The sequence below is a fragment of the Numida meleagris genome, chromosome 1 (genome assembly GCF_002078875.1).
Source record: "Numida meleagris isolate 19003 breed g44 Domestic line chromosome 1, NumMel1.0, whole genome shotgun sequence".
Lineage (NCBI taxonomy): Eukaryota > Metazoa > Chordata > Aves > Galliformes > Numididae > Numida > Numida meleagris.
In genome coordinates, this window is record NC_034409.1 from 172789361 (window position 1) to 172859815 (window position 70455).

Here is a 70455-nt window from a genome sequence, read left to right on the forward strand (position 1 = left end):
AAGTGGAAGTGAGCATTCAAAGCAGATAACTGCTGCCTACAGCATGGTGACATTGCTCATCACTTCCTTTGCAGCATGCTGCAGCCCATGGCAGCCACTTCTCACCTGCACAAGGAACTCCAGACCTGTGAGTCATCTCATTTTGTCAACTTTAAAGGAACTAAGGGAGGCACTTCCTCACTCAATGTTTTTTTTTTTTTTAATTCTGGATGTTTGCAGAGTACAAGAATGCTTGCCGGTTGCCACTAGATATTTTTCTGTGTTAGACAAGACTGCACTACTGCAGATAAGTTCCTAAATAGAAGAGGAAAGTAGGAAAGGTGAAGAGATTTTTTCATTCTATGAATACTATTTCACTTTTGCAAAGCAGGTAATATGACTTTGTGATGCAGTTTTACAAATGCAACAGTCCAGTCTTGGATGCCCATGGTCTATAACATCACAATTAAAAGATAACCAGATACAAAGATTTTACATTGTTCAGTCAGATGCTTGTCTGCAAAATATAATTACAAAGCAAAGGAAATAAAATCCTTAAACCATAAATGGAGTTAATACTGGAGTAAATGCAGATGTTTTCCATTTTGACCTCAGGAACAAAGTCTCTTGAGAGAACACCAATAAAATGCTGACTTTCAAGCAGTAGTAGGCATTGAGGAAGGACATGGCACCAAATAAGAAATATAAATATTTTTGTTTGCACGGTGCTATCAGAGGACTTCCATGTGGTAGTCAGGCTGCCCAGAGAAGCTGTGGATGCCCCATCCCCGGAGGCAGGCCAGGGCCCTGGGCAGCCTGATTTGGTGAGTGCAACCAGCCTACGGCAGGGGGTTGGAACGGGATGGGTTTAAGGTCACTTCCAATCCAATCCAAGCCATTCTATGAACTGAATGGGTACCTCAGAGTTACTGTGTCTTCAGTCATTAATTTTTACAGAGAGTTCTTATTTATCTAGGTAGCTTTAGAGATGCAGTGTATTTATTTGTTTGGTTGGTTTTTTATGTGTGTGTGTGTGGTTTTTCTTTTCTCAGAGGAGTATTCGGGGTAGTTCTACTCAATTCATCATTCTCCAGCTCGAATTGTCCCCCACTCTTTCCTTTCCCTCCAGGAGTGGGCAGTTCTCAGCTCAGGAAGTAAATGGATTTTGCACACATTGATTTAGGGACATTCAACATCACATCCTGAGGATTCCTTGTGGAACGGAAAATCCTGAAGTACATTTTTTTTCATTTTCTGAGATTACTGCATTCTGCAGTACTTTGGAAGAAATCAAAAGGTGTTAAAGGTACTGCGACTTCACAAGCACATCTGCACATTTTCAACAGGTCTGACATTTCAGTTTGATATTTTAACCTTTTTAGCACATACAAAAAGAATCTGAGCAGTCAGACGGATTGGACCGCTTTCACCTGTTCTCCAGTTTGACTGCACATTTTGTAAGAATTTACCAGTTTAGCATGGAGATAAAGAAACAGAGTTTACCTTGTGGAAAGGAACTGAGAGTGACTCTCAATGACCCACACCATCAGACAGGTTATTCCTTGCTCAGGAGGCATCTTAACAAGTCAATGCCCACTACTGATGTGTTGGGGCAGCAGCAGGCACCAGGCACCTCACCACAGCTCTCAGCTGCCTGGATACATCTTCTCCTGCTTGCAGTTCTTCATGCTGCAGACAGCTCGGGGAGCTGGCTGTGCACGTGAGAAATGTGCCCATGAAGATATTTTTTAGCCTGAAAGAAACAGTGTGAAAAAATACTCTTTTAAGTCTCAGCAACAAAAATGAAGTCCCCCCACTCTTTTGACTTCCTTTGTTTTATTGTAGTTTTATCATATCATAAGCCGTATCAACCCAAGCAAAAGGTGCTCTTATATAAAGCGGCAGAGAGAGGAGGCTCTAGAAGGCAGCCTGGGCTGAGCACTGTCCTTCTGAACAGTGCCAGAAAGAAAGGCCAGAGTTTCATTTTGAATAGGCATCTGGAAAATACATTTATACATATAATTAATCACAGAGATGGCTACTAAGGCTGTGTAACGGATGAGATTCAACAGAATGGGTGTGCCAACAGGAGGACAGGCCACCAGCCTGTGTCTGGACCTCCAAGAGACACTCTGGAGGCCAAGAAAATCAGCAAGGCAAGAGGGTGGCAGGGGAGTAATGCCACTGAAGGCAGCATGGAAGGAAGAGCAAAGGTCTAGTTTCATGATATGGGTGAGAGGAGCCACTTGGTGGCAGAAAGACAGGAATATTGGGTGGGGATCTTGTTGCAGCTCTTTTATAAAATCCTGGACACTTTCCACCTAACCTTCTCAGTATGGATTGCCAATTCCAGCTCTCCTGGAAGCCCCAGCTACTTTATCATATCTACTCTGTTACCCAGGGATATTTCTGCATTATCTACTTCTGAAGGTCTACTTAGTCAACTCAGATACACCACTGTCACTCCCTGTCTCCCACTCCTTTTTTATATTCTGCTCTAGGTGAAAAAAACAAATCCATGGAGATAAGCAACAAAGAGATGAAGAACGACTCTCGGCTTGGTTCTTCCCTACCCTTCTTGTTTGATACTCATTGAGAGGCAGACTGAATATTGATCTCTCATTCCTCAAAACCAGATTGGTAAAGAACCTCCTGGGAAATGAGAATATTCTGAGAAATATGTTGAGAAATGGAAGGAGCTGTTTATTTCAGCCAAGCAGGCAGATGGGCTGAAGGTCTTGAGGGTGGAAAGAACTTGACATTTCCTTAGGTCAAAAACACAAACAATGTTTGGAATGCACATCTCAAGCAGGGAATGAATGCTTGTAAAATGAGAGCTCCAGTTTTTAATTGTAGGTGGGTATTACAGAATCAAGTGACTATCCACCTCAAAAAGAACATTTTTTAATTTAAAAGCTTTCAGTTTTTTGGGGTGGAGCTGACTGTACAGGATGGGCTAGACAAAAGAATCTTGGAGTGCATGTGTAGGGTGAGGCATACCTGAACTGGTAACATCCAGCGCTGTAAAGCTCTCTGTACAAGAATGCAAGGGAGAAAAAGCTTTGCAGGAAGAGATAAATATTTTTCAAGAGACCAACTGGTAGAACTTAGAAGAGAGATGTTTGGGCACAGATTGAGTCCTGAAGTGGTTCTTTTGTCTCTTCGAGGTTTCAGGAACAAATGCACCTAAATACTTGTGTATTTGTATGTCATTCTGCCTGCTAGGCTAGTACAATGCAGGATTAACTTCACCTCACTCAAGTAAGAAGAGCTTTGCATCATGATTCAGGATGATTTCTTATGCAAGACACAAATTAAGTTTGTGCTTTTTCTACCCAACAGCCACACTCAGAGAAATGATGTCCCTTTAATTCTGTGTGACTGGGAGGGCTGGCCTGGCCAACAGCCAATCTGAGCCCCTCCAGCTCAGAATTTCATCAGCTGGCTGTATCCACAAAGCTGGTGCAAACCCCCATTGAAACAGCAGGTATTCAACTGGAGCTGTGGCATGCACCTACTGAAAGGGTTTTCTTCCTGTCTTCACAGTCATCTGTTGCCATGGTCAGAGATAAAAGGTTTGCGCTTTCTGGGGAGAGATGCAGAATGGCTCCTAGGAGAAGAGAAATCCTATACAAGCTGAACCTTTGCCTCAAGACAACAAATGGGAAGGAGAGAAAGAAGCAAGGAGAGAAAAGTGCTGAGCCCCTTTGTGCCTGACAAGCCCAGCCTGGAGCTGCACAGCAGGACAGTCAGACATCAGGCTGGAAACAGAAGCTGAGAGTCTGAGAAGGAGCACTGTGACCGTGTTCAATGAGACAGAGGTTCCCAAGATCACTGGAAGCCAAAGAGCTTCAAGTACTCCATTTATGACTTCTTGTTCCTGAGCAGAATATGCAGTTCTGTGTCCCTGGAGTAAGGCAGTGACACCAGTGGTTCCCTGGTCAGCCCCCTCAGTGCACCTTCCTGGAGGTGTATAGTGCCTTGTCTCAGTCAAGAGTCTGCACAGATGGGGAGGATGATCATGCCCTGTTTTTAGTACTGCACTCAGCAATAAGCGCAGGGAAGGTTGGCAGGTCAGCAGCCCAAATATCCCAGCTGTTATGTTTACCTGCAAGAATTATGAGCAGTTCTGTAATAGGATTGCCAGAGGTCTTTCTGATGAACTGTAATCGTGGTGAATTTAAACTGTTACAATAGCTCTCATACAGCTTATACCAGACATTTTGAAAGGTTAGATTTAATTGCTTATGAATGCAAGGCCATGAGTAACTGGTGAACCAAACCATTTTTCAGACTGTAGTGAAATAACTCAGCAGCAATTTTATCAAAATAGAGACTGGTGACGGATAATTGTACAGAAGAGGATGTAATTAATGACTGGTAAGATTTGGAGCTGTAGTATCTTTTGTAACTCTTGTTTCTGTTTTACTGATGGCCGCTGGAAATGCCTTCACAGCAGCTGCTTGAAAATGACACGTTCTTCATGACATGTTCAGTGCCATTTCCCCTTAAAGCAGTCCTGGGCTGCTCTGTCCTGCAGGAAATGGGAGGTATTTTTTTGTTAGAGCTTTTCTTACATTTGGACTCCTGTTTTCAAGCATCTATTCTTGATTCCACTTGCCTGTGGCGAATTTCCTTTCAGACTTTGTACCTGTAGTCAAAGCCCTATAGATCTCCTATGTGTTAAAAGAAAGGAAGTGACCCCGTACATTTAGGGCAGGGGAAAAAAAGAAGAATGTTAAGGATAAAAACCTGGGTCAGGCTATTGGCTTCTGCATTCTTGCTCTGGTTCAGATAGAGGACAGCACGTGGGTCCTAAACAGCTTCAGGTTCTTTTCCTCAAACAAGAATACCTCTACAAATCACTTTAAGAGAGATCCATATCTTCAAAAGAAACAGATAAAGCACACAAGCTAATACGTGTTATTTCAAAACAGCCGTTGCCATAATGACTGGGTGCAAAGAACAACAGAGCCACAGACCCCATGCAGCACATCCTGCAACAAAGCCCATGTGGATGTAACCCTGTTATGGTTTTGTGATTTTTTGTTGTCGGTATTCCACATCATTACATCATGATGTAAGGTACGGGCAGTTAAAGAGTTAATTCCCCGGTTACTGCAAACTACCTTTTTTGGTGTGGCCCTCTGAGGGGGAGGGGAGGAGGTGCACGCCCCAGGGGTCTTTGCGGGAGAGGGGGTGGTGAAACCACGTGGGAGAAGCGGGGTCTGTTCTTCCCAGCCCGGCGGAGAAAGCACGTGGTCCTCCTGCATTTTACTGTGTAAGATTTTCAGCCTGTAAACCCTCTATCATAATTCTACTAGCCTCATTTTGATATATTTAGTAAAATTAGTTGTTCCTCCTCAGATCGGTGCCGCTGTTTTTGTGTTAGATCCGTCTACGGTTCCCCCTCTTCCCAGGTTGCGGCTCCGCGGCTTCTCTGCCGCTTTAGCCGCCGGACCGCCCGGGGGCTGGCTCTTATCGCCGGCAATTTTTTTTTTCTTTCCTTCCTCTTCTCTCGTTTTATTTTCTTTCGGGCCTGTCCCCTTGTCACGGACGCAGACCCTTAGACAATACCGTGACAAACCCTAAGACCCCGTTAGCCCAATGGACTGACTACGGTTCAGCAGCATGTTGACGCAGGCCAGTGACTTTAACACCTTGCAGTACAAAGCTATTTTTCCTCTTTCTTCTGTCTGCTTGGAACAGCCCTGGGAATTTTGCCTCCAAGAGCCTTGCACTGAGGCTTGTAATAGCTGGGTAATAGCTTCGTTTTATGAGTGCCTGGGGAAGAGGCTAATGCCTGCACTGAGTCCTAGTCATTGGGCAGTGAGGTTTTGGATATGTTTAGCCTAACAAGGGAAAAATGCATTGCAAGTGATGGCTGTTGCCAATGAAATCTGCCTCCCCAGCATCAGGCCCTATGCAATATTGATTCACTGAGGCACGGGGCTTCCCTCGAGAGTGCAATTACAGTGAGGACACAAACAGCCAGCAGACAGAAAAGAGCAGGAATGCACTGGGCAAAGCTCCAGAAGTGACACGATCCTGCTGAATGCTGCAAAAGGGAGGGTTTTGGGTGCTGTTCTAAAAAGGCAAAGGCTCCAACTTGATCAGTTTTGCACAGCCAAGGTGCTTGGGTCATTTGCATTTTGACTAGCTGCTGCCTGAAAGCCACAATATATTTCAGTTGCGTGTCCTGGATGGGCACTGAGGCCCAGACTCTGTCCCATAAGAGAAAAGAAAGGGGAAACACGCCAGGATCCTATAAGCCTGCAAACTGAAAGCAGGTGCAACAGTGCACAAAACATTGTGAACCAGTTTGAAATGTGCAAAAAGGGAACACTCCCCAGGAAAGCACTGATTTTTCAAAAGAATCGTTTTCCCTTAAGTGCCATTCTAACTCTTTTGAATGCAAAAAAAATGATAAACAGAAGTTTAATATATTTTCTTTTTTTCTTTTTATTAAGAGGTCTCTAAAATAAGGTAAGGAAATAAGATAAAATAAGGAATTTTTTTCTGAGTATAGAACTTCAGAACAAGTCCCTGCTCTTGTTCAGATTGCTGAAACAAGCAGGAAACCAAAGAAACTGTTCAGAAATCCACTTCATTCTCATGGGAGGCTGTCTCAGGTGGATGAGACAGGTGTGTAAGAGCTTGAGTGATATTTGGAGAGAAAAAGGGCACTGAAAGCACCAGGCCATACACATTCTGCTTTCCATTATGTGACAAAAGAGTCTTTAACAAATAACTCCAAGGACTACAGGTAAAGCCAGCTGGCAGTGGTATCCACATGCATGAGGGAGGCTTCAAGAGCACGACCTGGAGTGGTTCTGGTTGCTGTGCTCATTTCCATCATCCCACTAATAGTGAAATCCTGCTGTCCAAGTATGACATCCACAGAAATTTTTGTCTGTGCACAGGCTTTGTTTGCACGGCCTTTGAGAACTGAACAAAGAAGTACCTCTCAATTTTATCCCAAACACAAGCCCTGAGTATGGGTCTGAGCTTGGGGGGGGGTGTGTGTTGGAGCCCAACCCATTGCCTCCTCCAAGCAAAGCCAGCCTCAGAGCCCGCTTTTATTTTTCCATAGGCCACGAGGTAGATACAGTGCTCACTGTAGCAGACAGCCTCCCATTCATCATGTGAGATAAGCTATCGGGCAGCCCTGCCTTCCTCCCAGCTGATGCTGCAGCTTCCATCCATCTTACTTCTTGAATTCAGAAAACAAACCGTTCACCTTGGCTTTGCATCTCAATGTTGAATCAAGAGGAATACCTCTCTATTTTTAGCCTTTGAAAATATTTTGATCTCTTCCTTCAAGATATTTCAAGATATTAAGTTGCATGACTTGGTGACTGACACTGATTATGTCATGTACATTTTCACTTACATAATTCTGTTTGTCTTGATTCCCCAAACTCATATTTACTCGCAGAGAACTGGCTGAACTGATGTTTATAACACATCCGTCACACTCAGAGGCTCAGGATGGATCTTAGCAATGTGTGACAGTATCTGATGGGAAGTGCAGATTAGGTGGAGCCAGGCTCAGCCAGTGGTACCCAGTGCCAGGACCAGAGGCCATGGGCACAAACTGGAGCACAGGAGGTTCCCTCTGAACACCAGGAGCACTGCTGTGCTGTGCAGGTGACGGAGCACTGGCACAGGCTGCCCAGTGGCTGTGGAGTCTCCCCCTTGGAGATCTTCCAAAACTGCCTGGACGTGGCCCTGGGCAGCCTGCTCTGGGTGTCCCAGCTGGAGCAGGGGTTGAACTGGATGGCCTCAAGGGGTTCCTGGCCTGCTCTGAGATTCTGAGTGTGTAAATGCAGAGTGCTGCTCTCTCGTGACATAGCTGTGACAAGCACTCTCAGAGGAAAACAAATTAGGAAAGATCTGCTCACCCAGAAGCAGCAGGTACAGCTCTGCCTCCAGTCACACAATCACAGAATTGCAGGAGTTGGAAGGAACCTTGAGTCCAACCCCCCTGCTAAAGAAGGAACCCTGCAATAGGTGGCGCAGGTAGGTGTCCAGGTGGGTCTTGAATACCTCCATAGGAAACTCCACCACCTCCTGTTCCAGCGCTCCGTCATCCTTACCATAAAGAAGTCCTTCCACATGTTAGCACAGAACTTCCTATGTTCAAGTTTTAGGCCATTGCTCCTTGTCCTATTGCTATGCACCACCAGAGAAGAGCCTGGCCTGTCAGGAGTGTGATTAATGCTGACTGGAGTCAATGAAATACTCAGCTGTTGTAGAGTGTTCAATAACATTTGGTTTCAACTAGATGTGTAATTTAAAATGTTCCTTGTGCCCATTCCTTTCAATCTGCAAAGCCAGAAGGTCATGGTGTGCAAAGCACAGGGGGAGGGTGAGTTGTGCCTTCTGCCTTCAGGTGGCCATTTCAGCAACTCAGTGCCTGCATGGAGACTGTGCAGTCCTGCAGGGAAGCTCAGCATGGCTTTGCCAAGTCCAGCCCCAGTCCTGGGTACCAGTGGGCTTGCAAAGTAGAAGCAGCAGTTCCCACTAGCTCACCCAAGGACGTCTGGAAGGAATACATGGCCTCACAGGGCTATCAAAGAGACAGCTGGAGGACGTCCAAGAGGCTTAGCTTTAGGGATCAAAAAGAGCAGAACTTTTGGGATTCAGGCCACGCAGCCTTGATGGTGTGATGTCAAGGCAAACAAAACAGCTGAACACCTGGTTTGAAGGAAATTGTCATAAGCACAGGAAAAGCTTCAGATATCTGAAGGGGCATCCAGCTGATGAAATAGTTTTCTAAGGGTAACCTGCCATCATTTTAAATCATTTTGAATATGGGTCCAGCAGAAACCGTGGACAGCCCAAGCACTGACATGGCAGAGGAAAACACGGAGTTGGCAGATGCTCTGTGTTGACTCTTCTTCTCTGAGGTAGCTCCGGACTTAAACAACCATGGGATGCTCTGACAGTCTGTATACATGGGGACTGAAGCACTGCCCACAGCCACCACCAGCAGAAGCCACAAACCCCAACCTTCCCTTCAAACTCAGCTTTGTGCAAACAGGCATTACTCAGAGTCACAGAGAAGACAAAGGCTCGTTCAGCCCAGTGCATGTACCAGACTCAGAGCCTTAGCTTGAGGATGCTTTATGAAACCACTGCGTTCATAAGCCATTTGTGGGCCTTTCTTCTGGGATTTGTACAATTCCTTCTCAAGTTCATTTGTAGTTTTCAATCTGTGCACAGCCTGTGCTGTCAGGGCGAGCAGTTTAGTTTTGTGCTCTGGAAAGAGAACTTGCCTGCTTTGAAACTTCTCTGACAAGTTGGTTGTATACCTCTTAAGACCTGTGTCATACCAGAGTGAAAAAACCTTCCCTTCTCTGCATCACTCATCATTAGAGGGACCTCAGCCTCTCTTGTGCCTTTTCAGATGGATACTTGCAGGCTCTTAATGTTCTGCTGAACAAAAAGCACTCTATGTTCTTACAGATCCCTGTTACCCTTGGCATTGTTTCTCACTATCTCTAGAAACAAAAAAAGGGAACAAACTCTGGAATGTGCTACTTTTTATTCTGAAAGTATGATGTTTCCTACTTAAATGAGTGTTGACAAGCAAACACCTCAAGGGGCCATAACAACCTGACTCATCTCACTGCTTTTAAAGTTTCTGTTCCATGTCTCTTCATGCCTCTTACAGGCAGTGAAAATTCAACAAGCCCAGCCACAGTGTCACTTGTTGGGATCTATTCAGTCGGATGGTTCTGCAGTATGACCTTGCCTTCAGTGCATGGAGCACAGTGTTGCGGCTCTTCAGTTGTGCTTCCCAAGGACATTTTTGTTGTTTGCCCGTGGAACTGTGAGCTGCATTCACTGTGTTGCCTGAAATTGACAGTAACTTGTGCTGTTTTGGAACCTTGCCTCGGGGCAGGTGGACGTCCAGGCGGGAGATGACTCACCTCTGCTTGGAGTCTGAGCTCTGCAGAGGTTGCAGTGAAGGTAAATTTATGCACAAGGAACCAAAGCAATGGCTTGCTGCAGGAGGCTGTCCGTGGTTAAGGGCAACCCACAGCCCATCGTGCCAGTGGTGATAGGTGTGACAGAAACTCCTCAGAAAGGCTTGCGAAGACTGACTGGAGTAATGAGCTGAAATCCAAGCACACATACCAATGTGAGCGTATAAAAGTTGCATAGACTATGTTCTATCTTTACAGCTAGACCCCAGAATCTCTTTCCTTTACATCCTGCATTTCTACAACCTCTATCCTGCCTGTCGTAACCCATTTGACATTCCAGGACATTCATTCAAGAAAGGAAAAAGATTTTAAGAATGTAACAGCTGAATTACTAGCAAAGGTCCAGAGATCCCTGGCTCTCGCAAACGGTGGCTACCAGGATGCTGGAAGAGCAGGAAATGTTTTATCAGATTTTGAAAGACGGGCAGGACAATTACAGGCTTCTAAAATGAGCTTTTGTTGAAGCATTAATTACACCACTTAGATGTACAAGTGGCAAACCAAGGCAGAGGCAAAACAGCTCTTGCAAAGCAAAATCCTGTCTTACTCTGATAGGACTTCCAGTGTTCTTCTGACACCTGATAGAGTTCCTCACAAGAAGACTCACAAGTCACTCGGTGATCATGGGATGACTGTCCACATTTTGTTGTGCTAGAAATGTACTTCACTGTTTATTAAGTGTGAAGTAATTCCAGAGCTAGCATTTGTAAGATAGAAGCATTTTGTTTAATTTATAATCCATTAACAGGAAGGTTCCTGTGTAAGCAAACCATAATGGAAAGAGAAAGAACAAATGACTACTTGGTTCACCGGGACAAGAGGCACACTGAGAAGTGCTGCATGAACGGCAGGAGGAGGCCACAGGACTGCCATGTGGGCTGAATCAAAGCACTGCACCTGGAGCAGTGCTCCTGACCTGCTCCATGTGAAGGATCCCTCAGAGAAATCTCTCTGATAAACACAGCCACACCTGTTTCCAAATGCAAGTGAAAGGAGGGGTTTGTGGGGAACGTGAAGGTCGAGGGCAGCCTTGGCTGCAATTACTTGAGAGGTGGACAAAAATCTGATGAAGTTCAATAGGGAGAAGTGCAGAGCCCTGCTCCTGGGGAGGAATAGCCCCAGGCACCGGTACAGGCTGCAGGCACCCAGCTGGAAAGAGGCTCTGCAGAAAAGGACCTGGGGGAACTGGTGGGCACAGGGCTGAAAATGAGTCAACAATGTGCCCGTGCTACTCGAAGGCTAATGGCATTCTTGGCTGCATTAGGCACAGTACTGTCAGTAGGTCAAGAGAAGCAATCCTTCCTCTCTGCTCAACAATGGCAAGGCTGCACTTGGAGTATTGTGTCCACTATATGGGTGTCCAGTTTTACTAGTTCAGGAAAGATCTGGATGCACTGGGAAGTCTTAACATGGGGCTACCAAGGGGATGATGGGACTGGAGCATCCTATGAAGACAGGCTGAGAGATCTGAGACCATTCAGCAGGGAGAACAAGAGGCTCAAGGGATTAATCCCATCAAAATCCATAAATACTTGAAGGGAGGGGTGCAGTGAGTATGGGGCCAGGCTCTTCTCCATGGGGGCTGGGACAAGAGGCCACGAGCACAAACTGGAACACAGGAGATCGCATCTGAACACCAGGAGCACTTCCGTGCTGTGCAGGTGATGGAGCACTGGCACAGGCTGCCCAGAGGCAGCGGGTTCTCCTCCTTGGAGATCTTCCAAAGCCACCTGGACATGGCTCTGGGCACAGGGCTTCCCTCAGGTGGGCTTCCCTCCTGCCCTGGGTGTCCCTTATGGAGCACGGTGGTTGGATCAGCTGTTCTCCAGAGGCCCATTCCAACCTCAAGCAGTTTGCATTTCTATGAAACACTGGATTCACAGCTCTCATTCTCACATTCAGTCCATGGTGGAACTCAAACTCATCATTTATTTCTCCCGCTATGTTAAGAACATCAATATTTCAAGATTGTTTTTGGCTCCTGAACACAAATTATCAAAGAGAATTCCATGAAATAAATAGCTTAACACATGTTAACTTTTTGTGTTATAAGCACGTTAAAAGCAAAGTTAATAATGATTCCAAGTTGTTTTGGTTTTCTTTCTTTTCACAACACAGTTCTAGAACTTCATGTAACCAACTCTGCAGTCCCGTTTTAATTTGTCTGCTATAAAAGCAGTTCATGAATTACATTTCTCTTGCTTTTCTTTGACATTATAACACTTACAATCCTCTTGTTTTTCCTGAAAAACATTCCTACTGTTCAGGCTCATTACAGCCCAATTTTATCTTCAGGCTTCCAATAGTAACAGTCTTGTTGAGTCTTCTAAAACTAAACACGGAAAGCTGCGCATTTTGTTTTCAGAAGCTCTCTGGGTTTCTCTGCTTGAAAAAGGAAAACATTTGCATTTAGTTCTTGGAATAAATGGTCACTTTTGTCATGCTGCTGTCTGGGTTGCATATCATTAGTTACAACTCAAAAATTTGAAGGAGTGCTGGGGACTGGATAATCAGCAAATTACTACTTCACTGTCTTCAAAACCGTGAAGACTGGAATCAGAATTTTTGTGCTTGGTTATAACCTCCGAATTCTTGCAACAAACCTCAGAGCTAATGGCAACAGAAAAAGTGAAGTTTTAAGAGTTGCTACTGCATTTATCACATCAGATGAAAAAGTTTGCGTAACCAAGCAATGAATGAATCGGTGGCTCCCAGTCTTTAAGTACGACAGAAGCACCACAGCATAGATCCAAAGATCATCAGCTTTGTCTGATCTGTCCAGCCTCTACAGGGCCCAAGAAGATTTGAAGTATCACCAGTTTGAGGTTGGAGTTGATTGGGCTAGGTGATGAGACCTCTGGAGAACACGATGACAGCATAATTAGGAAGAGAATTTTGTGATATCATCAAGATTCCCAATTTCATGAGGACTCCACTGGAAAACCATTTTTCATTTGCAAAAAATAGAGATGAAAATTAATCTCAAGAGGAAGCACGTCAGGCCAGAAAATGAAAACCAAAAAACTGTTTAAACGCTCTTTCAGCACAACTGACCACAGAACATCACTCAGCTCATAAATGTGTGACACAGGTGCCTGAAGAATGCAGCACTCTTCTTTTTGCAGAGAGGAAGAAGGCACAAAAAGTTAGACAAGAATGCTTTTATTCTGCTTTCAGCTCGCACAGTTCTAAACAGTAAACATAATTAACAATACATCCATGGTGCCAGAGAACACAGCCCTGGTATCAGTAAAATGTCTACTGTTTAAGGCACTGATAGTGGGAAGAAAAAATAAAAAATACATAACACGGCTTTCTCCTACATCATCAGTACTTGAATCTATTATGAATATGTGCTTGCTATTCAAATGCTTAAAATTCCACAAGCTACATTCACAAACAAGTGTTTACACAACTTCAGTAATTGGAATCAGAGGCTCCCCTATTTAGACCTAAGAGCAAGTATTGCATTACTTTGGAATGGAATCAATTTCTAACCTACCCAAAACCAAAACAAAACCACAAATGACCTCAGCAGTATGGCTTTAAGACCCTGTATTTGGTTACAATATAGCAAGTGAAGTTAAATAACAGCATACAAGTGTCATATACTGCTACCTTAAAATTAACAGTTTTACAGTATAAAAATTAGTTTAAAACACACTGAAGCCAGTCTTTGTACAAACATTTCTACAAAACTGAATTACTCAACGAAAACAATGAAGAACAATTAAATATGAATCACTTTTTACATACTGTAAGCACAAAATTACTTATCTCGATGATATAAATTAGAAATACTACAAACTTTTTAAAGCTGGCATCCATATACTACTGAAATGCACACATCAGAAATACTGAAGTGTTAGTTCTGCAAAAATCCTTAAGTCCCATTTATACTTGCCAAATAGAGGCACCACGATTTGGGTTTCTAAACGAACTGCAGTGACCTCCCGTGGCCACTTCGGAAATCCCAGTTCCTAACCTTTCATTTAGAAGGCGACATTCCTCAGAAACGCTGATTAACTAACAGGTACAAGAGTAGCTCACACTCGGTCCACCAGGAACCTACAGTCTTTCTGTCTGAAACGAGCATCAAGGATCACAGCTTTCAAACAATCCAGCTCCTGGTCACAGAAATAAAGTCCCGTCTCCTCTCTCATTCACCAGAACCTGTTCAGAACAGTTCGGAGAACTGCTTTCTGAAGGTCCATCAGACACGATGTTCAACAGGTATTTGACAGAGGTTCAATATTAAGCTCCCAAATAAAGAACTGCAGCTTTTGCAAGAACAAAGAAAGGAAATGTAAGTGGATGTTGTATCATTCACAGACCAAAACAGAACACAAAGTTGTAGTACGTGTTCAAATGCGCGGCAAGTTCATCGATGTATAAAACTCTAAGATATTTCAAAAAGAAATCAAGCATAACAAAAGAATCCAAAAGCTGATTACAAGCCTTCTTTCACTGCTCTGGAGAAATGTAACAAACAGGAATGAAACGTTATCTGCCACAAACAGATGATCAGTATAAGAACAACACAAAAATCGCAGCAGTGACTGGCTCCCATCTGCAGTACATCAATCAATACTTTAATTCTTCTCCTGCTTATAAGTCCTCCCTGTTAAATTCGACTTTCTTTCCATTAAGCGCCTCTTCCGTGGTTGGTGCCAGCCATGTGAAGTACACCTTCACCGGATCAATATTCCAGTGTTTGTGAAATGACACTGGAACCTGGTGAGAAAGGTAGTCCTTCGGGTAGTCCATTGGCCGTGCCTAAGAAGGAAGAATAAACCAAAGCCACTCTTACTCAGCGAGGAAGAATTATTATATAATCAGAAAGTACCACCATTCAGTGGCCTCTGTATCACAACAAACACAAAAATGTACAGGATAATAACAAAGGTTATTTTATATCGTTCTGTCAAATTACAGGCCTTAGTTTAGATCTCATACGCTGCAGTCATCACGCTATGAAGCACACTGGTATTAATTGTGTCCTATTTCACAGGGTGAAATGGCCACCACCTATGAACACAAGCAGCTGGCAGTACTGTTCGTATCACAGCTGTTTAAATGGACTGTTTGCATTCAGTAACAAGAAAATAACTGTATGCAGTATTGCCTGCCTTCCTCCTCTTACTGAGAGATGCCAGCCCTGGCAGGGACACTGCAGGATCCCAGATACAGGTGCTGAAACGTGTGAAGTTTTAGGACAGGGAAAAAGATTACCAAATTGCAAGAAATGTTATGGTGTCAGAAAACTGCATTACTCTTTATTGGGTTATATCAGAAGAGACAGAATTACAACAAACTCACATGATGCAGCTCAATTTTAATGTGCCAAGCACGTTTCATTTTCTCTCACAATTTAATGGCATGTAAGTGCACCACTATATAAAATGCCCACTCTGCAGTGGTCTGTGGTAAAATAACTTTTTTTTTTTCCAATTGTAGATGCAGTATTCGTACAGAGAAGTGCAGGAAAGACGTGCAGACTTTATTCACAAAGCACTTTGTGTAAGTAAATAAGTTTCAAAATGTTGAAAGATGCATTCTCTTTTTTTCTAGATACGAAACAAAAGAAGAAAATTGGGTGATTAGGACACTGAAGCAATGATTTGATGCCTAAGCTCATAACTGATTGAATACTACACATTTCAGCCACTTACTGGCTGAATTAAAGAACTCTACATGCTGCGTTCTTCCAGCTCTTTCATGTACACTCCAGTCACAAAATCAGGCAAGAAAATTTTGACATTAAGAAATCTGAGGATGTGTTTTTGATGTTTAAACCACAAGCTGTTAATTAAAAAAAGAAATCCATTTGTACAGTCAAGAGGGAGCCCCAGAATAATTTTCTAGTTGTCACAAAAATCCAGTTCTGGTTTCCCTGCTTTAACAATATTTGTTGCAGAACAGTGGAAATCATAGAATAAGCACACTCAAAACTCAAACCTGGACTTCTTTTCTCAGGCTTAGTCTTTGTTTCAGGCACACTAAATTTGGGTTTGTTGTAAGTGATAGTAAAGATGAATTACAATGCAAGTGTAATTCTCTACAAACTGCTAGGGTTTCACTTTCAAAGTGATTCAGTATCAAATGCACATTATTAAGGATTACAAATCATGTACACGCTTTGTTTTGTTCTTCAAGTGCCACTCCTACAAATCTATGAGATGAATTCTATTTTTTCAAACTCTCGTTTGAAAAAACGAAAGCCCCATACATAAAAAACCCCAAACCTCTACAAGCAAATTATTTAATAATTCTGTTGATTAAAGTGCATTACTTGCTTGCTTTCATATTTATACTGAAAGAAGTGATGATAAAATAAAGGAGGAAAATAAATTAGTATGTTTTTTTTTTTTTTTACATGGCCAAGGAATTAAAGTTCTGAACGGAGTGTTCCAGTCTTCCCACTCCTCTAAATAGCAAATGGAATCAGAAAGAAAATGTCACTATGGGAAACACTGATAATGTAATTAGCTAACTTCCTCTCCCACCCCGGCAGCCGCTTTGAATTACTTGGTACTTTACTCACTTCCAAGCAGCCTATTATCTTAATCTCAGTTTATATTCCAATCTTCACAATTTTTAAGCAAGAGGAACATCTGAAAAACATCCAACACTACACTGACTTAGATGCTGATTTTTTAAAAAAAGTTTTACACCATTTGGAAAAATCACAAGTGCTTCTTCTCTCCACTACCATGGGAGGAAAGAAAAGTATTTATTTGCTCCATGATGCAGCACATCTCTCCGGGACTTAGCGCATTATGTTTTCCACTATGTTACAGTTACAATGTTAACTATTCTGGAAAGCACAAACAAGATTCAAATCTATTCCAATCCCATTCTCCCAGACTGGAGAATACACTTAACATGAAAATTGTGTTCTGTGACCTCTTTTTCCCTTGTGGTGGCATAGATCAATTTATCAGAAGATATCTGTACCATTCCTCAGAACGCGCCATAAAAGCAACAGCTGGAGGAGCACTTTTACACTATATTCACATACATTCAGTAATAAGAGGATTCAGAATAGTAAATGCTGAATCAACAGAAAAATCGGAGTAAGCAGAGAAAATAAATTCCCTGAAAAATTTCACAGTCAAGTCTCCATTTCCTGAAGGAAAAAAGAATATTTTTTGTTGTGTTTAGTTTTCTGAGTTGCTTTTTTTTCCAGTGAGGCGGTGAATGGCCCCTCCCTAGAAGCACTAAAGGCCAGGCTGGATGGGGCTGTGAGCAACCTGGTCTAGAGGGAGGTGTTCCTGCCTATAGCAGGGGGTTGGAACTAGATGATCATAAAAGTCCCTTCCAACCCAAACCATTCTGTGATCCTATAATTCTACGACATACCATAAGTATTCAAAGCATGTGGCTTCTCATACTATTTGTTTTTCAAAGGGCCCACCTCTGTTACAGAGTAAATGAAATATCCTATAAACTGCTATAAACTTACAAACATGTAACAATTCATGCTTTGACAATATACTTACATGGTTGGTCAAATAATCCAGAGAGCAGGGAGTTGCAGTAGCAGTATTTTGGTTATGACTACTACACATTGGTCCACTCTGTAATACTCATGAGTCTTATTTTACACGTATACTTAAAAGAACAAAACAGATTTTAAACACCAGTAGAAATAACTCTCTGACCTGATGGAAGAGCGGACTGTGTGTTATAGGGATTCCTAAGCCACTGAAACACATCCCAAGGACCATATCATCAGGCGCATCCATGCTGTAACACCGGCACTTACTAGCAAGCAGCCTCTGAACAGCTGTTCTGCTGAAAACCATCCTGAGGAGGAGGAAAAATAAAAAAAAAAAAACAAATGAAGAGCATTGTACAATAAGTACAAAAGAAACTAAATGACTTGAAATGATTAAATGTTGCTAAATGATATAGCGTTGCAAGACAACACATAGCCCTCCAATGCAACTTATCTGGAATTTGAAGATTTGAGAAGTCATTACTGACAAGTAAAGCAAGAGGCATTTTCTGAAAGATAATTACTTCATATAATGAAAACTAATTATACTGCTATTCCAACAATTACTTAGCAAGCCATCATTTTTTACCACTGATAATTCCTCCCACATTTCATCAGGATTTTAAAGGGATATTCTCCTCTATCTTATTCAAACATATTTTCTAGTTAGTTCTCATATAAACAACAGAAGGAGAACTCTAAACCTCAACTGCCATTCCCTGAATCCTTTGCTGTACTGAGTTCTCTCCATAAATGAAAAGTGTTCCTTGAAGTTATCTGAAAAGCTTCCTGTTTGCCCAACTTTCTTGCTCATCCAAGTAATAACAAGAGCCTGGAGTCTGTATATCACTGTCACTGAAATAAGCCTCCCATAGACCAGAAACATGATGATGTCTTAAATTCAACATCTGAGGGAATACACTTTGTACAGTATTCCACATCTGGTTTTTTTCTGCAGTTACATTATCCAGTTAGTCCAATACAGGGTACTCTTAACTATTTCAAACAGTCCAGAGATTCACACTTCAAATTTGCTATACAGCTTCATGAATTCACAACAAGCAGCAAGGTGTATTTCTCAGCTCAAGAATAAACCCTACTTAAGCAAGATTCTATGGAACTATGCAAAACAATTAGAGGAGATAATTAATTTTTATTTATTCAGTCATTCCTTTTTTAGTCATTACTTTCCACATAAAATGACACTAAGGACATCCAAAAGACACTACTTGCTTTAGACATACAAGATGCTTCTTAAGATGGTTCTCACTGTAATACGAGCCATACACCATACCATATACATGTTAATTTAAACCAAATTCTATTTACAATCACAGGCCCATACTTCTCATGCGTAAGCTTAACCCACAATGCTCTTTCTGTGAGAAACTGTTTATCCAGACAAGAATATAAAATTCCTTCCTCAGCTACCTCTTCATAAATGACTGTGTGAATTACAAAAATACAAAGAGAATCGTTAGCATTTTTATCCATGCTTGGACAAAGATAAAGAACAGAAAGGAGAATTTTCATTGCAGCAACCTGCATCACTAAATGTGCTTCTTTAGGTTCTCCTGCAAACTCCATCACAGTTCAGATCAGAAATACGCTGTTTTAAGGAAATATCCCAGCTGTCTCTGCTCACACTTTGAATCACGCTGAGAGATGGTCTGTGTGTGTGCAGAATGAATTCTATCAGATGAATCAATGCTGCACGATGTGCTTCAAGACAACATGTGGTGCTGATAACTGATAACAGGCACACAAGTTCACAGGAGCAATCAAGCCAAAACAAAATCCCTTAAACACGCATGGTCCTCAGCACCAACCACTTTGCTCTACAAATCTGTTCCTACTGGGCTGCACAACTTATTGAGACATTTGGGTCTTTGAGCATCACTGCTTTTTAATTGTACTAGGAAACATTACTGATTCTGCTGCAACTGATCTGTACTGTAATTCAAAACATCTGCATTCAAACCAGGAACTAATGTAGATCTCAGTAGGAGTTTAAACAAATTACCCTCCTCCTCCAGTGATATAACTATATCCTCCTGTTCCCAAGCCGTAACCATAACGCTCTCCAAGAAATACTGGTTCGTTCGGGTCATAGCAGCTGAGCAGTTTTCGGAGCCTGAAGATACTGAAAGAGGAAAATTCATATAAGAGAAAAAAAAATTAAACCATAAAGACATTTATTTCAAAACATACATTGCTAGCCTAAGTGGTATTCTAGTAAATAGTAAAAAACATGATAGGAGAAAATCCAAATATTCTACAGAAAGCAGAGAGATTAACTTTTCAACAGAAATTTCTGATGGACTGTTTACCATGAGATATGACTGTTTTATTTGCTCAGATGATGAATCAATTAGTTCAAAAATATTTTTCTCAATTGAGTCCCAGAGAGAAAAATACGTAATGTTTTTTTTTCCCAAAGCATGGAGAGAACTTTGCAAATAATCATTTCAGCCCAGGAACTGGAAGATAATAAAGTAAGATTTAATTATTGCAAACACTGCTTTATGTAGTTATAGCCTCGTCCAAATTCTCCTTCTTTTACAATTTAATGTGAAGTATTAGCTTGAACCATTTATTCTGATGTTCTTGACTATGTGATCCTCACTGTTGATCAATGTGCCTTGTTTTCCTTATACTGCAGTGTCAGTTTTCACGCGAACGGGATCTCATTTTCTAACCAAGTCAAGTCCCTGAATACAGTTCTGGGTGGCTCTGACAACTGACTATGTAACCTTTGGACTGTTTTACGCAAGGAACACAAGTTGAAAAGCGTACCACGAATTACTAAAACAACCAACTCATACATGCCTACGCTGAAAAATCGGAACGGGTGACCTTATCATACTGAGACTATAGGATTACATAGTAACACTATATGCACAGTTTTTATTAAATTACAAGTTTACACTTGTAATTTAATAAAATTAATAAAATTAATTACACTTTAAAATTAATACACTTTTTAATATCAATCAGGGAATGCTGAACAAGAAGTGACAGTTTTCTTCCTTGAAAGAATATAAAGCTAAATAAAACAAAAGAGCTATATAACTTAAATACAGGAGAAGAGATGAATATTGCTAAAATTCCTATCAACATCAACAGCAGTAATTCCTGAAATATTGCAACTTATACCTTATCAGCGTGTCATCGTCCACTATGACTAACCAAGGAGTTCTGGGAGAGCTGTGATTCAAATACCTTTCCAAAATGGCAAAAGTTTTCCCACAGTGACCTAAAGGGAAAGGAATAACAGAACATATACATTTAAATATCATGACATTTTGCAAAAAACAATCATTATTGACTTAAAGAGTGCTCACTGCACTATGCAAAACATTTTGGAAATGACTAGCAAAATATTTGAGATATAAGTTTAAATTATCTCCTTCATTATACTGAATGGTGTTTGTACAAATAGACACTGCTTTCTATGCAAGAACATACTTTTGAAGCATGCTTTAGCATGGAAAATCTTTGAATTATGAAAGCCTGGAAAACAAGCTATATTCTAGTAATCCTATTAACCTGTTGGACAACTCAGGGCAAACTGCTACTCCTAATTTCTGAAACCAAAAAATGAAGAGATGATGATAGACATATCTTCTGTAAAGTATTTTCAGATATTTTCAGAGTACTTCATAATGCATCAAGTCCAATGCTTGCATGCCAATATTTAAGTCTACATTGATCTACTGTACTCACAAACAGCAGCTGAGGTTCTGAAAACTTCCTCCAAAGTGAGATCTTATCACTCAGCGTAAGATTATGGTGAAATTGAAAGGTAAAACACCCTCTAGTAGAATTTAAAAGGTGCTATGTCCTTCTTTATAATGAGCAGCACAATAAAAATAAGAAGCTTCAGACTTATATAGAATTTTTTTTACATCTCAGAATAATCCAACTGTAAACAGTCTTTAAGCATCTAGATTACTGATGAGTATTGCATATTGCTATCAACAGTATGGTTACTAAACAAGCATTAAGAAATAAGGATGGAATATTGTAATTGAAACTACTTACAGTTAAAATATTTTGAAAAAAAGATACTAACTCACTGCTTAAGAGATAACAAAATCCTGGCTTTGCTGACTTTGTGAAAACACAAACTTAATGCAGACTGATACACAAGTATTTACAAAATTAAATCCAAGATCTCTATATTACATTCCATGAAAGATGTACAAAAACAATAATGGAGCAAATTCAGGATAGTTTACTTAGCTCAGAAGGCCAGTATACCAAAGGTCCTATAGTTTCCCACGGCAATGCTTAAAGGTCATACAACATGCCTTTCTGTAGCAACAGAACAAAAAACCCTAAAAACTGAAGCCATCGTATACACAGGCTTTTTTTTTCCTATTCAAAAACAAAGTAAATGAGCACTCTAAATTCACATTTGTCATAAAAAAATCTTCCAATGTTGACATTTAGTTTTTGTGCCTAAATAGAGGCACACTAGACACAAGAATACCATGTCTGAATATCATATAGAAAGCAGTTCATGTTCAGTAACCATTTGATGCTGCCTGAGGCCTTCTGTCACAAATCCATGACACACCACTGCAATTAATCTTACTCAAGAGTAGGCCCAGCATAAAAACATCAATTTTTGTCTCCTTTAGTAAAACTGAATACCCTTTTTTCATATTTACAAGTATTTAGTTTTCTACTAAAAAAATATAATAATCCACATGCACTGGTGACCTGTACTCTCCAACCTTTTCCTGTGTGAAGAAAGTATTCTTCCAGATGCAGGAATCTGTTGCTGAAATAAATATGTGTGAAATACGCGTACTGTCCTGAAAACATACTATCTTTACACAGTTATTTGTGAAAAACTGCCAACAAGAATCAACAACTTACCTCTTTCAGTATTAGGTACACCTAAATCTATAGTAGGAATGGAAATGTCTCTGTAATCACTGTAGTATTCAATAAGTGCTGCTTCTCTTTCCCAAGTCTGCTTTACAACTGGTACTGCAAAACAGTTGTTGACAGTGAAACATAAGTAACTACCAAACTAAAATGTATATGTCCCTGTTAACTGACAGATTCCATCACCTTGCAATGAAAATGATGTTTCAAGTACAGAGTGATGGTTGTAAACATTCGCTCTTTTTTCTTTCCTACAATATTTAAAGAAATAAATTTACATTTTCATGAAAGCCAGCCAGAACAGTTTTATTTATACCATAACAAATTTTCTTTAAAATATGTCTATAGTTTCATTCACATGACACTGGGGACTGTGATGTTTACATTTGTATTCCAAAGTATGAAATTCATTTATTCTTACCCTTGCTAAGTTGGACTTGGATCACACATCAGCAAGAACATTATTAGAGATCAATCACTCTTCCAGTATTGGAACTGTCGCATTTTAGAAACAACACATCCAACCGCACAGCATATAAAATATTCTGAATCATAAACAGACCAAACGCATCTTCTGAAATGCTACACTCGTGCTATATACATGGTATCAGACAGCAATGCGATGTTAATGCTTAAAAGCACCTGTCTCTGGAGACACACTCACAGAAGAACATTTCTGAATATCACACAGTCAGCTTTCAGCCCTCGGAGAGTCTATTCAAAGGAGAACTGCTTAACACTTGTCTGTAAGAGCAATCCCTTTCTTATTTGTTTGCCATTTGACATGAATATCATAAACATTCACAGCAGATTACACAAAATTCTAGTGATTATGCCACAAATGTTTCAACAATGTTTCCAACAAATGTTTCAGCTCCCAAACAGTCTGACAGTTGGACTAGATGAACTTCGTCAGTCCCTTCTAACTGGAACTATTTTTCTATTTTCTGAAGTTAAGAAATTACGAGTAATTAAAAAAAAAAACAAAAAACAAAAAAAAACCCACCACCAAGCAGAATGGTAGGCACACCTGCAGGATGTTTGGAACAGAATGATCAGATTAAAATCAATGATCTTTTTTCCATTTTAAAAATCAAGGGGTTAGGACTACAATGAGCAGCTACTCTAAAACAAAATGCATTTTGTTCTCCTTGTTCATTTTGCCCTGTGATCTTTGACACCACCCACCAAGTCACATTAGCAGTAGCTGGTTATTTAAATGGTCACTAAAGCCCCAAATCTTATGCATTTTACAGATGTAAAATTTAAGTTATTCACCGCACTAGAAAAATTCTTTCCTACTAGGAGGAGATATTTACATCATTTCCCTTGGCTGCTATTTAACTCTGATGCTTGTGAGTAACTGATTTTTGCCCCTTGCTGGAACTATTTTTCACCGAAATGCTTGCTGCCTACCTAGTTGCTTACTTCCCTCTAATCTCATCACATAAGGATTAGTTGTAGGATTATTCTTGATTGATCAACAGTCAGTTGGATAAAATTAAAATGAATTAAAGGTTGTCTGCTAGGATAGAGTAGTAAGAACACAACCCACTAGCAAAAAAAATTGTAAATTTGGAAGAAAAATGCAATTCCACTTCTGTAGCAATGTGCAATAGACAACACTGCTTTAAAAGTTTTAGACAGGTAAAACTGCAAACAATTTTTAATTAAAAATCCATAGGGAATTATGTACAAGAACTATGTTCAGACTACGTTACAGGGGAGTTCTGAAGGGCAAAGTCAGGAATTTCACAATACTTTATAGCTCCTGTGTACTCAAGTAGTAGTATTAGATCATGTAATACTGCATAATCATGCATTAAGTGGCAGAGAATACCATGTAAACTCTTTTTTTCCAATTAGAATAAAAAAACTAGTAGGCAAGAAATGATTTTCTGATTTTGTGAAAATGTTCAATTTCAAAAATATTGTTTCTCAGAAGAACAAAACCAGAAAGCTTCCAGAAACCAAGCCAAGAAGTGTCATAGAAATACATAATGATTTCAACCTTCACCCAGTAGCAGACAGACCTGCAAAGGCTTTTTCACTCTTCTCCAACCAAGGACCTAAACCTCAGTAGGGTGCTTTAATACAAAGAACTATTTATTACTAGAGATTGAGCCTCTCAGCTTCCTTGGCAGAATCCCCCTTTCTTTGCATAAATGAGAAAAAGAGTTCACCGAAGCAGAGAACTGAGTCTCAGCACAGTTAAACGGCCTAACAGGGGAGCTAATAGCTAAGGCATGGTTCTCTTTTCCTTGCTTGTTTTGACAGAAATGTCACCATCCAGTCTAATGTCTATTGTAAACTGAATCCCGCAATCATTTCCAATTTCTAACAACTCATGTTTTCTAAAGAAAGAACAGAAATTTGACAATTTCTGGCCAACTACTGATGCAAATAGTTATTATGAAGTAATACTAGTGATCACAAGGAAGACTTAATTCCACGGTACAGAGATACTAACAGAAGGTCAGCTTTAAGCTCTTAACTTTGTTTTAGTGTGCCACTTTTCAAACTCTGTTCACAGTCTTGAAATCTTCCTGTATTACCAAACACACTATGTGCTGGGAGAGCTCTATCTGATGTCAATTCTTGAACTGCTTTTGCACATCAAATACCAAGCCTTACTGTTGCACTAATGTAGATTTTGGCATACAATAAAAAATGACTTACCAGGTAAAAGGAGCTCTCTGAAGCTGACATCCACTAATCTTTCAAAATCTTGAGTAAGATTATCCTCTATTGCATAACACTGGAAACTGTGAGGAAAGTTCAAGAATTTTCCTCAGTCTTCAACAGCTGCTTCTTGAAAGATTATTATGCTATCTTTTTGAAGCTTTTTTGTTCCTTTTTGACTTTCTAGCTTTTGTTTTAATTTTAATGCAATAAATTAAACATGGATCCAGAAAGGAGAACTCTTCAGTGAACTCCAATTACAGGACAGTCAATTTTGTTTTGTCAAAAGCTACTTGCTGAAGATCTCCAAATGACTAGTACGAAATAGTGGAATAGGGCCTCCATCAAGTGCAGTAACAACATCAAGAAAAGAATTACATAAATCTTATCCTGAAGGAAAAAACAACACTTGGCAAATAGTCTAAATGTTAAAGTGACAGAATCTACCATTTTGGATGCATTAGCAAACAGGGACTTAGTTATGAAAGGAGCTTTTATCTCCTTCCTATCCTCTGACAGTAGATGTGGCAACCTTCTCCACATGCCCCTCTCCAAAAAATGGTACCAGTATTAACCTTTTTTTTTTTTTTAATAATAATAATCACTTTAAATCAAACTTATGAACTAAGTATGCCAACACTATTACATACCTGTAGCATTCAAGGACACACAAAATTCCAATATGTCAACGGAAATAAAGCTATTCCCAGTTACTTTATTAACTAAATGTCTAAAACTAAACTAGAATGGACTATCAGGTAGCACCAAGTAGGTAGAATGTCTATTGTCAAACTGGAAGGAAAAATCCCAAGTCCACAAACTGTTATATACACTGGAGCTGAGCCTTATTATATATTACTTGAAGGTTTGTGTCTCTGTGTCTTTATTTTCCTTGTCTCTCAGAAAGAAGGTAAAACCCACTGAGTTCATTTGGTTGAGCTTTGCTAGTTTGGTTGGTTGTTTCTTTGGTTACTGTTTTTACCATGGATGTCACGGTCATATTATCATGTTGACATCATTATTTGTAGAACACCACATTTCCAAATTAAACCCTACAGCATTGAACACTTGACAGACCACTAATCCAGACTTTGACAAAGTACTATGTTGATCAAATTTTTACAAGAAAGAAAATATCCTATTTCAAGCACTATAAAAAACCTGCGCTCATCCAATTGCTTAGGGTGATTAAAGCAATATAAGAGCATAAGCTATCTTTTATTGGGGTGGAGGGCAAGAAACAATGTAGTACAAGAGAACAGAGATTTTAGCTTGCTCAAATTTCTGTAACAGTCACATGGGCACTGCTAATACTAGGAACAGAACTAAACCAACTACCTGGGGGAACTCACTGAAGTGTATTAAGAGTAGCAATATTAATATCACTATAGCTCTAATTTCTATCATATAAGCTAACTTTATGCATATTTTCAATTCAGATACTCCATTTTAATATTGTCAACCAATCACTAATGACGAAACACCAAATTACTGTAACTTTGCCTCAAACATTCTGCAGCCCTCCTGAAGAACTCTGACGCTTTCGTGCTTCCCAGTGGATTTTGCAAATACTTAGTCCCAAGAGCTACACAGACAGCATGTATCAGCTTGTTTTCTAAATATTAATTTCAAAAACTATACTGTACAGAACTACTAACTTTTCTAACCAACAACTTACTTCTGTCTCCATGAAATTTCCGACATGTTTTTACAGCAACAAAGACATCTTCCTTTTTTACTGGCTCTCCCTATTTGGACAGAACAGAAATGAAATTGCAGGCTCTGACTTTAACATTTTATAGGATATGTATGTCCATACATATAATAGAACAGAAGATACCTTTTCATTGTATAGCAAATCAAGTAGAATAGTATATTAGTAATATAGTTGAAACTAAATTTTTGTCTCTTGGCAAAAATTGGTTTAAAATCCCTAAAATAACATTAACTTTTTCCATTGATAAAATATTCTAACATGAACTATAACACCTATCGTTAGGAAAAGAAAATGAACATACTGCATTAAGAATAATTCATCTGAAAAAAAACCCCTTTCCTTAACTTCTTTGAAATTACAGTAATCACTATGAGAAACATTAAATGATGACACTCATAAAAAGAAGCTTTAAGACTACACACTAGAAATCTGAATTTCCTCAACTCTAAAATAAAGTTGTTTAATTACCCTATTGGTTTCCCTTTTGGAAACCAGATAACCTTGAACTTTGCTCTCCTAGAATCATCGAACACTTATTGGCTTCTGGTGAAAGTTAATCCATAATATCATAAGCGTATTCTCCTAGAGGTGGAAGCAATAGATTGCACATGAACGTACCAAACACTGTATTACATTTTATCTTTAGCCTAAACAAGATTAAATTTCCCATCTGTGGAAAAAGAAAATCTGTATTTCAGTATCTCACAGAAATATACAGAGAATTATGTTAGAGATCATAAGGTGCTCAACCACTGTGGTAAAAAGACCAATTAAAGTGTATATGATATTTGTTTGCCAGGAAATATCCTGTGCTATAGAACGCTGAAAATAACTATCAATACCACAACAAACTTTTTTTAATTTATTGAAAAATGTTTTCTTAAGGCTTCAGATATTTTAAAGCCAAATATTACTCATTTTAGTAAGAACTGTGCCTTTACTAAGCAAGTGGTATTAAAAATTAGGTACTTACACAAAGTGGAAGAAAACTACTGAATGTTGTCGCACAATGATCAACCCTATCTGAGTTCACATCGTCGGTGCAGAATTCAGGCACCGGAGTAAGATGTGGTCCATCTCCTTTCTGCCAAATATACAGGGCAATCTAACAAAATAGAAGACATTTACATCAGTAATGAAAACCGGATTAACATCCTCAAGGCTTACAAAGAAATCATTCTTCAGGATAAATCTAAAAGAGAAAATGGAAACTATCAGATGACACAGATGATTTGTGCCCTAGTTGGTTTAACAGCTGGATACTTTACCTTTTGCTCACATTTCTAGAGCTAACATCTATTTTTTTTTTTTTTTTTTGCTATAACAAATTCTATAGATACTGAAGTTTTGAAGGATTAAATTAGTTTCATATATTCAAGCGTGTCAAAACAACCAATCTGAAGTGGAATTAATATTTGCACCTTCCTTTAAACTAAACAAAAATTGTACCTTATTGCTCTTTTGAAATTATTTTCATGATTTGGAATAGGTAGGGCTAGTTCCTCCTATGCAGCAGTTTTCAGCTTTTCAAAGTAGTTGCATTCTCTGCTGACAATCTAAAATGCTTGAAATCAGCAATGAAACTCTGAGAAAACGTAAAATACACTGAAAGATAATGTAACAGGTATTCTAAACTACAGTAGATTCTTGTCCATTTTAAATTCAACAACAACAAAAAAAAAAACAGCAAAAATGTTCAGAGAAAGGAGAAGCAAATCAGTGATGTATGAAGAAGGCAAAGGAACTCTTTGTGTTTACATTCATTTAATTAGTAATAAAATTAATAATATTTCAGTCTGTATTTCATGAAACACCAAGAACACATAGACTCGCTCAACATTTCTATTGCAAATCTTTCATACTGCTTACAGCAGATTAAATATTCACAAAGAATAGTTATACACTGGGCGTTCTTCAGACCTGTTAAAATATTAACTTCATTTCATACAAATTCAAAAATCTGTTAGAGTAAAAAGAAGTTTCTAAAAGGCAGAAAAGAGTATCTCATTAAGTACAGGTATTCAAATCTTCCAACCTGCACAGACATACACTCGCATCTCTGAATGCTTAGTCTCCTTCAAAAATAGGTCAAAGATGTGAAAACATCTTCCATTTTGTATGAGAGCTGTGTGAGCTCACAATGCAGGAGCTCTGGCCCCCCCGTTTGCTTAACTCCTTCCAAAGTTACAGCTTTTACTTTTCAAAAGGGACTCTATGCCAACAAATCATAAATATTCAGAGAAAGACTCTCCATGCTACCTCATGAAACTGAGTTACTGTGCAAGAATTAAGATTCATGGAATTAACAGTGTAGCGAAAAGGAGCTTGACTCTACCCCACAGGTGGAATGGGTCCCCTCCAAGACAGGAAAAATCAATCTTGGCTTCTACTTTCTGTTTGCAATGTTTTTTACAAATATTCCCAACGATTCCTGCATGAAAAACAAGTATGTGTTTCACTGGAATATGAGACCAGACCCAGCACACAGGAAAGGCAATGAAAATGAGTCTCATTTTCACTGTTTTATGGGAAGTAAAAATTGTTGATTTTAAATATCCTCATGCAACGTAGGGGCTAGAATGCAAATCCTCATTTCAGTCATTAAGCTGTTATCAAGAGGGCAAAGTATTTCCTCCTGCCCAGTGTTTGGGAAGAACATGGTGCAAACCAAGAGCATTATGTATGGTCTGGACATGCCCAAATCATGCCCATGTCATCAAACCAGTCACAGACTTCTGATCTCAGTCTGACCAACAGTCAGAATTACAGGATGGCTGGGCTGGGAGGGACTTCTGGAGGCCTCCTGGCCCAATCCTGCTCAAGCAGGGACAACCAGACCAGGGTGCCCAAGGGGCTTTAGAAAATCTCTAAGGAGGAAACTCCTCCAACCTGTACCTGTGCTCTGCCACTCACACAGCACACAAGTGTCTCCTAGCGTTCAGAGGGAACCTCCTGCATGCCAGTTTGTGCCTAGTGCCTCTAGTCCTGGCACTAAGCCAGACTGACACTGAAAAGAGCCTTGCTCCGGCCTCTTAGCACCATCCCTTCAGATATTTATGGACGTGGAGGAGATCCCTCTGAGCCTCCTGTTCTCCAGGGTGAGCAGTCCCAGCTCTCAGACTTTCCCCACAGAAGAGGAGCTCTAGTACTTTCATCATCTTGGTGGTCTTATACTGGACCCTTTCCAGCATGTCCAGGTCTCACTTGTAGTGGGGGCCCCAGAACTGGATGTGGTGCTCCAAATGCAGCCTCATCAGCACTAAGTAGAATGGAAGGACCATCTCCATTGATCTGCTGGCAATGCTTTGCCTAATGCAGTCAAAAATACCGTTAGCTTTCTTAGCAGCAAGGACACATTGCTGACTCATGTTCAACAAACTCAATATCCTCAAAATACCCTAAAACCTACACACAGCCATTTTGGGAACTTAGTGGGAATAAAACAAAACTGGCAGATTGTTACAAGCACAGCTAGGACCAGAGGCAGGCTTGAGAACAGAATCATATTCTTGAGGCTTAAGCTTCTAGATTTAACAGGTTTTGGATAGCAAGCAATTAGGGTACCGGAACATACTAGAGCGATTAACTGATGAATTTTTTTTTAAAGTTGCTGCTTGTAATTGTCATAATACAAATGCACTCAGATCATCACAAGTGCAAATTAATTGTCTTTAGCTTACAGTCTTACAATTTAAACTACTGTATTTTTCCTTGTAATTGAAGGGATGCAGATGAAGGGGATCTGTGAATGCAAACACTAACTACCAGTGCTCAGGTGGCAGTGACTCATTAAGCCACTGTAGGTCAGTGGCAGTTCTGTAGTTTGTGAATTCTTATTTCTCTAAGCCTCACCATCGTTAAGTGGTCTGTTTCTTTGCTGTTTTAGCAATGCTTTGGAAACACATAAGATTTTAGCATTAAAGGTAAGTTCAGCAGAGTACTAAAGGGAAGGGCCCCTCTGTATGGAAGCATGAGTAGCAGTTCAGCCATTAATGGTGTTTGGTGTAGAGGAGGTACATGGAAATAACACATAACCCATATATAACGCATTTTCCACACTTGTGGAAAAGAGCAGGCAAGAAACATACACATCTCCAAAGTTATCTTTCTGCCTTGCCACTACAGTCATGTTGTAAGATATAAACAGTTCTTGACCCCATCTTGTGGCTGGAAGACTACAACGGGAGATGGGATTTAGAAACAGCTTCCAGTAATTGAATTGATCCAAACCTAGGCTATTCAGAATGAACGTTTATCACATGAACCAACAAAAAAGCAATGCTTCTGCTGCACAAAGAACATTTAATATTTGTAAACTAATATTAATTATTTAAGAAAGTCTATTACGTGCTGAGATTTCCCATTGAATAATGAATTCTTGAATAAAAATCCTTAGACTAGTGTAAAACTATCATATTTCAGAAGTGAGAATAGATTGTCCTTTTGGTTATTGAACAGGATAACAGACTGCTCCTAAAACAATGGAAACATATACAATAAAAAGATGAAAGACAGTCTTAGCTCTAGATTAAATCTAATGTTACACGTAACAAAAAAAATCTATAATTCACTTCCAGTTTTGAGTATCAGGACGTGTACCATATCATGCAATTACAAAATGTCTAATAAGAAATCTACAAATGAACAACGGCATGACTATATTTGCAAGATGGAAAGGGATATAAATGTTATGGATATAAGAAATAAGGACTTAGGAAAGTGGTAGGGTGATGATGCACAGCACAGTAAAACACCACGGACTAAAGGAGCTCGTTATCAGGACTTGTCAAACTAAAATAGGTCCTAAAACATTTATAATCCTTCATAAATTTAAACAGTACACACAATCACTAAAGACCGCAGATTACACCCTTTGATTTGTTGTCAATCTTGATTCACACAAGAAGGCTGTAGCAAGATAAAAATGATTTAAGATGGAGAAGATGGTGATTTATAAAATAAATGACTGGGAACTGAACTGTCTCCGGGGAGCTGTGAGACTGTGCAGAAAGAATAACTACAGAGCTGAAGTAGGTTATCAATGGCAATAAATTTGAAATGAAACATATGCAAAGAACTGCTAACAGAATAAGAAGGGGATGAAGATAATTTTTCAAGACAAGTGATCAATTGTTTCTCATGAATCAGTGTGTGGCACACAAAAGAAAAGTCTGCTAATGACCTTCTTGATGACACTATGTTTAAAGTCTTTGTGAGTGCTGAGGTATACTAAAATATTAGGAATATCCAAATGACTTTGAGGTAAATTACAAAAAACAAGATTAACGAGGCTTACCAGCATCTGAGATATTATTCGTGCCAGTGATCTACAGATTAGAAGCCACTATCCCTCTCTATAGAACAAATCTTTGAAGATACCTCACTGTATGCAACCATACATGTTATAAACACAGTTTTATTCACGAATTCTTCTATGCTTGAAACATCATTTTAAAGTGTTATGTTATTATATTCTTAAAGCAAGGGAAAGAAATTAAACACGCTACTGCATTCAAAATTTTTAGCAATCTCTTAATTTCATTATAAATTCATCAGTATTTAAATATATAGATTTGATAGCTTTTTTTTTTACTTATGTCACAAGTGCAGCACACAGCTTACCTCATGTTTTAAATCTATTGTAAAGTCTGACTTGAGTGGTTCACTTTTCAACTTAGTTGCAAGCCTGTACAATTAAAGATGAAGACATTTACTCTCTTCTGAAAGCATATTAAAAAATAATCAATCATTACTGTATGCAGCAAAGTGTGGCCAGCATTTTTGACCATCTATTTACAACAAAAGATATATTCTGCACATACTGCCTCAAAAAACAACTTGTATTTCTTTTTCCTAACTTTTTTTCTTTATTTGCACACGGAGCGATGATGTTAATATCAGTTTCAGCACATACATTCGGACATATTTTTCCTGCCTAAGAAGGTTTTATCTGCAGAAGATGAGAATAGCCGGCCGTAACGTTTTAAAAGCAGCACTGTGTTTGAAGCTACATACTGATCAGCGTCTCAAACTGCAGACAACATTCTCTTTCTGTATGTTCCAAATCACAATATTTAGGCACCTTCAATTAACCAAAAAATCAATCCTTGATAAAGCAAGATGTGTTCAACTTCTGAAATCTATGAAAAATTTCATTCAAATACAAAGCATCTAACTGGTAATAAACATCTACATTCTCTCTATAGAATGAGAGAAACATGTCTAGATGGCAATGAAGTCACTCCAAGATCCAGGAATAAAACTGCTCTCTGTAATTTTTAAAATTAGAGAGATGGCTCTGAAAACTAGCTGACATTACATTTTCTTTTATATAGGCAGAAGTAAGCAAAATAAATCACATGCACAAGTACAACAATGATGCAGAATTCTATTTCTGCACGTGTCTATTTACAAATTCTTGATTGTTTATTTATAATAACTATACATGAGTGGATAGAATAAGGAGGAAATGGAACTCGGGCAAAGGAGTGCTTCCAGACTAAGTTTATCGCAGGAGCTCAACACTGTGCAGGCATACCCAGAGCTAACTGGGCATCACTGTGCCTAGTTGGATGCCTTGCTACGTAGCTTAGATCCTCAAACAACAGCAGACTTGCACATATTGACATAGATGTTAACAATACAGGTAGCAGTAGCAAGAGCTTAGTGCAGGCAATAAAACCAATACATGAAGCCAAATAAATGTCTAAATGGCCAGACTGTACTGACTGACTACTTCCCAAGCTGACTGCTCTAGCTAAGCTGCAATCAGTATCAAAGACAGCTCAAAATTAAAATCTGAATTTAACTTTGCATATTTACTTTCCTGTGCACTGCAGGCATACATACATCTTTTATATAGAAGTATTAAGAAAGAATTATGTATTAAATCATTTCTCATTAAAATAATAATGACTAGCATCTAGAAAAACTGTACAAATTCTAAACTCCATTTCTATAAATAAACAATTCAGAAGCAATTAAAAATTCAATTCTTACTTGTTAACAAGTGGAATACTAAGTGCCCAACCAGCAGCAAAGTCTGGAAATTTAAAGACTGTAGGATTTTCAGCAAAGGCATAGTGGTGAATTATTGTAGATTCTTCATCATATAATGCTTTACCTAAAAACCACTCCTGTAAAGGAATATAGGAAACAATTTAGTTCATCTACAGCATCCTTTTAGTTTAGATGATGACTGCACTCATTCTGAATAAAGCAAACCTGAAAACAGAAACAAGGGGTGCATACTGTTCACAATAATACGAACAAAAATTGTACTTGATAAGAAATGAAACTAAAGATGGTTCTCTAAGTTCAGGAGCACACTTTTTTCAAACTCTGGATTCCACCTGCTCAAACCAGAATCGTGGAATGGTTGAGGTTGAAAGGGACCTCTAGAGGTCACCATGTCCAGCCTTCCTGCTCAGGCTGGGTCAGTCAGAGCAAGCTGCCTCTCTGGGCAATCTGTTCCAGTCTTTGACCACACAAACTGACTACTGATTAGACAGGACAGTCACAAGCACTGCGCTGCTTTCAGAAACTTTCTATATATTCATTTTTAATTTCCTTCTGTCCAGATGCTCCTCTACTAGGGAACCTATTAAGCAAGGACATTTAAATACCCTGATCTTTGAAATAGTTAAGAGAAGATGTTCTCTAGTATGCATTCGTAAAGTAAAAAAAAGAACCAACAAAAAAGCACCAAGTATTATTTTTATTAGAATTTTTACTATGTGTTTAAGAATTTACCACTGATTCTGCTGTATCTGAAAATATTTAAGAAGCTTAAATACTATTTCTTTAACATTAGTATCAGTTCTCCTAATATTTCTGTTTGGAATGGATATAGAATATAGCTCTGTATTTTTTCAAAATAAGGACTGTAATGAGCATAAATACATGTATTAAAAATTGCTTTTCATGCCTACACGTACAACTGATGAAACCTAATTCTCTATCACCCTAATGGTTATATTAAATTGTTCAAGTGTGGAAATCTTCACAAAAGATTCTTTCTCCACACTCTCCACCATATTTAATATTTCCCCTTCTTTAAACAAGCAGCTGTCAGCAACAACAAAAAATATCTAACTGGCATTAGCACAGTTCACATGCTTAATGTAGGGCAAATAAATAGTTTACACAAAATTGAGACTAAAGGGAAACTATTCAAGCAAAGGTACAGTCCAAACAGTCATCCTTCCCAAAAACGTCTAACACCTAGGGATCTCCCTTCTCAGCAGCTACCCTCCTACCTCCAAACAAATACCTGCTATTTAGATTGTGCTACTCTTTATAACTCCCCAGAGTCAATGAGGAAGAACGAGTGAGATTTAACCAAGGTGGAGTGAGCTGGCAAAAAAGACAAGTGAAGCCTGCATATATCAGCACATTCCTCCAGCCAAAATCAACTGGCAGGACTATGTAGGCATGGCTGTCTTACAGGACATTCTGGCAACCACCTGGCTGTCTAGAAAGCAATACAAAGACAGGAGCTACTGGGGATACTTGTCTTGCCACATGCACTGAGCCAAAGCTATGGGATGCTCCCTCCTTCAAGAACCCCATCTCTGCAAGGACCTTGGCTCTCCAAGGGACTGATGCAAGCGTTTGTGTATGTACGCATGTGTGTGTGAGGTGTTCAGTGCTTTCCCCCTGAATTCTGCACATTTCCCTTCTCTACTTTGATCAGCTACTCTCAATAAAACTAAACTGAATATAGCTTGTACTTGACTAGTTACTTCTTGATGCAACAAATGCTGAAGACTTGTTTGCTCCCATAATCCTCATGAGCTTCCTCAGGCCGAGCGCTGTTCAGTAATCTGTTGAGGAAACAGCCAAAGTTAAACTGACACTATCCAGTATGTGAAAAAGATAAGGATGAAGACTTTTTCCACCAGTTAATTTTAAAATCAATATCATGGGAGATGCTACCTGGTACTTATTTACTCTTTCATTTATATCTTCACTCCTAACAGATCCTGTTTTCTCTTTCCTTCATTGGAAGGACTCAGTAGCGTTCAGTGGAATGCTTTTAAAAACAAAATGCTGGGAGATGAAAGGGAACAGGCAAACATTAATTTTTATGCATAGAGGTGACTGCCTAGAAAAAAATCAAAGTAATTCTTTAGAAGCCTTTATGCAAAAGAATTTTGAAAACTTCTAGGGTCTTGAAGATTTTGAAACATTCAAAACACAAGCACGCTTTTTGATTTCAGAAATAAGTAATAAATATTAATATTTTCATGACAGTACCATCTGCAAGACCATCATTCTGCTGTGCTACAGTGCAAAATCTTTATACTAATTCAGTACACTATTTTTTACATCATAACAATCTATTAATTACAAAATAATCTTATTTTCCTCTCTCTATAAAATACAGCATATTAAATGCACACATACACTCTCCTCGGGCTTTCACCGAGTGTTGTTTCTAGCAATATTAAGGCTCAAATAAACACAGTGAAGGCATTCCAATTTTCTGCTCAGCTTGTTTGCTCATAACACTAACATTTACTAAACTGATATGCAGAACATGCTGACTTGTGCAGGCTAACTTTACAAGATGAAATCAACTATACACTAAGGAACTTAGAAAGTAACTTACGTAAGGAATGATAGTAGTCAAATTGCATACATGCAGAAAAGTTGATTAAAAAAGAAAAAAGGATTTGTTGCACTATGGATAATTACCACCCAGACTAGTTGCTAGTCAACATGATTCTACCTATTTGTTCTTGTATCCACTTACTCAAACACCATGACAAGAGTGCCAAATTCATCTGTCCAACATTTGTGCCTTAGACAGAAGACAGGTGATTTCAGCTGTTACATCCTTGCTACATCTTCTGAGTTGTTAAGATTCTCCAATACAAACTGCTTATTTAGACATCTTTTCTACATTTTACTATCAACAGCTATTAAGTCATTGCTGCCCATCAGCTCATCATTCTGCATATCTTTGGGGCTGCAGTTTCTCATTCTGTTGGGATGAAAGGAGAGGCAAATACAATTTGGTTTAACCTTGCTGTTGTTTCTCATTATGAAAGCACAGACGGAATCAATAAGCTGTTGAACCTTAACATCACAGAGGGGTTGAGGTTGGAAGGGAGCCTTCTGCTCAGGCAGGGACACACTGAGAAGGATGCCCAGGCCCACATCCAGGCAGCTTTTGGAGGAGGATCCACAGATTCTCTGCACAACCTGTGCTTCATCATCCTCATATTAAAGTGTTTCCTTGTGTTCAGACATAGCTCATCATCTGAGCTCATACATCTGTGGGTAAATCAGATATTCCTCAATATTTATTAGTTTTATTGCAGTCAGTAATGTCCTTGGTTGTCAATACAGGCACTCTTACCATTCCTCCATGGACTCTTATGGTGCTCCAACACGTGTATTTTCACTCATATTACATTCATATCATTCTCAGTAGTTCTGTTACTAACCTCTACATATTGAGACTGAAAAACTGCAGATTCATCGGCTATTCACATAGCCACTTTTGGGCCTTTTATTGTGATTAATGTATACCACCTTTTTATTATGCAGACTGCTGACATGGAAGAATGAATTATGAATGAGCTCATTCTAGTCTAGCTCATCTTAAATTATGTAAACAGTGGATATTACTTTATATAAGGAATCAGTTATGGACTTTCACACTAAAATGACCATCGCTCTGTACAAAAGCAAAACACTTTATTTTCTTTTTAAAGCAGGCTAAAACACAATTTGCTGTTGTAAAAGGATTTACACATACTGCATAGGAGATATTAAAACTGGCACATGAACAGCATTTAGAACAGATTTTATGTTTCTGCTCAGAAAACGTCAATTAGGTGTTTTCCGAAACAGAAACAAGTGGATATTCCAAAAGCCATAAAATACTCAATATGCCGTTTTGAAAACAGCGTGTTTAAAAAGAGTAAGATGTCCAAATTATTACTGTTATTATTTTAGAAAAGAATTGTGTGAAAATATCATAATGAAATGGAAGCCAATACTCTACACTGAAACCTGAAGCACAGTTCAATACTCAGTCAAGGTAACAATAAGGAAGCAAAGCATATTTCTCACAGATTTTGGCTTCTTTTATTCCAGGCAAAAGGACATTAAGCTATTTTTTTTTCTGAATACTGGAACTCTAAATACTAGCACCTTTCTTATTAGTTGGGTTATCAAATTTACTTTGCTCCTTGGTGACTGCATTTTTCATTTGTTCTGCAACTCTTTTGTCATTCTTTCTTTTCAAGCACATACAGTTTTTTTCTTCTCTCTTATCACTAATACAGCTCAGAAGGAGAATGCAAATAAAATACGATAACGCACTATATCAGGGACTGTTATACTAGTAACAGTCATTCTACTTGATAATGATCAAAACTGATGACAGGAAAAGGGGAGGGGAACACACCACAGGTTATATCTATCTTTTTACTGCTGCTACATCATTTCTGGGATATACACAAAAGCATTTTTTTCCAGCTCAATTTTAACAGTTTTTCAACAGCTATACATGTTCTCGTGGTTCTTTGTGCTAAATACCTTGTTCACTCTCAGCCTCAGCATCTGTTTGGATATATCCTTTCTAATGCTTGGAACTATAAGCCATACAAGTGGTGTTAAAAACTTTAGTTCTTGTCAATATAAACTGTTTCATAACATGGAATTCTATGCTTATACTTCTGTACTTAAAAATAAAATGATTCCTCCCCTCAGTTTCATCTAAAAACCTATTCAAGCACATTCAAAGGAAAGTATCTGATTTTCTTACTTTACCTTAGAGGCGTCAAATCTTCTAAGTATTTCTAGCAGCTTTACAACTTGTATTCTTGTATCTTCTTCACAGAAGAAAATCCATGAGGAGTTCCTACCATAGACAATGGAGAAACTAACAAAAGAAATGATTATTTACTATGCTTTACTGGCTTACAATGAGAACTATAGATTCAGCCCTATTCCTCAAATGTAAGTACTCTGCAATTAACTATTCATTTACACAAACATAAGCTATTACTATTAACGAAGAATTACATACCTGAGCACTGCAGTGAATGGATAAAGATATTGCCTCTGCTGCTACCTATTTATATAGCACTAGTTATTCTAGAAAGAAAGGAACAGACATACATCAAGCATGTCTACTCAAAAAATGTGTATGTATTACTAGTATAGCCATGTATGAATTCAGAAGCATATACGTAGCAGTTCCAATTACCATCCCCTCTGTACTTCAACTTTCTTCCAAGGAGCCTTGCTATCGGGCAGCTAACACTGGAACAATCCTGAAACTGCCTAATGACATGTTTGTCATGACTGTTTGATAAGATCATATAACTATCCCCAACTTAAGAACTTTGTTAGCTCTTTCAGTACAGATATACTACACAGATTGAAGGGATTCTCCACATTCCTCAAAGCTAATGCTAATCTTGAAGCTGATTTCCTCACTCCTTCGGGAAATTCTCATCTTTTTTTTATCCACTATTCCAATCGAATTCTTTCACAGCTTTACAAAAATTACCTTTCTTCTGTGTCATGCAATGCTACTTGGTTATTCACTGCTTTCTGTTTGTGATACTTGGTTTGCTTAACAATAATAATTAGAAGAACACAGGATTCGTTTATCCTTTCAGTTTGTAAAAGCATATAATTGTCTTCTCACCACTGAAATCTAGGGCAACTCTCTCATTCAGGCAACAAACAAATCATCATCAGCTGGGAAAGCCTATTTAACTTAGCATTTCCAAGCGGTTCCTTGTAAAACAAGCCAAACAAGTACGTGAATGGGTATCTGATACTGTCATGTTTTTAAATATGTACAGTATTCAGTGCCCTCTAAAGACTGAAGGCTTTAGTGCACAGCTAGAACTTTAGGATAAACATCTGGATTTACATGAAAGTAGACAGGTCAATGGCAAGGAAGAAATCACTGGAATGATACACAAAAAGAATTACTACATCTTGTGAGTATACTACATAACATTTCACTAAAGGCCTGACCTGTTATGTAGTTGTTGGTGGACAGATAATGACTTTCAAGACTATGGACTTACGCAGACTTCTTACAATATTAATTTGGAACTCAGATTACAAGGAACCACTGGAGGCACTTGATCCACTTTCATGGTAAGGTTACTGTATGTTAATGGCTGTCTTATGATTACATATTCAGAGAATAAATACTTTGTCTAACTCAACCTGTGACAACTAAAAATTAAGAATTCTCGTAACTGTTTTGAGGCCTCAAAAATGCTGACAACTATGGACCGAGTGAAGCCATTCTGCTGAAACAGTTTTCAGATAAGAATACATCATAATTCTCAGCATTGTCAGCTCCTACAAAATGGGCCGACCCCCTCAATCTTTCTCTTCCTCTTCTTTGTATCAAAAATGTGTTATTAGCCACAAAACATGAATGTATTTCTAGTATGTGTTTGTTCTGTCAAAAATAGTATAAGAAACAGACACAATGAACTTGATATTCCAGAATTCTCTTTAAGATGAAAATCCTCCCATTAAGATTCTTTTTTCTGAAAAAAAAATAATAATTAATATTTATATTCTTTTAAAAAATATATCTGAAAATAACCAGCATTAACTACACTTACTCTCTCATTAGTGGTAATATAGTCCATGCACCTTCATGCCTGTCCATCTGATGAATAAGCAGAACAGTAGGTAATTCCTTTAAGAAAAATAAAAACACTCTAGTTAAGCATAAATAATATACACTTCTTTTTCCTAAGCACCAATTAATCTTAAAAAAAAAAGATTAAAAAAATAAAAATTACTCTGGAATGCCTACTGGGTTCTTCATTACTTTTACCAGCATGCCGGCCTGCAGAATAAATGACTTAGAATGTTTTGAAACAAGGTGACCTAAGTGCTTCTCACAACTCACGATTTCTTAATTTTGTATGAGATACAAAGATAATAAAGTAAAATATTTTGCACAGATCCCACGTAATCAATTAAGCAACACATCATGCTCATTTCCTTATCATAAAATATCATACTATAAAGGGAGTATCTAGAGGCTAGAAACAAAGCGCAGAACACTTTTGCCCCAAATGTCACCTGCGGTATCAGCACACTGAGGGCAGCGACACCTGCCACACACTACAGCTGTAAGTGCTAAATAAAACTAAGCAATGAGTGACTAAAGGAGTCAGATCTCGAACCAATTCAAAAACACTGACACAGCCTCCTATTTTAAAATCACATACGATGTGAAAGCGTAGAAGTATAAAATCCATCTTTAAAATAATTTAGTATTACTTACACAAGTTATAGTAACAGGGATGCTAGTGACATGCTCAGCTTTCACAGTAAATCAGCAATAGAACTGGAAACATAAATTCTGATCCTTGAATCTAAAAATTAAAAGTCATCATCATCTCTGCTTCTGTTCTATTCTCAGATGCCTGACTATCATTTTGAAAAAGTACCAAGTTTGCTTCAGACTTTATATGCCATTTCAAAGGGTTCAGGGAAAGGCCACAGCAGTACTCAGTTTTCATAAATCAAGAGAAAGATGATGGGTATGCATCTGCCTTCAGATGATCTTACATTAAAGGAAGGATGGAAGCATTCAGCCAATCACAAGAAGGTAGCAACTGCAAATTAATGTGAAGTGTTTCTGACTGTAACTTGAGGTACAAGGCACAGAGAAGAAAGAATTTCAGTGAAGCAGAAGTAACGTCATTCATTTTCCTACTGTATATTATATTGCAATCCTCAAAACACAACTTTGCTGCCAGCAAAGTGTATTTAAATGTATAACCAAAGCACTGATTCCTGAGTGCCCACACGCTACGTCCAGCTACTCAGTGTCTGGGAAAACAGATGCAATAAATATTTGAATTTGAAAGCACATTTTAGGCAGGTTATTGCATAAGGACTGATTTTACAGCTATTTTACCATCAAAATAAAGCCTTCTGCAATAATGTATTTGTCTCAAAGAACAATAATTATCACTGTAACCTTTTCATGTGGGAAAGATGGTGGTAGCCATGGATTTTTTTTTTTATTTTAAAAAGCCATTCTTCAACAATAACTGGAGTAAATTTCAGCACGCCTATTACACGGTTGGAAATTGCTAGCATGCTGCTTAGAGTTCCAGCAATTCGAAAATTAGTAAGAAGTCCACTAAGGTTTTTGTGATCCAAAAAGAATTTACTTGATTCAGGAGACAACAAGGTTCATTTCATTTGCCTTATGTTCATGACGCTACAAGATTTCCCTCAAACCCAAGTACAAGCAGATCTCCAGCAGCAAACTGAAAAACAGTCACTCAACAAGGAATTTATAAATGTGTCTAGTTTTCCACTACCAGGACACGCATTGCCATCAACACACTTGATTCCGACCTTGTCGCTGAAAACTTGAATAGATCATTATTCGGATTACCAGGACATGAGAAAACTCAAGAAACCACTAAAACTGGGAAAAAAATTATATATATAATCAAAATTCAAAACGTTTGTCTATCAAGAAATTAACTACATTCCACAGAAAGAAGGCTAATAACATAAAACACTTCTAATGTAATCGATTTTTAAACTAGACCTGGCTTCAAGCTTCAAAGATCAAAAGGAAGTCTGGAGTCTTCCATTAGCACTTGCAAGCAGCGGCAACTGACTTTTTGAACCAAACAATATAAAAAACTAATTAACTTTACTCTTGTAATTACTGAGTCTTGAACGATATTCAGAGGTCTTGCCCCCACGTTCAAGTGATCACCATAATTCTTAATATCTTACAAAAAAAGATGTATTTACTAAATGAACTGTAAGAAACACTCTAAGAATGAAGGTGACGGGTACATTTTGTGAAAGCGTAGAGTTTATTTGACATGAATAAATCCTTGCAGCTGGAAGAAAGCTTTTCATAGGAAGGAAACAGATCTATGTGATAACACGTTACCAAACCAAAAAACAATTGGTCTGATGACACTGGGAAACAAAACAATTTAAAGAGATGTATAAAACAGATCTGCTCTAACAAAAATGAGGTTCATGTTGATATTGTGAAAAACCTAGCCGTAAGGACAAATTTTTCTACAGGGCAGGTGTAAGAAGCTGGAACAATTTTTTGTCTCAAAGCTTGCTCAGCAGCACCTATTCAAGACATAACCTGCTCGACAAGCTTCTGGGGTTAACAGTTACCATGAACACAGTGGTAAGAGAAACATACGCAGCTGGGCGACCTGGAGAAGCCTTTTTGGCTGTTGCTTATTTTGGGCATTCAGGCTGACTTATGGGGGTCATCTCAGAGGAGAGGACAACCATGCAGTCAGTGTGCATACCTAGCAGCCCACCATGCAACCAATTACCCAATGGGAAGAGCACGTACTATGGACGTGCTGTTGCAACTGCCGTCGCCCCTGACGAACCAAACAGAATTGTCCCTGACAACCAGCTGCTGCCCCTGGCAACCAGAAGGACACTGTGGAGAGGATAAAAACCCAAAGAGTTCTGAGGAAGAACGGGTACCGCCTCTGCTGAACTGCAGACGTGCAGGTCAACAAGATGTCGTTGACCGACTTGCTGCCTGCCTATGGAGCAACGAGATGTTGCTGGATCCCTGGTGGTGACTACCCCTGCTTTGTAAGCCATTTGCTAGGATTTCTCTCTTTACTATCGCTAACTTCCCCATCTTCACTGCATTCCTTCGTAGCTTAGAATTTGTAATAAATCACCGGACAACATTTGGCCTCGTTTGCTGCCTTAATCTTCCTCCAGGTATATACATGTTGAACCATCTCCTCCAATAATTGGATAGTGACAGGAGGACAGAATGTATCACAACACTTCTCTTAAATATAATCCATTAAACCTCATTAAAACTACAAGATCCAAAATGAATCATCTGACTAGTTTCAGCTGGAATGAGCTTCCACAGACAGGAAGCCACTGAGGAGGGAGAGCAGGAGTAAGGGTTTTCAGACTAGAATCTAGAATTTGAGCAAGAAATCTGTACGTTGAGGCAACAGATGCATTATGGATTGCAATGCATTGATGGTATTAATTTTAAAAGGTCTCAAGCAAATTATTCTTCTAAACATACTGATTTTCTAAACATACGGATTAAACAATTAAACAATCCTGCAGAGAGCAGGAAGTACTTCCACTAAAATTTTAAACCACAGATTTATTAAGCTTTACAGTGAGGGTAAAACACTGAACAGTTCAGACCTACTCCAATACTCAGCATCATTCAAAAATTCCAGCTGCAGAGTTTGATGTAGGTCTGTAGGAAAGTATGCAGGTTCATTTGTGGAACACATCTAACAAGGAACAAAATGTGGAAAGTACTACAATAGCCCAAAGAAAATGGAAACAACTCTGAAAAATGTTTCGACGTCACAGTATTTAAAAATTTCTTTCAGGTGAGAGAGGAGTGTCAGAACTCATAGTGGGAACTGTATTGCAGAACAGGGAAATATTTAAGGATGTTTTTGGACAACAGAACTGTACCTAGCTTCTCCCAAGAATCTGAAAACAGACGTGGAAGTAGAGTTAGTGAGAACTTCAGAAAACATTAGTCCACCCATAAAAAGACTGCATGTCCCACTGGTAAATTAAGAAACATAGAAATCACACCCTCTATAAAACCCCTAAAAATTGTTTCCTGCAGATGGCCAAAACATGAGCAACTGTATTGAAATAGTGCAATGCTGCCACGAGCATAGCCTAGATATTAAAAGTAGCAGATTTTTAAAGCAGTAAGTGCCACACTCAACAGCAAGTGGCAAATGGACAATAGATATTGTGGCCATGATTCAAAGGCACAATAAAGCTGAGATAGGCACCAAGAGGCTTCACCAGGTTACAGAGGCAGATGCTACAGACTGAGATATGGTCAAAGAGAGCTGGAAGAAAAAAAATAGAACCTTCTGGAAACATGAACCTGCCAGATAACAAAGAAACTGAACTTCTGAGGTACAGACCAATAGTACAGGCCAGCTGGTATCTGATCGTACCTCAGATAATAGATAAGATAATAAATAAATAAGAACACAACTACAGGATGCTCCTAACATTTGTCACCTGCTCTTACCCCAGCCAAAACCCTTAAAGACTCTGAACTGGAAACAAGTAGACTGACAAAGAGACAATATAAATGAAAATTCAATCAAGACATAAGCGAAGCAAGTATCATCAAGCAGCGTGGAGGTGTTCACGTACATTTCCATATTTATGAATGTACTTGTATCACTTAAACTGATATTAATCTCTACACTAGTAGTTGAACTTGGAAGCAGTGTTTCATAAGCAAAACCGGTCAAAATCTCAAACATTACTATGAAATGGTACAAAATACATGATTTTGCTCAAAACAAAGTAAGTCTAATGATAAAAATACTGCATGCTTCGGTAAAGCAGTTTATACATCCCATCATCCATTGCTGATATGAAAGTATGTGATATTCACTTTTGCTTTTCAATACTACACGGCATTGTTCTCAAAATCTTTTTCATACATTCTTGTTTTTTCATTCCTGGTGAGGCCACATCTGGAGCACTGTGTCCAGTTCTGGGCTCCCTGGTACAAAAAAGACAGAGATCACCTAGAAGGAGTCCAGCAGAGGGCCACAAAGATGATAAAGGGCCTGGAGCATCTCCTCTGTGAGGAAAGGCTGAGTAACCGGGGTCTGTTCAGCGTGGAGAAAAGAAGACTGAGGGCAGATCTAATAAATGTTTATAAATATCTGAAGGGAGGTGGGAGGCAAACAGACGAGGCCAGGCTCCTCTCAGTGTTGCGTAGCAACAGAACAAGGACCAATGTCCTAAAACTTCAACACAGGAAGTTCCATACCAACATGGAGAAGAACTTCTTTATGATAAAGGAGAGGTTGTGGAGTGTCCCTCTATGGAGATATTCAAGACCTGTCTGGACGCCTACCTGCATGACCTACTGTAGGGAACTTGCTTTAGCAGGGGGGTTGGACTCGATGATCTCTTGAAGTCCCTTCCAACCCCTGCAATTCTGTGATGCTGCTGCTCTACTGCCACAGTGCTACAGATGTGCAATAAAATTCTGAAAGAAACTACATCACAGCATCTTCATTTGCTCTAATAAAATGAGGTACTCACCTACAAATTATTCCAAGTATTGTTGGAGTGATTGTGCTGTTCACTTCATAAAGAAAGCGTCTGATCTTTTTAAATTTAAAATTAATTTTAATTTAAATTATTCTTATTAATTTTAATACAAAAAAAAATTAATTAATAGTAATTAAAAACAAAGACAAAAAATTACACTCTTACAGTAATAGGGGTAAACTTCAAATTTTTTTTTAATCACTTCTGCATCAAATGCCATTCAAATCTAAAGAGTTGCTCTACAAAAAGGTAGGTAGTTCAAATTAAAATTATTTTGTGATAAATTATGTTATTAAATCAGTGAATAACCACTGAAACAGTTTTCATTTAAGCACATAGAAGACAATAAAATAAATATAGTAGATCAGAAAAGGGTGGAATACAGAAGCTTTTCTTTCTTTCTTTTAGTAAAATGCAGGAGAAACATACATAACAAGATACAATCTGTATAATCCAAACATACCTTTCCAAGATCTGAAGCCTGTTTTAAAATATCTCTTTTTAGATCTTCTGCTCTCTTGGAATGAAAGGAATTGCTCTGACTCTGGATGATAAATATAACTTCTTTTAACTCTGTGAACCAGAAAACAAGAAGATTTCAGGACAAAGGTAGTTATTTTCAGTTTTGCTCCCAGGCTACTGAAAACCCAGATATGTGTGGGGGAGTTTATCATAAAGGAAGCTATTTCTTTAGCTATACACACATTTCATGAAATAGTAAAAAGGCATAATTTAACACACACACACAAACAAATCTAAAACAGTCCTTTAAAGGATTAACTTATAAAAAAACATGACACAAGGATGAGATCTGCAGCAACAAAGAAGCTTATGCACACAATAATATTAGCCACGTTAAACCTATGGCAGCTCAAAGTTGCCAGTTCAATGTTTTTCTGCTTTTCCCGTGATACCTCTTTCTCTCCATTTATTAGTTTATTCTCCAAGATAAATTCTGAAAATGTAAAATTGTGCAGATGTCATAAGCATTGACATACATCTAAGTTTGGATTTCAATTTTCTTCCCCAAGTAACATTCCCTCATACTCTGACCCACTCCATAAACTGCTTTAAAAAACTTGCACAAGAAAATCATCTGAATAGCAGCTATTTACTAACTAGCACTAGATTTACTAATTTACCTATGCAGAAATTAAAATCAGTGCAAAAGTTAAAATTACACTTAATTGATGCTAGTGAGCACCAAAAGGTCAGTCTACATGCAGAACATTAAGAACATCCCCAGAGATAAAAAAGTAACAACTAGACAGCTTTATACAATTGCTGCTGTAGTATCAGTTCTCTTACAGATATGCAAACAGCTGAATTACACTCAGTTTCACTTACAGTACATTTAACAGCTGTGATATCCCACAGCAGAATTCCTTCTAAGAGTGATCTAACAGCCAATTTGGTATTACTGCTTGAATCCCACAGAAATAGTTTCCTCTTCTATAGGCACTTTAAAATACTTCGTAAGAGGAAACATACACTGTATTAAAATATCAATGGAAAGTATGTATAGTTTTAAACTGTTTATTGCACACATAAATTGTTTCTCAAGTTGAGAAATAGCCAACCAAGCAAGACAAAGAATAGAGTCTTTTGGGAGATTAGAATCCAGCAGTCACTGATGGACTGATTTCATTTTTTTTGTTGTCGTCTTCTTTTGTTTCCCTAAGGCTCTTCCATATCTGGAAATATCTCTGACGATCTCAAACGCTCACTGACTGGAAAGACAGGCCAAGTTCACAAAGGAAGAAAAAAAAATTAGGAAGCAGGAAGGTTGAAACGTCCTGTATCTTAATATAGCTATACTTCATTGCTAACCAGAATGGAGCCTTAGTGAGCTTTTAACAACCAATTATCCTCTATGTGCCTTTTAGAGAGTATGCATTGACTCTACACAACATACACCACCTCTGGAATTATCACTAAATCGGCTGAAAGGTGGAAGTGGAGAAATACTGCCATGTGAAAGATTAGCACTGCAGTATAAGGACCAGCACAAATAAATAACCTGTATGATTTCATGGTTTTTTAGGCAAAGCACCATAAAAAGTTGTCACAGACAATTCAAAACTACTGAAAAATTTAGAACAAACATTTTCATAATTTATTTATAATATACCCCATACACTCCACCAACATCCACAACTGCTGCGTTAGGAAACTCTAGAAGATAAATAACTGCCTGTTTTTCTTTCCATCTGTTTACAGACTTCTCAGTTGAAAGTACCAGTACTGTCTGCTTCCACAACCTACCGCTGCAACACATCCCTAAAATTTGTTACCTAACACATAAAATACTTTCCTTTGATTTTAAGCAAAACAAAATGAAACAAACAAAAGCCATCAAACCATAGATGATGGTAGCTACATCACTGACATTTTATTGTAGCACTTCTAAGTCTCCTAAGTAATGAGATTATATAAAAAGTTATGTAAACAGAGCACTGGCAAAAGCAAAAAAAACCCAGTCTGTCAGTGCCCCCCTGGATGTTTTACGAGGTGAGACACAACAGGTCTGCAAGGAGTGATAAAAACAGCAGCGAAAACCAAACAGCACCAAGAACCTGGCTGTGCTAAGAGATTCAATAGAAAGAGATGAAAGAACACGGAGAAAGAGGAAAGAGACTTCATTTGACACCACGTAAGGAAGGGTGATCTGGAAAGCAGAGTAAAAAAGCTTCTATTAAAAGGCCCTGACTTTTTAATAGGAGATCACTGGGACAAACGATTTAATTATCTTCCATGAGAGTAGTTAGCTGTACTAGGGTCACAGCTTGGAATTAAATCCAAAAAAGTCCAACAGAAAACAAACCAACCAACCAACCCCAAACTTCTCAGTACCATTAGGAGTTCTATTAACAACTCCAGTACAAGCATGGTAAAATGTTGCTGGTGCTCATCTTTGATGTCAGAATGAACTTTCAAATTCCACCAGAAGCTGCTACAACAGAAACATGGTCAAACTGTCTCTTCTTAGAAGACGACGACCTAGGCGCTCAATCTTGTACGAGTGAGAATTACCATTGCAGTTTGAATTTATTTTACTATTCAGTATGCTGTTAGTGTTTGACATCTTTCTTAAAAACTTGCTTCTGGCTGTAACAAGTAATTTGTAGTGATTCCAGTTATTACAATTACCATGAGAGCCTGGCAGACTTGGTAGCATTCAGTTTCATATCAAATTTTCAGCATGAAAATTGATTTTAAAAAACCTGTGTACTACACAAAACTATGCATTAATTTCATAGTGTATGTGCACATTTTGAGAAAATAACTGTGATAAAATTTCAAATACAAATGCAGATCAAGAAGCATATGTTTGATGAGGCTGTGTGAGCAAGGAAAAAGTATTTGGGAATCAGCAATTAACTAACAATGCTGTTGAGCATTTAGCCACTGTTCACACAGTTACTTTTCAAAGCACGGCCACATTTTATTTATACAAAAAAGACAGCCACGTTAAAAACAGACTGAAAAAAATTCGGAACGTGTGAACTTTAGTACTGGCTTAGTCTAAGTTTGCACAAAACAATTTTACTTACCCTTGCTCCTTTTACTCACTGCTCCACGTTTTTCAGACTTCTAAAAGGGGAAAAAGCAAAATTAGGATGCAGGTAAAAACTCAAATATTGCTACAGTGAGACACGGGGAGTCGAAACACTCATCAGGTTCCAAATACATATACGGTTGTTCTAGCTCAAGAACTAATAAAAAAGAGGTTTTCATCACAAAGAAGAGAAGCGTTTGCTACATGTTTATGCAGCATTACCCAGATAATACAGTAAGTCTTTAAAAAAAATAGTGAGAGAACACTTATCCATGACTCAATTTATGTTGGAGCTTTTAACACTAAAAATTTCAGCCCTTTTTTTTTTTTTTATGTACACATACATATACATATCTCCCTTGTGATCAAAGCACAAAGTTTGGAATAAGAAACTGTACAATACATGCATGTATAAAAAAACCACTTTATTCATATATGATCCACTATCAAACATCCACTGAAATATCATTCTTAAAGGAAGACCCAAAAACCAATTTATGTCAAAACAGTAAATATGAAAAGGTTGGGATTTACTCAGGTCAGGCATCATATACTGCTACGTTTGTCACACCACTGTAATAATTTAAAGACTTATTTTAATAGTTTAAGGACTGGCAACAGTGGCACTGTACTTGCATCAGTAACTGGGAAACAAAGATACACAAAAAATATCACAAGAGTATATTGAGCTGCTTCTGAGTTACAGAGACTGGGTGGAAACACATCGTTTAAGAACTGGTGACTGGGGGAGATAGCAGACTAGAGAAATAGCTTTACACTTCCTACAGAAATTGTAGGAAGGAGAGTCTCCTTTTATTCCACAATTCCTTTCTGCTAGTAGCTCAGTGCTTTTGTCTAAACGTAAAACCAAAATCGTCTTCATTAACTGTATAAGGGTGTTGTTAAGATTTGTCTACGTTCAAGTGCTTTGAGATCTTCACATAGAGAGATATTGCACTTAGCACTCTTCAGGAGTAAGCCTTTATAAAGTTTTCCTATCCTTATGACAATTCCTATTTACAACCACTTTTTTTCTCCCCACTTTTTTAAAATGCCATATCCATTTGACCCTTTTAGTCCTTCTTGCATCAGGTGATTTCTTCCTTCGTCCAGATCTGACTTTACACTGAAATACATAATCAGAATAGAAACTACATGCACATTGTAGTCTATGAACAGACCAGTAACTAAGGTAACACACAAACCAAAGTAAATTTCTCAGATTACCTTCCAGAAAAGACACCTACACTGCAGGAGAAAAAACAATAAAATTTGTTTCCTCAGCAACAGACACAGCAATAGAACCCAGGCCAGAACAATCTGAAAGTCTGGTCACCTCTGAAAGCCATGAGGTAAACGCATTATGCATAGGACTTATGCACATTCTGCTCTAAAATAAAACAGTAACAATCCAATCCCTTGCCCTTGGGTTCAGGCAAGCCTTTCATTCTACGAACAGAAATCTATGTATTCAAATGACTCAAGTAACCATTGTTGTACATGTCAGCATTAGAATAACTAATTACATAAATTTATATGTGAAATGCATATTAGACATCAAATGTTACTGAAAAGGCCTTAAGCATCCTTAACATTTTAAAGTAATTAGACTTTAATGTTGAATTGAGGCAATCAGTAGAAACCCAAGTCACTTGGACAATTCTCACCACTCCAGATATGTTTTCTCTAGGATGCAGTTCCTCTCAAACTGGAATGAGACAGTGCTGGCATTTCATAGAGAGCAACATGTAAGTAATGAAAACAGGATTACATTATCTATGCTCCCAGATATATGATAGCAGATCATGAATTTGCAATTTTAATTTATGAAAACTACTGTAGATTCAGCAATCATCATTAGGAGCAAAAATTATTTAAAAACACACATCTCTGACCATACTTCTATTGCATTTGATGCAAGATCACTTGATTTAAATGACTGTTATAGATCCTAACTCTTGATTAGTTCCACTATTGTTCATTTCCCCCCTTAAATCTTGTTTATGGATACACACATATCTGCTACAAATGTATACACATGCACATGTGTGTGTATGTATATAAAAACTTGTATGTAGAAGTCTGTTAAAGGACACGCATGCACGCATAATCCCCATTATGCTCTTCAACTGAACAGTAAGACTACCTCTGACCATTAGTCTTTACCTGAGATGTGATTTGGGGAGCAAAAAGTCATTCAGCTAATTTGACAGGAAGACAGACATATCCCTTTCAATGCACAGTATATTTAACAAAATGGAGAAGAAAGGAAAACATGTCTCTGAAGTAATAAAGGTTACATGGTCAAAAATCATAGGATCATAGAATTGCTCAGGTTGGAAAAGGCCTTCAAGATCATCAAGTCCAACTGTAGCTTAACCATACTACCCTAACTCTAGCAACCCAGTGATTCTGGACAGCATGTAACAAAGCTGCCCACAGAAGCTAAACAAAACAGCAAAGTTTGGGGGTTTTATTAATTACAATTTTCTAATGGACTCCTCTGCTGATCTTGGAAAGACAAAATAACTTTTCTCAATTTATTTCTGTTCCACATCATCACCAAAAAAAACCCCTAATTATCTTAACAAAAATGTCAACATAAATCAGAAAACACAACGTAAGAAAGAATGAAAGGTGGTAAGTTTATTCCAGTAATACTGAGAGTCCATGAGATAAGATGCTATCAATACTAGAAGACAAGTGTAACATGTAATGTTTGTCCCATGAAAGATATCCCGAGATGCCTGACAGATCAGAAGGATGTCATGTGGCAGTTAGTATCACTAAAGTCAATGATCAAACTAATCCATGTCACGGACATTAAAACTTTTTGCTCTGCACTTTCATAGATTAATTAAAATTTATTACCTGCAGCACTGGTACTTCAGTCTTATCTTCTGCATCTTCAAGAACGACACTTAAGGCAAAAGCTGAAAGAAAAAGCAGACTTTTTTTCAAATTATAGGAGCTCATTTTCATGCTTGACAAAGCTCCGCAGCAAAATATTTTTTTTTACATTAAATGACATTAAATGATACTATTTTGATAAACTTAATGAATATTCTGTAAGAATCTATGTTTTTGCTACCTTACAATTCTATTCTTGTGCATCTCTAGGAAAAAAAATCACTCTGATAAGAAACCAATTTATCTTGGCTTCAAGGTAAGTAAATCCCATTTAAAAAAAAACCAAAATACATCTGTTCAGTTCAGTCATTCACTCACCTGACACAGCATAATGTGTTGTCACACAGGGATCTGTATCCCTCTCTGTCTTTAGGTTGAAGTTTGGACTATCAAAGCTTCACTTGGAATCACAGATATGATATCACTGATATAAAATTGTGTCAAATTTGAAGATGGTTATTTTGCACCCTGAATGCTCTCTCTGAACAAGTTCAACTGCTTATGTCTGAGAGATCCAAACAAATGTTTAAGAAAAAGAGACCCAAAAGGGCTAATTTACACAAACCTAGTATCATCTAAAACCTTTTATACTGACATCACCCTATGCATATATTTTTGGATTGCATTAGAAAAAAAAATCGTGAGAAAGGGTTTTATAACATTTTGGTTGCTTTCTTGCTGATGTAGTCTAAGCAATTGGTCTCAGTTTGCTCACTTGCAAAGCAGTAATTCTATTTAATATAAGAAAGCCTTACTAAGATTCTTCATAAGGATTCCTTTTCTTAAACATAATAAAGATATGCAAATTAAAGCTAATTGCTATCACTCGGAAGGAACTAAAGGTACTATTAATCACGATCAAGTACATAATTTTCTTAAAAACTGAGAAAAACACAGCACGTTCAAATGAAGTGCCTCACTGCAATTTTAAATTATTTACCACTTGAAACTGATTTCAAAGTGAATTGCTAGCAATTCTCAATTCCTTAGGCTGGAAATCTGGAACATACAAAAGGGCGAAGCTGTTCAAAGCCTGTGATGCTCCATCTCTGATTACCTACAACACAAAGCTCTTCCAACTGGAGACTGAATTGCATAAAATACCTGGGAGTTGTGTAACATGGTAGACTTACATTAACCATAGCCAAATGTCAAGACAACATCTAGCCAGGAAGAAGAAAACAGGGTACAAACAGGGGTTGTGTGTGTTGTCCCAGTGTTGCCTTCATGAAATATTTTTTACTTCTGTTTCAAAAGGACACAGTAAATATTTCAATCTTGCTATTATATCCCTTGCTGACAGCATGTTCTGACCATCGACTTTCTTTACACCAACCAGATCCACACGTTCTACTAAACGCAGCCTGAATTACAAGATCAAAACAAAACATCCTTATTTTGGGAAATGTACTAATTATACAATATTAACATGAAGAATAATCACCCCATAAATCTGGCTTATTTGCTGAGCTGAATGTAAGCAGAATTTTCACAACGTTCAGGTTTTATTATGCAGCTGAGGAATGGCATACAGAGACCTGAAACAGCCATGATTGACAGGAGATGCTGCCTCTCACCATAATATTAAATAACCAATTTCACACAGCTTCTAGGATTTATAAAATATTAATGTACGCTATCCTTGAAATAGAACAAATAATACTCAGATAACCCTGAAAAAAAGGCCTATTCCTATTATTTTTTGAGAGCCCATAAAACTCTTCAAGAAATTATTTTAATAACTAACTTCATCTTTGTATCACAGACACACAGAATACTTGAGGTTGGAGAGGACCTCCGATGATCACGTAGTCCAACTGCATCAGTCAAAGCACAGCAAACTGGAGCAGACTACTCAGGATGTTACCTGAGTCTAGGAGTATTTCCTAGGACAGAGACTCCACAAACTCTCTAGCAAACCTTTTCCAGTACTCAATCACTCTTAAATTAAAACAAAAATAAAGAAACTATTCCTTATATTTAAATGGAGTTTCCTGTGTTTCAATTTGAGCTCCTTGCCTCATCCTGCTGAGCATCACACCTTTCACTGCAGAAGTCTCTGGGGTCGGTCAAGCCCCTTCATAAACATAATGACTTCTCCCAGTAGACTTATTGTCCTTCATGTGTTTGGAAATGGTTTCTGGGATTATTTGCTCCACTGCCTTCATTGAAGTGACACAGATTCTTGACCTTTTCAAAGACGAGCATGGTACTTGCTCTCTTCTAGGCAAGAAGTGGCTATCTATCAAGAGGTGCCTTGCAATGAGAACGTCAAGCTCTATCAGCACTAACAGATGCCTCCCGTCAAGCTCCATGACTTCTGTATGTTCCATTTGTTTAAATGTTCCCCAAAACTGGTACTCCTCCAGCAAGATTAAGTCTTCCTTGCCCCAGACCCTCCCATGAGTTTTATCACAACCCTGGCATTGCTGAAGGAAGGTCTTACCAGTAGAGACCAAGAAAAAGAAGATTTTGAGTTCCTCATTCTCTTCCAAATCCTTTCTCACTATCTCACATCGCCCATTCAGCAGCAAGCCCATATTTTTCCTAGTCCCTCTTTTGCTGTGGATACAGCTGCAGAAGCCCTTCTTGCCTTCCACATCCCTCACCTTCAGGTGGGCTCTTGCCTTCCTAAGCAAATCACTGCACACACACAGTCTCTATGTCATTCCCAGGATGACCTAATCTTGTTTCCACCTCTTGTGTAGCTCCTTTTTACGTTTGAGTTTTACCAGGAACTTTTTCATCCACGTGGGCTTCTTGCCATCTCTGTCTGCCATCCTGTATGTGGGAATGGACCAATCTTGAGCTTGCAGGAAGTGAACCTTGGAAATCAACCAGCTGTCCTGGACCAACTCCCACATCCATCTTTCTGTACTGTTGAAGGGTAGCAGAATGAATAAGCCTGGCTAAAAGTGATTTTTGTTGTAGCTGCCCTTACATACAAGGAAAGTTCAGCACTGACACGTAGCATTTATTAAGCTGAAATCTGACAGTAATGAATGCTCAGTCTCTCTATATGCCATTACTCTTATTCTCAGTGGTTTCAGACACACAGCATCCCACTCTTTTCCAAAGGATAAACATATTGAAATGATTCCGTATCTTTTATGCTAAATATTCTAGGAGTATGTATATTTCTTTTTCAAGCTAATATATATTGAAGATGAGACAAGAACCGTTCTGATTATTTTTAAACTACTGAAGAACCATTCACTGAACAGACTGCCACAAAGAAGCCTCAGGATTCTTCACTCAACAGCAACCACATTTTTCATTCAGGCAAAGCATATGAATTTATTTTAGCAGTGAGTTTGCCACAGTCCCTCTACAACCTTATCAGCAAATCCATTATGCTCACGCAATATAATCTGATATGAGTAAAGCAGTCTTCAGAGCTACACAGGTAAGCACTTGTGGGGTAACAAGTCTACCAAGACAAAGCGTTCCGGCTAAGTAGGCTGATCTGTCAGCCTGGAAAGAACTATCCTCTCCCAGAGATTTAATAGAAAAAGGGTGGAATGCAAAGAACATTGTTAAATCCAGCTGCTGTATCACTTACCAACACAGGAGCAACTCAGGTAGTTAGGAAATACAGTGCCTAGGAGCCAGTGGCCATCTCTAAGGTGAATTCATTCACCCACATTTCAATCTCAAGAAATTTCTGAAAAAGGTGTGCTCATGAGCAGAGAGAGAAAAATTCTATCTACATGCACACAGGCTGTACCACGCTCGCTTGTACAACACGCACAAACTGTAAACTCTATGGAAAGCATATTTTCTTGTTTTGTATACATTACACAAGCACAGGGAGTGATGATCTATGTCTGGGAGCTTAGAGATGCTACATTAAAAAACAAACAAACCAACAGTAACTTTTCATTTCCAAATATCATTACTAATTCAGAAAATTGCAGGAGATTTCTTTCAGTACAGAATTCCCCAGGAAGCACACCAATCTCTGGAGTTGTGGGTTTGTCTGCCAAAGCCAGAATTTCCCTCAATCCCTTTGAGTTTGTCGGCGCAATACAAAACTCAAGTGGGCTACTGACTTACCCAAGGGCACACAAAATATATGAACAAGAAGAAACTGATTACGGTAAAAGTTCAGACTCTATGGGCACCACCACAATGAAAAAGGCTACGGTATAAACTGTACAATTTCTCATAAACACAGCTATCTAAAGAGAACAAAACAAAACAGCAAGACACTGAGTTTTCTAATTTTGTATTTGTCACTTGGTAATTTAATGCACTGTGCACGTTGATGTCTGTTAGCACACACAGCTTTTCATACTGGCAAAAGCAGCCAGAAGCTGAACATGTCAATTGCCAGTCCTCCGCTCCAAACTGCTCAAGAACCGAGGCAAAGTAAAAAAAAAAAAAAAGCAAAGAAATTTTAGACAGATTTTAAAGCTCTTTCTTTTCATCAATCTTATCTTTATGTCATTTGGAAGTGAGGATAAAATCAACTGAGAAAGCTGGACAACATTTCTGAATCAATTTCCACAAAAACTAGAAAGTTAATCAGAGAATGAAATATTAGCAGCTTCAATTGTTAATTATTTCTCTCAAGTGTCCCATTATCTCAGCTGGAATTTTGGTGAGTTAGGAGACCTGCTTATGGCACTACAATGGAAAAAAAAATAAGTTGAAAGAAAAAAATAAATATATTTTTATTGTTCAGCAGCTGAACTGCAGGAATACGTGCCAACAACTAGGAAAGTGCAAGCAAATACTGTAGCACTAAAATGCAATACATTGTGTAACTATAATGTTATAAAACCATAATATAAATGTAGAAGTAATCCCCTTTTTCAGTACAGTACTCTTTTAGGCATAAGCAGTTTTCAAATATCTATGATTATATGTCCTTTAAGTGCAAAGGATGTTAAAAACTGAGTTATTTCTTTTGATTCCATAGACAAAATCCATTTGAGGTAGAAAGACCACACATCTAGTATTTTCCTCTTTGATGGTTTGATTCGGGTCTGCCTGAACCCAGAGTCATTCCAACCATTTCACCAGGCTGTGGGTTGACTTAAATGAGGTACAGAGTTATGATTCTATGTGTTCTATACAACAAAATCACAATAATAACCTGCAGTCAAATATGCTGTTTAAAATATTTTGTCCACTGTGCACAATTTCCCTACACTTCTAATTACAATTTAATGAAAAGCCTGTTTTTGTTTAGGCTGGGGGTTCGTTGTTTTCCCCCATGCCTTGAATTTTCAAATAACATAAGTCTACCAACTGACATGATTCCAGAGAAAATCTGCACTGCCACTGTCAGTCAAAGAGATCTTTCATAGTTAGACAGCATTAAGAGCGCTAGGAGGCAAAATAAATTAGCTCTGTGCATTTACATGCAAGTTTTTGTAAAATTTCTTCATTATTGCTGCCTTAACAACATCAAGGACCCTGACAGAGCCAGGTGAAGTGAAGACTGGAGACAAAGCAAGGGGAGGGAATAGAGGAGGTGATGCAAGCAAATATCCAGCATCTGAAGCTTTTCATAAAACAAAAGAAACTTGATTAATTTCTTTACTGTATTTCTTTAAGCTAATGGTACACAGGCGAAGAAAGCAGCTGAAATCACCACTGTGAACCACTGTAAAGCCAGAGTGACCGTTGCATACACTCGTATCTTTATAAAAGGTGACCAAGCTGTGGAAGAAAAGGCATCATCACTATTCCTTCCAATTGTCTGAATGCTATACAAACAAAATCATCTGAATAAATTTTCCCCATCTTGCAAGCTGCCACCTGCAAGCTGGATTTTATACAACGGCTTAACTGCGAACAGACACACTGCTTTTCTGCTGTGAAATGCAGCCCAAATTATTACTTTTCCATGAGCAAAGTTGATAGTTTTGCAAATTTGCCAGCTGAAAAGCATATGGTATTTATTAAAGAAAGGACTTCAAAATTAAGTATTTATTAAAACAGAAGAAAGCCCTGACGCTACAAAAAGCTTCAGGAGGACAGATTCTATAGCAAGATCTACTAAAGCAAGAACCCAAGTTGTTACACTTCTGCCTTCTACCTGTATGTATCTATATAAAACACATCTATACATAAAGACACAGGGAAAATCGAAGCTGCTGTGCTCTGAGTGTCAGAATCTGTCAGAAGTTATGGGTGCTACAGCACTGGAGCCAAACTACTCATTCTGAGAAGAATGAGATACAGCATTAGGAAGAGCAGTAAGGTATCAGGACTCCAAAACTCAGGCTGCACGGGGAAAAGGAAAAATGTTTTTCAACCAAAAACCCAAACATCACCTTCTCACTTTGCTGAAAAAGGGATGTGTTGGAACGAGGCTTTATTTTTCCTTCACGCCGACACTTAACCGGGCGCCGTCCCCCCCCAACGCCCGCTCTCGGGCGCTATCTCAAACGCGAGGACGAGCGGCCCCGCGGCGGATCCCGAAGGTTGAACGGAGGTTTTCTCGCCCCGACGGGACCGGACGGGACGGCCTCGCCCGGCCCGGCCGCCTTCCTCAGCCAACCCCGCAGGGCGGGCAGCGGTGCGCGCAGCTGCCGCTGAGGGGACCCGCGCAGCGCACAGCCGGGTGCCGCTCTCACGCCCGGCCCGGCCCACAACAAACTTCAGGGGAAGGGGCACCTCCTCCATACGGGGCGGGACGACGGGGCGAGGAAGCCGCCGCGGCTCCGGTATTCCCTCCACGTCCGGCCCCGTCCCGTGCCCCTCTCCCAGCTCCGCGGAGGGCCGAGCGCCCCGGGTTCCCTCCCTTCGCCTCGCCATGGCGTCCCGCCTCGGGCCCCGCACACTCACCCCGGGTGCGGAGCGGCGGGAGGAGGAAGAAGACGTGGGCGCAAGCGGCAAAAAGGAGCCAGCGGCAGCGGCCGGGATCCCGAGACATCTTGGCGAGGGCCGCCGAGCCGGTCGGGGCGGGGGGAGGAGGAGCGGGGCGCGGAGAACCCGCTGCCCGCCTCTGCCGCAGGAGCGCGAGCGAGCGGCCTCCGGCGGGCGGCGGTGCCGCCGCCAGCTCCCTCCTCCCCTCCCTCCCCGCCAGGGCCCGGCAGGACCGGGCGCCAGCGCCGGGAGGAGGCGGAGGGGAGGCGGAGTGCGGCCGCGGCGCCCTCTGGTGGGCACCAGTGGCTCCGCCTCACGCAGCCCGCGGCCGCCGGGCCCGGTCATGTAACAAATCCGCAGCAATAGCTATGGACTAGATATCCAACATGAAGAAGTATTAAGTATAGCTTCCCATAACCATCATCAAACATCAAGCATCTATTACCAAAAGCAATTAATAATGTCTTTAATTCTTAATACTACATTAAGAAACTGGAAACTTTCCACAGAAAGTCCCCCAACAAGGCTTGATTGCCCAGTTAATTATTATTACTAGCTTCATCTCTCATTAACAAATTTAAATAGTGTCAATCAAACGGTATCCAGCACTCATACAGGAACGTGGTCCAAATTAGCTAGTGGCCTAATACATCTCTAAAACAAACCTCACATGCTGTTACCCAAAAGGAGCAGAGTTCTGGAACAGGCTGCTCAGAGCAGTGGTGGAATCTCCTTCTCTGGAGATACTGAAAAAAATGACCCCATGTAGACTGTGGAGTGAGGATAAAGGAACCATCAACACAAACATCATATTCCTGTGAAGAACTCCACAGGCTGACAGCTTGCTGGACAACCTTCCCATCAGGAAGGAACTGCCAGGCTTCAGACCCAGAGGAGCAACAGAACAGTGAATGTAACAGCTGGAAAAGGAATGAAAAACAAGCAGTGTTCTTTTTCCTTCTGTAACAATCAGATTTGTAATATTATTCATATTTCATTTATACTAACAAGAAATTCTTGGCTTTACTTACATGTAAGGCATGGTTTCTCTTAGCCTTCGAACACAATTTTGAGTGTGACACCCAGTGCCCCTAGGGAGAAGTCTGAGGGGCAGCCTCATGGCAGCCCACAGCTCCTCACAGGGAGCGGAGGGGCAGTGCTGATCTCTGCTCTCTGGTGACAGTGACAGGACCAAGGATACATGGAACTGTGTTAGGGGAGGAGCAGGTGGGGGTTAGGGTCAGGGTCTGCACCAGAGGGCGGTGGGCATGGAACAGGCTGCCCAGGGCAGTGAGGACGGCCCCAAGTGCAGGAGTTCAGGGAGCACTTGGACAACACTCGGACATAGGGACTGGATTTTGGGTGGTTCTGTTTGGAGCCAGGAGCTGGATTCAATGATCTTCTTGGGTCCCTTCTAACTCAGGATATTCTATGATTCTAAGAAATATTTCTCATACTGGGTACTTAGAGCCATGAATTCCAGTCAGATCTGTATATACACATTTTCCTGTCAAATACAGAAGATTTCCGTCACACACGCTCCCCTCCTACAAACCCAATCATTCAGTATACACCGATCTCACTGGTAAACCATAAACTTCTTTATTTTCAATTCAGTAAACCCAACAGCATACTAGCTAACCTGAACCTTTCCTAGAAACTCTGCATCTTTTAGATCTGCTGCATTAGTTTCCTGACAGATCAAGCATTCAGTAGGGTAACTTAAGTAAGCCAGAGAAGTGATTTTGAAGATGAATGGAAATCTTTTTCACGGTGATAAATGTTCACTCTCACTGCAAGTTCATCTATATCACTCTAACTTAGTAGAAGTCTTCACACTTCCCTTTATATCTCAATAGAAATACAATAGCCAGACTTTCTTGGGAAATAGGCTTGCTTAATCTGTTTGCATACCCACCTTATATTACAGGATATTGAAGAGAAAGGGAAAACAGGACACACGAGTGAGCAACTCCAATTTGTTATTTGCCTTACAGAACAATTTCCTGTTGCTGACTCAGATTCACCAAATAAGTGACTGCCTCAGGAATAAGTATTCTTATGCAAAAGAAATAGACACTTTCATACTATGTCTCTCTGTCTGATCATATGCACATGCTCATTACTGGGGAAAAAATGTGTTGTTATCCTTCCATTTCTAAACCCATAACAATATATATAAAATGCGTGAATCCTTCTGTGTATCGTGCATCTCAGTTGACTGTTTTCCCTTATAAGTTTCAGAAGCATTTCCTGCCCTTTCTCAAATTTGTCTGATCCCTGCTGGTTTCCATAAGTATATCTGCCACAAAAATCATACCCACGTTTGGGATAAACATGATACTTCTCACTTCCAAATGTTTCCCTACTCAGCAAGTCAATAAGAAAAAAATCTTTTGCTGAGATGTAATCAACATTTTGGTTTCTCACAAGTATGAGAAATTTCACTAACAGCCTCACTCAAAATATAGTCCTATGTGAATTGTAATACTATCCAGCAGTTGAGAAAAATATCACTTAAATGTTTTAAATTTTATTTTCAGGGCTGGGAGGAGGAAGAAATAAATCTTTTTCTTCAATTCTACTGTGCATATAAGCTCAGTTTATTTATTTGTTGTTCTAACCACACCACTGGCAATTTCCATCTCAGAAAGGATGAAAATAATGAACGTTCTGGTAAGGAATGCACAAGTTCAGAGCAATACTAGGCTTTCCTTCCTGACAGTATTACATATATCAATAAATAATTCAAATGTAACACTGACGCTGTCCCATCTTTGAGATTAACTAAGGAGAATGTAAATCTCAAAGAACTCATGTCAGATTTATATGAATAAAGTAATGCATATTAAAATCATTTTGTCCTTAATGTTTCTTGCTACATAGTTTCAGGCATTAAATTTAAATGTCTGTATTTTAGAGTGTCCTCAGAAGTGCTCTGTGGCTTTTTTATTCTCCCTGCAAAATCACCATGTAGACTTCAGTCATTCTGCACCCCTCAGCTTTTGGAAGCTGTGTTGCCTTTGGCTTTACTTGATAAGATTAATCAAATCATTCAATTTAAAAAATAGAAATTTACCTAAGTTCAGAACTAACTGTTTGAAATGTTTTAATCCCATAAGACATTGACAGGATGATTCCATCATAAATTATTTTAGTCCAACATTTTTGAAAAACTACAGTATAAACTCTTTCAGAACCTGTATCTGCTGACAAATAGCTGTCAGGTTAAAATTATGTGGAAAATGTAATATTTTGATTTCCTGAGACTGTTGGGTGATGAGAGAAAGATGATTTATGCATCTGTCTTTGTATTGCACACAGTCAAGGAGAAACAAGGATAATAATTCTACAGGCAAATGTAGAGGACTGAAGCTTTTCGGCCTTGATTGTAAGCCATGGGCATATTGCCCACTCCTTTGGTCAAATGAACAGCTTGCCTAAAAGAACTGTCAGACTTCATACTCTTTCCTATTTTGTCTCCTGCTGCTTCCATCTGACACAAAATTGCCTCTACCAAGCATATCTGAGCCCATTATATTTTTCCTGCTGAAGTACAGCTATTTGAAAATAGAAAACATTAGTCCTAAACTACTTGATAATCTCTTTCTACCAATATACAAAAATATTACCTTTCCAATCGAAAGAGTCAAAGTATAGTTGAACAGCAAGGGATTTAAGTAGGCAAAACCACATAGGAACAGAACACCTCCATTTATTTTAAATAGCTTAGTAGCCATATTGACTACCTTCCCCCTCTTGTATTCCTACAGGAAAAGAAAGAGTAGAATTGCTTCCCTTCTCCACTGCACACTAGGTGATCATGGCAAAGGGGAAAGCAAGGTGAACTGCTGAAGGAACATTGCCGTACATGGTCAAATAATATCTTCTGATTTAGTCTCAGCAACTTTTCTGCTATTTTGATGGGCTGTAAATAATAGTGTTCATTCAAGCATTGACTAAACTGCATCAGCTACTGGGATTACTGCCTCAACATGTCATGCTTCTCACAAATGGCTTCCATATATTTTGTATTACTTTACTACATTTGCACTGTCAACTGTGACAGTTCATGAACAAATTCAGGAGTTGCTATGCCATTCCAACGTGGCAGCAAAAAAAAAAAAAAAAAACAATAATAAGATTCCTTGGCAGTAGGGCAGACAAGTAGGCATAGTAATATCCAGAGATGTCCAAAGAGTGTGCAACATCCAAAGCAGATTTCAATCCAGGAAAAATCCATCCTGCAAGATAATAATGCCAAAGACTTTGGGGTTTGTCTGTCTTACAATTTTCAATGATAGTAATCCCAAGAAATGCAGGGGGAATTCATATTCTGCTAAGAACACCGCAAGCAATGGCAGGAATATAGGAGCTAGTTTCTTTCGCTGAGATAACTTTCCTGTGAGCCGACTTGGATATGCACAATAATCACACCCCAGAACAAGCAGGGTTGGAAAATACTTACAAGCAGGTAAATTGCTGCATTTTATTTTTACATAAATAGATTAGGCATGGTTTTCTTATTTTGTCAGGTGTCTGCACAGACCTTTGTAACAACACTGTTTCATAAATACTTCATTTTTATCTTAAGAACTTGAGATGATACTTGAGAGAAATCTCAACTCCAGTTGAGTATTTAGTACCAATGTCATTCTGTAGGAATGGACACCCTCATAGCATTCTGGCACATAGGGTTTCAAACACCTACTGAGTTTCTTGGATTGATACACTGGAACAGCATGTAGAAGAACAATTTTTTCATGATCATTATTAGCCAGGAACGTTTCCCCATGCAGAGTAAGATAACAGGGGGGAGTACAAACCTCATAGATCCCAAAAGAGCTTTTGATGACATCATAGTATTGCATTCTGCCCTGATATCTGAAGCTGCATAACACAGAATGATAAAATACAGCAGTTGCCTTCACACTGACAACTCTGGGCTACACAGGCAGCTGCTGGCCTTTTCAGTCACAATCAGTTCCTGAGAGTATGCACCTTCAGTTTGCAGATGATACCAAGCTGGGGTAACAGTCAAAACCCTGGAGAGAAAGCTGCCATTCAAAAGGCCTTAGACAAACTTTAAAACTGAGTACCTTGTGTAGTTCAAGAAAAACGAATGCACAGTTCAGCAGCTGGGTCAGAATAACCTCATCTCATACCAGCAGGCTAGGACAGACTGGCAAGGAAGCAGCTCAGCTGGAAGAGGCGTGGGAGTCCTTGTAGACAGGCTGAGCAGTGCCTCTGTGTGGTAATGAAGGCTGACTGTACAACAGGCTGCATTAGTAAGTGGCGCAGTCACCAGGTCAAAAGAAGTGATTAGTACTCTCTAGTTGTTATTTGGAGGCAGCCTCTGGAGCATTTGGTATAATGCGGGGCCTGCCAGCTTCAGATAGACTGATAAAGCGATGTAAATCCATGGATGGCTGCTGAGCTGTGTAAGGGAGAGGAGTACATGGCATATCAGGCAAGTCCGGTAACAGAGTTTGTTCAAACTACAGGGGAAAAAGAAGACTGAAGTAAGTCTAATTGCTGTCTGCAATTACCTAGGTGGGAAGCTAGAGATTTTTCTCCAGAAGTGCACAAGAGACTAGGTAGTTACAGGTTGCGGTGAGGAAAATTCTAAGTGGATGCAAGAAAAAGGGTCAGAGATTAGGCACTGACAGATATGCCCAGAGAGACTGAGTAATCTCCATGCCTGGGGACACTCAGAACTTACTGGCCAGAAGTCTGAACAACGCTAAGTTCAGAGGTAGCCCTGCTTCAATTTAGGTGTTGCACCATACCTTCAGAGATCCTCCCAACCAAAATTATTATTCTAAGATAGCAGAGAGAATAGAAAATGACATGACACCTTTATGGCAATTACCTACAGATACAATCAACCTATAATTTTGGGTTTGTAAACTGTCTCCTAGCATTGAAGTTAGTATTTGCTGCCCGTTGAAACCCTCACTTCGGCAAAATGGTGGTTTAAAATGATTACATGGCAGAAGTGTCAGTCATTATTAAAGACAGAAGCATAGAATCCTTAGAGTTGGAAGGGACCTTTAAAGGTCATCTAGTCAACTCCCCTGCAATGAACAGGGACACTACAGCTAGATCAGGTCGCCCAGGGCCTGATCCAGTCCCACCTTGAAAGTCTCCAGGGACAGGACAATTCTGAGCTTGCTAGCCATTCCTGCCTGATGACTGAACTACAGAAATAGTTTTAATTACACTTGGAAAGGCCTTCTGCATTCTGATATTTGCCTAAAGGTGGGCGTCTGTGTCAACCTGCTCACAGAGGTAATGGGAAACAAGGGCTGGGATAGTTAATCAGATAAGGGACTTACTGAGCAAAACATACAGTAGGAACCAGAGCACTCCTTCCAGGAATTTTCAGTTATGAAATGGCCCTTAGGAGCCATTACAGTGTGGTGTCACTTCAGAGCAACTACACTTACTGCAGACCAGATTAGCCTCAAGCTGTTTTAGATTATGTCCACGAGCAACTGCTCCCTTAGACCTACTTCATTCTGCTTTTGATAGAGAAAACCAAGTGGAATTGAATGAAAAAAACCACAGAATGTCAAGCATGGGGTCACTTACACACAACAACATCAAATAAACATGACAAAGATGAGATAGAGTCAAAAGATGTTTATGACACTGATGCCAAAACCATAAGGAAAAATATTACTAAAATAAAATATAGAGTTCTAAATAATAAAAAAAAAAAGCTCAATTAAGACTCTGGAAAAAAAGTAAATTGTTTTTGTCTTCCCAGTACGCAATGCTGCTTAATGGTAGTAAGAAGACTTTACATAAATCACTATTTACAAAAAAAAATACAAAAAACTCCACTATTTCTGAGAAAATTCCTATGAGATGTACAGTCAATTCCAGTAACTGGAGCATTGTATAAACAGTACAGAAAATAACTATAACTTGTTGAATTTTACCTAAAAAGCTGCAGAGACTTGGTGTGCTGGGTCTGGCCGGGACAGAGTTAACTTTCTTCATAGCAGCCCATGTGCCACCACCCTTCCTCCCAGCCCATCCCAGCCCTGAGCAAGAAGTTGGGAGGCTGCATAGCTGCAAACTCTGACCTGAACTGGCCAACGGGATATTTCACACCATGTAACCTCATGCTCAGCAATAAAAGCTGGGCTGGAGGAAGAAGAGGAGGAGGTGGTTCTGACCTCCACTGTGGCCAGTGTTTAAAGGCTGACTGGACATCGCTCTACTATTAGATATTCTGAAACAACTGCAAAACTTAGTTCTGCACTTTTGCTTCAAATACAGCCATAAACTGAAAAAAAAAAAAAAGATGAATCCAAATACTATATTCATTTTTACTTGTTTATGCTGTCCCACTCTAGTTAAAAACTGTACGACTGGTCGGTTTTCAAAATGCACTGTCAGTTGACAGAATTAAACTAATAAAGAAAATGCTTGTAGTTATCTACTATTTGAATATTTTGTTCTCTACAATACACTTAACCCAAGAAAAAAAATACATACCTAAAAGTAGCTCAAAGAGGTACTTGTCATATACTTATATACTATGTATATACTATATAAGTAATATATTAAATTTGAAAGTGGTGTACATACAAGCGTCTCCTGATCTGTATTAGACTTTGTACATGTCAGCAAGAAGATTAAAATCCAATTAGAAAGACTACAATGTGTCCTAAAAGCAATCTACTTAAAGGAGATTTTTCATTTACAGAAGTATATAACAGTATCCAGTCTGTCAAGTATGTCACCAGCGAAAAACAATTCTTAATTCAGAAATCATTTTCAACTGAAGTAAATGAAAATAAGCGACACAGGTCTGAATCGTGCTTTTTACATTAGTGAACAGCTTCATTACAGATGGCTGGGACACAAACACACGAGAGCAGATTGGATGTAAAGCACATCTTCCCATTTTCTGTAAAAAGATTCACAGAGAATCTTAGATTAGCACGCGAAACAAGAGTCCCTTAAGCTGAGCAACAGCAGTTCTTTGTCAGAAATCCACTACCATTTAAAGCAAGGCAATTACTAACAAAAATAAATAAATAAATAAATAAAGGAAAGAAAGGCAGCTATTACTTCGTTTGTTTTTTGTTTTTTTTTGGTTTTTTTTTTTTACTTGTCTTATATAGTTACGCTACACGGAGAAAAGAAGCTGAGTCAACACAGTAAAATTTAAGATAGAAGGCATTTCAACTGCTGTTTAGTGAGGCTATAGTGCCCCCCAATGTCCACAAGCTACAGATAAGGTTGTTTACTGATTAAGGGAAAACAAAAAAAAACTATGAAATGCTTGCTAATAATCATTCCTGTACATCATGCTTGGCTTAGAAGTAAGACTGACAAGTGTGGTAAATTTCAAAAAAGGCAAATATTTCATATTTCTTTTGTTCCAGCTCAAATTCTCTGTAAAATGACACTAGCATAGCTCAAGTAGAGGCAGACAAGCTGTAAGAACACATTTACCAGCATTTCCTATGTTCCTTGTTGTTTTAGTTTCATCTCCTCTTGAGCTCACAGAATTTGAATCTCTCAGCTTGTTCCAAACTCTGTAGGCACTTTACTGTGACGCTACAGAAATCAGATCTCTTGCATGACAACCCAGTTTTCATCCGTTGAATATTGAATTAAGGCCATGTTCAAAGGACAAATATTTTTTTTTTTTTTAGGAAAACAGCAATCTATAACTATAAAGAATTCAAATGAGTTTATTGTTTTGGAAAAGTCTACCAGGAGATCACAGTTAAATGACAGTTAAATGCATTCATCTTATTTGCATTTTGAATGTTGCTCTCATCCTTCTAAGAATACAGCATTAAATGACTATGTCTAAAATACTAAAATCAACCAGTAAGCATACTTTCATGTGTAAGTAAATCTAAGTCTATAAGTAAATCTAAATAATGGATTACTTCTACAACTTTAGAGAATGTGCTTTCTGCTCTATCAAGTATGCTCCCAGCTTTTACCTATCTTCATAAAAATTACCCACAAATGTAAATACAACAAATTACATATAACGAGTCATATTTACACAACTGTCCAGATCACATGAAGTAGTCTTGTTCTAAGACCTGTTTTTCCTAATATAATGCTCTGATAAAGTTTTTCAAATATTACTTCATTTGCACTTACTAGTCTTTTTGACAACTAAGGATTTATTACTTTGTCTTTACCACAGATTCATAACTGAATCTTCCGTTCACTTAACAAATAAACAAGCTCCCTTCATAGTCCCTTGATTTCCAGAGTACACTTAATGTTTCATAGTCAAGCATATTATTATTATTATTACATTATTATTAATAATAAATCATTTTCACAAGTCCTGGATGTACCATCTTTGAGATATTTCTGATGGAGGAAGAAAGCAATCAGAGCTGTTAGAGCACCTACTCCGTGTGCTGATTTTTAACTTTCAATATACAATACTCTATCCAGTGGATTTTTGTAGTTTATAAATGAGGACCATTTCAAGTTTTAAATTCTCAAAATACACTAACAGTTTTCTGTGATAGAATGCTTAAGATAGTCATATTCATAATAGCTAAGTATCATAATTAATTATCATAATTCTAAGTATCTACTCTGAGTGTAGTCACAAAGATGCTATAAATGCTGGAAGAAAACCTTGCAATACTCCATTTGTTTGTGGCAAATGTTTACTTTGTTACAATGAAAGCAGAGAAACAGTGCATCTAATAGTGCATTCTTAGGAAAAAATAGATTAAAGTGTTGAACTTTCGTAAGTATGGACATACACAGACTATGCCCACACACTTTGAAAGATTATTACTGTATCTGCAGTTAATCTTTCCGTGTAAAGGCCAGTTCTTTCAGAGCATGCTTACTGTAAACTGTAGTGTAGTTGTACCTTGTTATCTACCCTTCTGCACTGCTTAATCAGTATACATTCAGTAAGCTGCTGAAAAATAATTAATTTGTTAGTACAAAGAATACTGATATTTGACTGTTTTCTTGTTTTTGTTCACAAAAAATCAAAATTTGGACAGTCTTTGAAGTGATTGGGGTATTTTCTAATGAAAAAAAGTTTGGATTAATGTCAGAAATTCATAGCAAGTACATGTCATGCTAATATTGCAAGCGTTATTTTTAAAACCTTCTACCAAAGCTGAAAGCACAAGAAATCTGCATAATCCCTGCACATCTCATTAGCACTGAGTCATACAAAGGATACATAATGATTTGGCAGCATATTGCCAGATGGTTTGCTATCAGATCAAGTAGTAATAACTTGGCTTCTTTTTCTTCATTAACATCCCTCCCAAATTGTCATTATATCCACTTTCATTTCACTATTTTAAAGTAACATTCGGCTCCCAACTGGTTGACAAAAACTTTGGTGTTTTCAATCCACACTGAGTCTTTGCTTTGCAATCTTTTTACATTTACAAAAGCATTTATTAATTGCACTTAGACACTAGAGAGCTTAGGCAATCAAATTTTGTCTTTACATAAAACTCTTCACTCCTTCCCATTAGTGATGTGCAGCTGGTCACTACATAAAATTTGTTTTACACCATAATCAGATCATCTTTTCTCTCGCTCAAAACACTTCTTGTGTCCAAGCAACAGAAAAATAAAAGGTTATGAGGGAAATGCAAACAATCACTCAAGTTAAAGTACTTGAGATTCATGAATACTTAAGGCTTACTATTATTTGAATGCTTTTGAACACAATTTTACAGCTTCAAGCATTCACTTACCACACTGTGGTAAGTTTGAAGTACAAAACAAATAGTTTCATTGTTCTTTTTTTCAAAGTTTTCACATTTTCCAGTAGGACAAGCCAGCTGAGTAAGTGAAAATATTAAAACATCTATACATTTAAGTGAATAAGACTGAAAAATTTACAATAACCTTGGCACTATAATTTTTAACTTCCCCTCTCCCTCACTGCACTGTTTAGGTTCACTGTGTTAAAATCCAAAGAATGCTTAAGGAACAGTAAGGGTTCTTGGTTAGAAAGAAGACCCTTCTACAAGAAGGGTCGTAAGGAGGATCCGGGGAACTACAGGCCTGTCAGCCTGACCTCGGTGCCAGGGAAAGTTATGGAACAGATTGTCCTGAGGGAGATCACGCAGCATTTGCAGGACAACCAGGGGATCAGGCCCAGCCAGCATGGGTTTGTGAAGGGCAGGTCCTGCTTGACCAACCTGATCTCCTTCTACGATCGAGTGACCCATCTGGTGGATGAGGGAAAGGCTGTTGATGTGGTCTACCTAGACTTCAGCAAAGCCTT

At 38.7% G+C, this 70455-nt stretch overlaps 1 protein-coding gene and 1 long non-coding RNA gene across 4 annotated transcripts; one reads left to right on the plus strand and one right to left on the minus strand.

Annotated features, from left to right (window-relative positions):
- B3GLCT (beta 3-glucosyltransferase) lies at positions 13121–59454 on the minus strand. Its single transcript, XM_021378321.1, has 15 exons — positions 59163–59454; positions 52323–52384; positions 49447–49486; positions 46356–46465; positions 40393–40469; positions 38561–38672; positions 33773–33909; positions 32396–32459; positions 27747–27878; positions 26735–26804; positions 22363–22476; positions 20632–20731; positions 19499–19618; positions 17639–17783; positions 13121–14750 (listed from the first exon to the last, which is right to left on the minus strand). The coding sequence occupies exons 1-15, from the start codon at positions 59248–59250 to the stop codon at positions 14583–14585; spliced, it is 1539 nt and encodes a 512-aa protein (XP_021233996.1). The 5' UTR covers positions 59251–59454; the 3' UTR covers positions 13121–14582.
- LOC110388755 lies at positions 42613–54346 on the plus strand. 3 transcript variants are annotated; one of them, XR_002432972.1, is made up of 6 exons: positions 42613–43393; positions 46398–46501; positions 48113–48545; positions 51142–51199; positions 52572–52617; positions 54127–54346. It is a non-coding gene; the product is annotated as an uncharacterized LOC110388755 (long non-coding RNA). The 3 variants fall into 3 exon arrangements; XR_002432973.1 differs by lacking the exon at positions 48113–48545; XR_002432974.1 differs by lacking the exons at positions 48113–48545; positions 51142–51199; positions 52572–52617; positions 54127–54346 and adding an exon at positions 47575–48097.

What these genes read in the sequence shown, in the direction of transcription:
- B3GLCT (XM_021378321.1), bottom strand. Translation starts at nt 59,250, where the DNA reads ATGTCTCGGGATCCCGGCCGCTGCCGCTGGCTCCTTTTTGCCGCTTGC. An exon ending in AGGCTTCAGATCTTGGAAAG is followed by an intron (nt 40,470 to 46,355) that starts GTATGTTTGGAT and finishes TTTTTCTTAAAG; the next exon opens with GAATTACCTACTGTTCTGCT. An exon ending in ACAGTCCGCTCTTCCATCAG is followed by an intron (nt 14,751 to 17,638) that starts GTCAGAGAGTTA and finishes CTTCCTTCTTAG; the next exon opens with GCACGGCCAATGGACTACCC.